Raw genomic sequence first — 71,601 nt, 5'->3', positions numbered from 1 at the left:
GGGCAGTGTCTTGCAGTTGGAGTGGTGCCCAGGACAAGGATCAGCGGTGCCGGGGGCAGGCAGCGGTGCCAGGGGCAGGCAGTGTGCCCTGCAGCAGAGAGGGGCGCTCTCACAGTCCCCATGGCATTTGATTGCAAACAATGTCCACTCACTGTAAGTAACTAATATACAGTATATCTTGAGAAGTGAACATTTAAATTAAATTCTTCCAAAAGAAATTTGGAAGCATTGTGTTTAAGAAGGAATAGAAAATGGTTACCCAGGAAAGTTTAAACCAACAGAGACCAGATTATAGAGGGAGAGGGGGTGGCAGCATTATCTCTTTGTGAAAAATCCAAAACTAACAGTTCAAGGTTGATTTACTTTCTGATGTAATATAAGTCCAAATTCAGTTTGTTATTCATATGTCCTCTGTCCATGAGCTCAAAGATAAGTCCAAGGAAAAGTTATTGACCAGAGAACTTGAGGCAGGGGGGCGGGAGGGCATACAGTGGAGTGGATGGAGGTGGGGCTTATGCCCTAATTTCCATCAGCACTGCCTTTCCTTTTTATGAATGATTGATGTTTCCTCAGGTTAACATAAAATGCTACAGGAGTGCCAATTTATGACATGTCAGCTGCTCTGCCCCCGACCCCAGACAGGATACCCTGAGCCCCGCCGCTGAGTAGAAATCTAGCCCACCAATGCCTACAAGCCTCAGTTCTGCCTCCGCTCTGCCACTCTGCTGGTGTCACGAACACGCTGAGCCCAGTTTTCCCACCACGGTCGGGAGAACAACCATAACCCTCAGGGAGATCATTTCTCTCTCTCTCTCTCTTTCTCGTACAACCTTGATTTTTTGCAGCTATCTCAATTGCTTAATGGTTTCCTCAGTAAAGGAATTTAGAAATTTGATACCTATTTAAATAAGTCTGATTTAAATTTCAAACTGTTCTAACACTTTCCATTGAGATAAATTTACACACCGGGGAAAAGTCATCTTTTAGAGCACGTGTGGCGACTTTGCAGCAGCTGCAACTTCACCTGGTGTCCCTGACAACACGGGGGCTGCTTTGCTGCAGCTCTTCTGCTCCCCCTGCTTTTTGTGCGCGAAAGGCAGTGGCAGGGTCTAGCGCTGTTGTTCTGTGGTGTACACAGGAGAGGCACGTGATAAGATTTTCAAAGAGGAAGGTGTGTGAAGGACGAGGGAGAAGATGATGGGGGCCATGCTCCACGAGGGGAGGAGATGGCTCAACAACTGGACCCAGCATGTCATTAGGAATGGTCTTTCCATGAACCAGAACCATCTTCAGCAAACGCTGGACCAGGGATGGCCCAAGCTGTCTCCTGGTGTGCACCTCCCCACCCATCCCAGTAGATCAGAAAGCCCCCCCGGAGTTCTGCGCTGATAAGGCGTCTGAGCGCAGGGCCAGTTGCGGGGCGGGGGCGGGGGCGGGGGCGGGGGGGATGGGGAGGAACAAGCCTGCACCCCGACCTGCGCTAGCTGGCTCCCCAGTGCAGGAGCTGGCCTCTGGGCATCATTGGTTACCCAGGGCCTCCAAAGTTCACGTACGTTGAGGCTGCTTAATAAATGTGTAATAAATCAATAGAGTATATTGTTTTCCTCTTACGTTTCCCTTTGAAAAAGTCTGCAATTATTCCTAATTGTTTTTATACCAGATTAAGCCTGTAAAGTCTTCCACAGTTGAGCTCTCTCTCCCCCCTTTGTATAACTCTGCCCACTCCCTCTCTGCACCAGAGACCCTGGGCTTTTCCCTGGCTGAAGAGAGGACACGGAGTCCCCGCCTGAGTTAGAGGGGGAGGGGCCAGCATTCATGGCCAATCAGTAGGGGGAGCTAAAATGATTCTAGAACAAACTGGAAACCTGGCAACTGTCAGTTAAAGTTTCCACACCTGACTCCTTAGTCTGCAGGATGTACATCAGCCCATCCCCTCCACGGTAGACAGCGCCCTCTCGTGGAAATAAAGAAACCTTTTAAAAATGTCCCTTGTGGGTCTGGGCTTTCCCTCCAGAGGGTTTTTGCCGTCCGTGCCTGCAAGCTCAGGCTGAGACAGGGACTCTGAGAAGAGCCAGCTGGCCATCGCCTGCTATCAGTAGTCAGGGCAGGCTGGAATTCTGAAATGGAATAATACCATCAGTCACAGAAACAACTAATGCATTTTACTGTATAAAATGAAAACCCTTAATACGTGTCTCACGAAAATGCTTGGCTCAAGACTCACAAAACAAATAACCACACAAAAAACAAAAAAAAAGGCAAACAGAAATAAAAAGACAATAAAACAAACAAAGTGAAAGAATTTTGCCAATATACAGTCAGAAAAATAATTTAAACGATATTTTTAGGGGACTTGAATCCCAGAACAATGTAAGTAGAATACATTCTTAGGAAGCATGAGTGGATAAAGTTATTCATTAAAATAAATGGAAAACTGTGAAAGGAAAGACAATTTTAATTGTTTGCATTTTAACCATATTGTCAGTACATGCAATAATTTCTACAGCTTCAAATACAGGACGAGGTGCATATACAACTTTTACCAAAGAAAATCATTTCCTCCCTGTCCCCCTATATAAATGTCCAAAATGGAATGTTGTTTTCAATGTATACCAATCCGGGAACCAGTCCAGGAAGGACCCACCAGGGTCTGATCTGTCACTGTACACACTCGGCCAGTAACAGTCGTGCCTTGGCCCTGCTCCTCTAGGTTTCCACACACATTTCTCATAGATTCCTCCTTCATGGAACATTTCAGGACTCAGCCTGGCTCTTCCCCTCCTGTCCCTTCAGCCACAGCTCTGCATTTGCCCCTGGCAGTTACGGATGACATGCAACTTCCATGCAAACTGCCCCTTCAATGCTGGACCTTAGGGTGACCAACCATCCTGGCTTGACTGAGACTAAGTGGTTTCTGGAATATGAAACTTCCAGTGCTAAAACCAGAAACTAACAGGGATGAGTTGGTCACCCTAGTGCTGGTATGGGTCACACCAAGTACTGTGAGTCTTGACTTTCAGAGCTCCAGCAGCACAGGCCCAAGAAATCTGAGGCTTTCTGCTGTATTAACACCCTGCCAGATGGCACATCACAGGCCAGCTCTGGAGACACCTGTGTTTATTTCATATAAGGCTCTGAGTTTGGTTTGCCTTTCCCCCTTTTAATGTTTAGTACTGTTGACCTGAAACAAATGACTGCCAGATATTTCTCCGGCAAAGATGGGTTTATTTGGGGTCAGCAGAGAATTGCAATTTGAAGTCTGCAATTAAGGTGAGCCACATACAAGTCCCCGCCTAGCAAGGGAAGGAGAACACTTTTATAGAGAGTAAAAGGAAACTGGGAGGGCTGGAGTAAACAAACAGCCCATGGCTTTTCATTGGCTGAGTCCTTGCCAGGAAAGAAGAGGAGTCTTTCCTCTTTCTGTTGGTCTCTGCTATCATCTCAGGATGTGAGAGTGCCCCCTTCTCATCTCCCAACTCTATTTAATTGAGGTTTTTGTTTATTATTTTTTTACATTTTCCCCTTTTGATCAAGATCTTTCTCTGAAAACATTGCTGAGCAAGAATCAGATTTTCTAGTTTCAATGGCTTTTTTGTCCCTCAATGTCAGGAAGAACGTTTCCTGGGTGTAGTGTCTTGTGGAAGGAAAGTGCACAGACTAGAAACCTATTAAGGTCACATCTGAGTAACAAGGAGAGGGAGGAGGGAGGCTCTCAGGCCCTTTTTATCTAAAGTCCGTATTTTATCAAGATCCTAGACATTGGAGATCATCTGAAGTGTTATGTTATCATCAAAGATTTGGTGACAAACTTCCAACAGGCCTTGTCTGGATATCTTGGAAAAGCTGTCTCATCAGCTGTCATCTGCTTCAGTTCTGGGAAATCTTTACTTTCAGGTCACCAGATGATGGGCAGGTTCAGTCAGGGTTTGGCACTTTCTTTAGTTGTGTCACATGAATCCAAGAGTTTATTCCTTGGAGATGGTGGCACAAGAGCTGGTTAGCAGTACTTGATAGGGGCCTTTCCATGAGACTGAAGAGAGTTCTCCTGGAGACGTCTTTTCCAATAGACAAAATCTCCAGGTTGCAAGGTGTGATGCTTAAGGTCTTTGCCCCCCAGGGGCACACTGCGAAAAGATTGCTTTACCAACACATGGTTATTATTTTTTTTTAAAATCTATTTATTTATTTAGTTTTGGCTGTGTTGGGTCCTCGCTCCTGTGCGAGGGCCCTCTCCAGCCGCGGCAAGCGGGGGCCACCCTTCACCGCGGTGCGCGGACCTCCCACCATCGCGGCCTCCCCCGCCGCGGAGCACAGGCTCCAGACGCGCAGGCTCAGTAATTGTGGCTCACGGGCCCAGCTGCTCCGCGGCACGCGGGATCCTCCCAGGCCAGGGCTCGAACCCGTGTCCCCTGCATTAGCAGGCAGACTCCCAACCACTGCGCCACGAGGAGAGCCCCCACATGGTTATTTTTAATAGAAGCAATTAGGCTTTTGCAATATTGGAATATCTCTTCTTTATCAGTCATGAGTCAAAAGGAGCAGGAGCCAAGTGCACTGGGTGTCCTGTGACCATCCCAAAGGGTGCAAGTTTATGAGTTCCAAAAGGGGTGCACTGAGATTTAGGAGGACCAACGGCAATGCTTTTGGCCAAGGTATTTGGAGGGCCTCTACAGATTTTACCAACTGAGTCATAATGATGTTGTCAGTCAAACCAGAGGATTGAGGGTGGTAAGTGCAGTGACAGTATTGTAAAAGCAGCCAAATAGCACTGACTTAGCGACGCACCTGGTCAGTAAAATGGATTCCTCGATCACTATGAAATTTAAGAGGAGTTCCCCACGTAAGCAGAATCTTTTCCAAAAGGACTTTAGCCATAGAAGAGGCAGTAACCTGTCTGCAAGGAAAGGCTTCAATGCAGCGTGAAAACATGTAGACCATGACTAAAACATATTTATATCCAGTAGACCCATACAGTAGATGGAGGAAGTTGCCAGGCCTTGAATGGTCCATTTGGCAGGTTAAAATGTCTGGGAACGATACAAACAGTCTTCCCTAGGTTGCACTTTGGACAAGTGGGACAAGTGAGGCAGGCAGTTTTGTGGCCTTGTTAATGTTTTCCCACCAATATTGGTTCATGAAGGCTCTCATTTTGTCAGGAGACCAGTGGTTTAATGCCCATACAGTGGTGAGGAGTGGGAATTTTAGAATCTCTGGTAGGACTGGGTAATTATTTGGTCCAAACCAGAGCCTTCTCTTTTTATCAAATCAACAATTATTGAATTGCCAATCTGTTTTCCTTTTCTGAGACCAATTTTTGGGCCTCTCTAGCCAGTTTTTCTAAACTATCATTTGGGGAAATATCCCTTTGGACCATGTCAGAGGTTTGGCTGCTATTGGTCCCTTTAAGGACAGAAATCTCAGCAAAGTGTTTTCCCTTAGCTTCCAGAGAGTCAAGTTTAGACTGACCTGGAATCTTAATTATAGCTAAAGTGGTAGATAAAATTATTGCACTTGATAATTCCTAAACATAGGGGCCATTTTAAATTTTATTTCCCCTGGAAGTAAGGAAACCATGTTGCTTCTACAACATTCCAAAATCATGAGCTAATCCAAAAGTATACATATCTACTTATCAGTATAAATATTGGCAGTTTTGCCCTTGGCTATTTATACACTCTCTCTGTGAAAGAGCGTATAATTCAGCCTATCGGGTTGAAGTAGCTGTAGTAAAGATTCTACCTCAACATTATCCAAAGGACCTATAATAGCATACCCAGCACACTATTTGCCATTCTCACCTTTTAAATAAGAACCATCAGTGAACCATGAGAAATCAATGTTACCCAGTAGAATTTCCTATAGATCATCAGGGAGAGTCAGGATGTGGTTCAACAGCGTTAAGCAGTTGTGAGGAACTTTCTCAGTGATGGAGGGGAAAAGAGTAGCCAGGTTAAGCTTATTATAATGTAAACTAGAGGTTGTCTTTTAGCTAAAGACAAAACTGCTAATATATATATACTGATAGTAGATACACTTTGGGCATTGCCCATGATTTTGGCATGCTTTAGAAACAGGATTCTTATCTTCCTCAAGGAAAAAGGTTAAGAACAGCTCCTATGTTCTAGGACTTTGCGATGCTATGCAGCTGCCCAAATCCTTGGTGGTAATCAGAATGCCTGGTCATTCAACAACAGACACAGGGGAACGCAAGGGATACAGCTGATGCCACTGCAAAACTGGCTGCCCTCAAAAGACACAAATTGGTGTTAGCAGAACCTTGCCTGCCTACAGAATCAGAGTATGAATGGATTACTAAAATATTAGAAGCCCAACAACTCTCCATCCAGAAGGACTGAGAGAATTGGATTAGGCAAGGCTGTACACATAATTCAAAAATAAACCCCTGGGTAGGGCAAATGGCAGCACTGTCCTCCCCGACCATCTACAGAAATTTATCCTAGTATATATACATAACCTGACACAGTGAAACATGGACAAAACTATTCAGTGGGGAAAACAATACTACTAGAAACCATCTCCTAAGGTGGCTCACCAAGTGTATTGAAGCTGTCAGGACTGCCCTAAACATAACCCAGGGAAGCCTGCTCACACTTCCATGGGCCATTTTCCTTCACCCTCAGGACATTTTGAGGTATAGCAAATGGACTTTATCCAGCTGCCACCACCTTAAGCCTATACATATATGTTAGTAATGATTTGTATGTTCTCTCGTTGGGTGGAAACCTTCCCTTGTCTCAGAGCCACAGCCATAGCAGAAAGTAAAGTTTTATTGGAAAAAAATTATTCCTACTTGGGGCATACCCTTTGAGCTTCATAGCAACGGAGGCTCCCATTTTACTGGTTAAATAATCCAATCTGTAAAATTTGGCCCATTTTATAACACTTCAATTGCACTTATCACCCCCAATCACCATGGCTGGTGGAACACATTGATGGGATAAAAAAAACCAACTAGCCAAATTTGTTGAGTTGCTCCAGCTGCCCTGGCCCAAGGCATTGCCTATAGTCTTACTCAAACTAAAGTCCACTCATGGAAAGAGCAGGTTATCTCCCTTCAAGATCATCACTGGTAGACCCATGAGGCTTGATGAAAGCATGTACGATGCTGCCCTTATTAAAGGAGACCTCTTGACTCACTGTAAAGAACTCACAAAGGCCTTAAAAGCTAACTTGTGGAACAATCTTTTCACAGTACATTCTCAGGAGACGAAGATCTACATCAACATAACCTTCAACCTAATGACTGTGTATGCTCCTTAAGGATGCCCTTTGACCTCACTGGAAAGGACACTATCAGGTATTGTTAACTAATCCTTATGCAGCTAAACTCAAAGGCATTGATCCATGGATTCATGTTTCTCCTTTAAAGAAGACCCCTGCACTTGTCTGGACCTCCCAGCCTACCAAAGTCCTCATATTGAAGCTATCCAAAAAAACCTCATGACTGATGGCCAACATGGATGTGGAGCAGACAACATATGTAGTGGACGGCTATCCCAAGATTTGGAACCAGGCTAGTTTTTATTAGACAATGGGCTTTCTTGGTAAAGTTGAAATTCTAGGCATTGCTTTCTTGCTTATAGGTATTTGCATAATAATAGCTCTTCTGTATACTGTTGGAATGATAACATTTTAAGAAGACCATACCCTTGATGGTTCCCACCTCCCTATGCTCCTCCTTGTCTGGATTGTTTTTGAGATGTTTTTATGCCATCCTCATGTTTCTGAATGGATCTATCAAAACAAAGTCTGGATGGAAGACTGAACTGAAATCATCTGGGCATGGCCTTGGGATCTTGCCCTGATTTTCACTCTCCCTAGCTATGTTCTCTCTATAACCAGTCCACCTCCCTGGCAGAATAATGCTATCGTAAGACTCTCTTGGTCCCTTGCATCCACAGGAAATTTATCCAATTGCTGGATATGCCATTCCCCTCCTGGGGTTGTCTTTTCCAGGAATATTGATCCAATCATCATCCCTATTACTAATTTTTTCAATGCACCAAATTATACCATATACTGTGATAGACATGCTTTTGGAATAGCTTACTGAGTCCAAATCTTCTCCCATGAGGGTATCATCCCACCCCTTGCTTTTTCTCGACTCTTTCTATAATGGTCCGTATTTGTAACTGTTGACCTACCAATTCTACAGACAATGCCACAACTGTATTCACCTTCCCAGCCCCCACTGCTTACTTAGATGTTGTCTGTAAAAATGTTACTTTCAAATCAACCCCTTTATGTCAAAAGAGAGGCACTACATGAAGTATGTATAAACAAGGCAAGCCAACACCCCTGCCAATTTGCCAAATGAACTCTACTGCTAATCCATAGACCCTTCCTAACACCAACCCTTGGTTCTCATCTATTCTTGCTTTCTTACCTACTAACCAGTCTTTGAACATTTTTAACCTGTCTGGGATTCTATGTGCCCCAAATGGATATACCCTTACATGTGGGAAGATTTAAAGATTTTTGGCTGTCTTCCTTGGAGGTGACTCATCTAGAGTATGAGAGAGCTGATTTGCAACATTCACTAAATCTGGAGTGGACATAGTTTCCCTTCTATCCTAGTCCTTTTTACTAGAAGGGAAAGGTCCTGGTTCAGCCCATTAATAAACACAGAGTTAAAGTCTACCCAGGTGGAATCTACATCTGAAGGAAGACCAGAATCTGAAGCCTACTGTAATATTCATGAACAGGTTCATCAGAGTTTTGTGTGCAAGCCTGAATTTTGTTCCCATCAACAGGCTTTGGAAAAGCCATAGCATGCTTGACGAAATTGCTTAGCAATTGCCTGAGTCTGATCATATGATAAGTTAGTGGGCTGGTCTCCCAGCTGTAATTCTAGAGACCTTTCAGGACTTTCCCAATTAGCACTTTTCATCCAATGCTGGGCCTGGCCTTCACCAACGAGCCTATGAACTAGCTGATACAGTCAGAGAAACTAGTTTCGTAAGTTTGAATTAAATTCCTCAGCAAATCTGTGAGGATCTTCAGTTATTTGGGGAAAATCTTTGACTATGGCTCACAGTTCAACTTTAGCCCAGGGAATATAAGAAATTAAGAGTTTAGCCGCTGGATCCTCAGAAGGCTTAATTTTAAAGAGACAGGTTCTGACAAGTGCAGAGGAAAAGGGAGTGAGGAGAGTTTCAGAGAAAAGGGAAAGTTTGGTGGGAGAATTAGTATGAGCGATTTGAGGGTATAGGCATAGGCATTGTAGAAGGGAAGGAAGAAGACAGTGCCAGAGGCAGAGCCTGAGACAAAGAAGCCAAAGAAGAAGAGTCTGAGGATTTGTGAGCCATTTTCTTTCTTTAATTGTTTGCTTGCCTCAGTTAATCTTAAAATCTTATTTTGCAGAGAGGCAATTTGAGATGCCTAATAATGTTGGGAAGCCTCCAAATGCCAGTTGAAATAAGCATTCTGCTCAGTTCTGGAAAGTGAGCTATTGCAGTCCAATTTGGTTGCAAGGAAATTACGTTTGTAGGTTTCAAAATTTGCCCATAATGGCCACTGATATTCTAAATTGCCTTTGGTCAAGTGGGTCCATTTAGTTAGAAATGCACTTGAGGAAGAACCTTGGTTTTCGAACATAAAACTGACCAGAGTTCCTATAGGGGGGCACCCTCAAAATACTTAGATAACTGGGATCTCATTTCTCAGAGGCTTTTCCCTCTAGAGTAAGGAACAATTTTCAAACAGCTTAAAGCACAAACGGCACAATTTAAACAGCTTGCAAGCCAATTCCAGCCAGTCTTAAGGAGACAGCTTGGTCTTGGAGGAAACAGACCAAAGGCAGCCCCTTCCCAAAGGAATTGGGCCGAAGGCATTTTCAGCCAGCTTTGGTTGAAGCAGTCTGATTTTAAGATCAGACCAAAGTGCCAAACAAGTACTCACATAGAGAATAAGGCTTTAACCAGAAAGATGAAAGCTTTCAATAGATCCTGAATAAAGGAGAGTTTCAAACACAAGGGGGTGTGAGCTTGGATCCAGGAGAAATATGTACCTTCAAACTCTAGGGTCCATGAGAAAAGCAGTAAGCCACTCTGGGCTTAATTGTGGATACCACACCTATTTGCTCAGCAGCCCCGGAACCATCGGGAGTCTTCTCTGGTCCCTGTTCGGGCCACCAAAATGTTGACCTGAAACAAATAGACTGTTAGATATTTCTCCAGCAAAGATGGGTTTATTCGGGACCAACAAAGAATTGCATTTCAGTGTCCGCAACCACGGTGAGCTACAGGCTAGTCCCCAAACAGCAAGGGAAGGAGAACTCTTTTATAGAGAGGAAAAGGAAGTTGGGAGGGGTGTAGTAAACAAAAAGCCCGTGGTTTTCTATTGGCTGAGCCCTTGCTAGGAAAGAGGAGTCTTTTTTCTGTTGGGCTCTGCTATCCTCCCAGAGCCTGAGAGCTCCCCCATTCTGGTCTCCCAACTCTATTTGAGGTTTCTTTTATTAATTTTTTATAGTATGCGTCCCTCCTCCTAGCAGTTCCTGTATTTCTGGACCTGGAGCCGACTGAGAATGTAGCGTCATTTTCCATCAGCTCTCTGCAGAAATTCTTCAGCAGGAACATTTCTGATTTTTTTCAGAGTGGGGAGTACCACAGGGTCAGAAATCCACACATGAGCAGGTCAATGAATGTTTTACACTGTTTGACATTGGGGAAAGGTAACCTAAGATTTAAAAAATGCAATGTTTTACCAGAAATGCAAATTTCTTCAAAAACAGTTTAATCACATTTATTGCATAATAGTAATAATAACTGTCTTAGTTCAGGCTGCTATAACAAATTACTATAAATTGTCTGTCTTAAATAACAGACATTTATTTTCACAGTTCTAGAGGTTGAGAAGTCCACGATTCAGCTGCTGGCAGATTCAGTGTCTGGTGAGGGCAGGCTTCCTGGTTTGCAGACGGCTGTCTTCTTGTTGTATCCTCACATGGTGGAGAGATCATCTCTCTCACATCTATCTTTATAAGGCACTAATCCCATTTATGAGGGTTCCACCCTCATGACCTTATTATCTCCTAAAGACTCTACTTCTGAATACCATCACACTAGGGCTTCAACCTATGAATTTGGTGGTGGGTGGGTGGGTGCAGAATTAAGGGCCACAAACATTCAGTCCATAGCAATAACTAATATTTAAAGAGTGTTTGCTACACACCAGTACTTTGCTAAGTACTTTTAAAATACATCATGTTGTATAGTCTTCAGAGTATGAGGTAAGTAAGGGGACTGAGGCTCAGAGACGTTAAGATATTTCTCTGAGGTCACATTGCTGATAATCAGCAGATCTGGGATTTGAATCCAGACAGTCTCACTGCAGAGTCAGCACTTGGATTCAGAACTGTAGACCTGGAGCTAATCATGATCACACTTGAGCAAACTGATAACACTGCAATTTCACAGACTGCTTTCTGGGAAATTGTGGAAGATATCAGTCAGGATATCCTTCTTTAACCTACATCTATATCACTGATGGGGCTCTCAGTTTCTACAGCAAGAGTTAAATAAAAGATAAAATAAGTGCACTAAGTGGACCCAAGAATTGCCCATAGTTTGACCAGATAATCTGAAATTCCAGGATCATTTTGGGATTCATACACTATCACCAAAATTCCAGGGACAACATGCCCATGGCTAGTAGCCATGGATACTTCTCAGCTCAACCAGTTCCCCTTGAAAGTGAGCCACACTGATAAAGTCTGGGCCAGAAACTTCAGATACACCCTAAGGTTTGTGCTTCAAAGTCCATCAAAGAAATTATAAAACAAAACAAAGCAACTCATAGTGTGGTATTTTGTGACAGTTTTTAGTTTGCATCTCCTTCCTTGATCAAATTCTCTGCATGCACATACATTCTTGGATTAGCTGGGTTTTGAGTTCTTCCCTAGATTTTCAGGTTCAGTATATTCAAATGTCACATCTTTGTGTGTGTGGTTTCCCAAGTGTCCTGCATTGAGCATGAATTATTTGGAGAGGGGTAAGTGTTGGAGCCCCCTGCACTAGAATGTGAGGCCCCCAATGCTAAGAATCATATCTGAGCACCTTACATATCCTCAGCACCTTGCACAGTGCCTGGCAGCTGGAGGAAATGAATTCAGTGATCATATTATGTCGAGTCCTGAGGAATACTAGAAGATGCAACTGACTTTAAGAGACTTTTCTTGTGCTCTTTGGTTTAAAAAACAATTAGCAGTCCTCTTTTCCCAGAACTGGGTTCTGAGAGGTTTCAGCAACTGTAGTCAGGAACCGGATCTTGACAACTCTTGACAACCCTCTTGGTTTTGAGTGTCCATGGCTTTGATCAGCATCCCTCATGTTCTCATGGAAGGTCACTGATGTGTAATCCACATTTTCCAGGCTCCCCCAGTAGGGAGGGGAATAAACCCCTTGACCAGAATGGTGTGACCTTTGGCTCAGGTCCCATCTCCAAAACTCCTGCTCCCAGAATCCTTCCCTTCCTGGATGGCAGGGGGGCAGGGTGGTGCTCACGGATTTGCAGATAGTCCCTTCATTCTTCTTGAGTTTCCCTGACCTCTTTCGTGCTGTTCTGACATTGTCTCTTGGTCACGGCTGCTGCTCTTATGTTCACCTCATGTGATCACCTGGGGCAAATTGTATTTTCCAAAAAGGGCCATAGCAATATTTGCAGGTCTACATGCTCTTTCAAAACCTTGAAGATTCTTTCATCAAAAGTTTGGGTCTTACTTCCTCTCCCCTGGAATATGGGTGAGTGTTTGTGGCTGCCTCCATGAATAGAATGTGATGGAAGGGACGCTGCACGACTTACGAGGCTAGGTCATAAAAAGAAATAAAGCTTTTCCTTTCTTCAGTCTTTTGGAACACATATTTTGGGAGCCCTGAGTCAACATGTAGGAAGTCCAGCTATGCTAAAGCTGCCATGCTACAGAGACCACATGGGGATAGAGATTCTCAAGGAGCCTCATGGTTCCAGTCTCCAGCTGCTTGAGTCCTCCCAGGATCAACTGCCAGACATGTGAGTAGAGAGCCTTCAAAAGATTCCAGTCCCCAGGTTTTGAGCTGTCCCAGTGGACACCACATAGCACAAAGGAACTGTCTTCATCAAGCCCAGACCATACTGCAGATTTGCAAGAAAAATAAATGTTGCTGTTGCTGTTTTAAGCCACTAAGTTTTGGGGTAATTTGATACATGGCAGTAGTAACTGGGACATCACTCTTAGGGCATCGTAAGGCTGCTCACCTGGTTTCCCTTTTCTAGCAGCTGCTGAGCAGAATTAGGGGAAGTTCCCTGCTCCCACCAGTGTCAAAATTCCTTTAGCAAACCTCCAAACACAGAGACATTTAACTCTTACAATTTGAAGACTTATAGCTTCTTAGTGGTAATAACCAGAAAATGACTTAAAAAAAAAAAACTCTGGAGTCTCAGGGCTGATTTTAAAGCTAGCACAGCACTACTTTAGTACTGTAGTACAAACATTATGCATTGCAGAGGGGAGGAGCTAGAAAAAAAAAAAAACTTTACAAACCTTAGGTAAGCAAAACAGAGATACTAACTTGCTCCTTTTTGCCTATATGTCCCCAAGCCAGCAATTCCAGTTGTGACTGTCCAATTATTCAATGACCCTGTGAAAGGGGTACTATTATTATTACCATTTAGCAGATGGAGAAATTGAGGCACAACTTGTAAGTGGTAGAACTGGAATTTGATTCTAAGGAGTTTGATTCTAGAGTATATACATTTAAATAACTATGGTATACAGAGTGAAGTAAGTCAGAAAGAAAAAGACAAATACCGTATGCTAACACATATATATGGAATCTAAAAAAAAAAAAAACAGGTTCTGAAGAACCTAGGGGCAGGACAGGAATAAAGACGCAGACATAGAGAATGGACTTGAGGACATGGGAAGGGGGAAGGGTAAGCTGGGACGAAGTGAGAGAGTAGCATTGACATATATACACTACCAAATGTAAAACAGATAGCTAGTGGGAAGCAGCCGCATAGCACAGGGAGATCAGCTCCGTGCTTTGTGACCACCTAGAAGGGTGGGATAGGGAGGGTGGGAGGGAGACGCAAGAGGGAGGAGATATGGGGATATATGTATACGTATAGTTGATTCACTTTGTTATAGAGCAGAAACTAACACAACATTGTAAAGCAATTATACTCCAATAAAGACGTTAAAAAAAAAGATTAAAAAAAGAGAATTATCTCTGTTACAAAAGCTAAGTTTAATACATTGGAAAAACTCAATAAATATTAAAGCCTTTAAAAAAATAATTATGGTATAAAAAACCTCCAATTTTGCATCTATATTCTGTCAGAAAGAATGACGTTTGAAATATAAAGGGTAGAATGAACACCAGTAAGAGGAAATGGAAGACCAAGAGGGAAGAGCTGATTACAAGAAACACTTATTAACACTTCAAAGGAAATCATGTCTTCTGGACTAGACAAAAATCCCAGAGTACTGAGAGGAATATAGAGGAGGTTGTTAAACACGGCTGTGACTTTGAGACACTGTGGAGGAGTAAGAAGCTGAAAGACTGGAGATGGGTGATTTTTCCAAAAACTAAGAAGATGACAGTCAACTTAGGCATCATTTGTAAGCACATAGATGAGAACGTGCTGATCTCTAGGACCCAATGTGGACTTGCTAAGAAGTTATGTCAGATACACCTCATTTCCTAATAGGCTGTTGTATAAATGGATTTCAACAAGGCCTCTCAGCATATCCTTGTGGACATGATAAGAAATATGGCTACATGCAAAATTAGTTATTTTCATGGAGGTTGATATGACTATATGCCAGTGTTTTGATGAATGACAACCCGGAGAGAGGCTTTCAGTGGCAAAATCCAAGAGTTGTCCTTCAGTTCTTTGGTCAGCACTTTTCTTCACTGTTTGGATAAAAATCTTGATGTCTCAGCCAATACAGCGGACAGATAACATCAAGCGGAGAGGCACAGACAGAATATTGGATGATTGAGTGGGGATCCCAAAACATCTTGACAGTCTGGACCATTGGATTGAATTGAATGAGAGGTAATTGAATAGGGAGGAAAAGGAGGTCCTTCATCCCAAAGTACTAGTCAACTTCTCTCGTGTTGAGAAGTAACCTGGCAGCAGCGCTATCAATAAAATGATAATATGAGCTACACATGTAATTTAAAATTTTCTAGTATCCACATTTTAAAAAGTAAAAAACCAAAACCACCTCAGGTGAATTTTATAATGTATTTTATTTATCATTCTAATAATATATTTCACCAAATATACCCAGAATACTATCATTTCAACACGTAATCAATATATAAAATTGAGTTACTTTACATTCTTTATTTTGTACTGTATTCAAAATCTAGTGTGTACTTTATACTTATGGCACCTCTCAATTTGTACCAGCCACATTTCAAGTGCTAAGCCACATATGGCTCCCATATTGGTCAGAGCAGCTTTAGAGGGTTCTCATTGACACTCAGCTCTATGACCGCACTGCCCTCTACTCATGTCATTCTCAGGCTCGCTGCATCAATAGAGGTACCATACCTAAAGTTGTACCACTCATAAGTGCTGATTTCATTTAGTGGAAAGAGAAAGGGTCTGGGCTCTTTGACATATAAATCACTGTGGAAGCTGTACCGGTACCCACTGCCTGTGACCTGTAGTCAACCCTTGATCATGAGTACTGGTACCATGTCAATGACTAAAAGTGTAGAATTTTTAAAAAGTGAACACACATCAAACCATTTTTTCCTCTCTGCTTATCTCCTGGAGTCCTTGGATATGTCTCTTTGTTCAAGGTAGATGTTTTTACTGGAGCTAATTGCAGCTTATCTTTTGTCAAGGAATAGAGTAAAATCTTCCTTCCATTTCTAAGAACAACCAATGCAACTTTTCCAATTGGTTTTGTTTCCATATCTTGTTCCCTTTTCCAAAAACAGTGATTTCTGAGCACTAACACCCATCTAGGATTCAGGAATCTGGCAACATAACCAATAGTGAATGCAGCTGAGGACCAGAAATTAAACATAAATAAATGTGTAGCCAAAGTATGTTAGAAATCACAAAAGCTCAAATTAAAATATATCACCTTCATTATTTCCATTTTGCAGGTGAGAAAACTGAGGTTCAGGGAGGTTAACTTGCTTGCCCAGTGTCACAGAACTGAATCCCATCCCAGGCCAACCACCCTTTCTGCTTCATTACATATCTCATTGGAGTGACATTTTTCCTTGCAGGGGTGAAGACACTATTATTTGTTCTCTCACCATAACTGCCTAGAATACTTCTTCCACACCATTTACTTTCTCTAAGTAGAAATCATGAATTCATGGTAGTTGAGAGCACATTCGCTGAAGCAGACTGCTTGGCTTCAAATGCCAGACCCACACTAGTAAGCTGTGAGATGTAACTCATTTCCTCATCTGCAGATTGAGGACAACACTCCCTCTTCCATACAAACAACCTCATCCATATAAAGCACTTGAACAGAAACTGGCACATAGTAAGGACTCAATAAATACTTGTTACTCAATGAGTAAGAGAGCAAGTTTTCAGTTCTTCACTTGAAAACTCTGTAACACATAGAAATCTTTGGCTTGAAGGGAACATATATTGACCACAACAAGCTCTCAAGCCCATTTCTGGTAGGGAGCTTGCTGCCTCGGGGACCACCACTCCATTTTTGGGCAGCATTAACTTCTGGGAAGGCAGTTGTACCTTAGTGCAAAAAGCTTGGGCTTTAAAGCCTGGTTTTACGATCCTCCTGTCATCTCCACCACACCACCCTGTTACTATGCTTTATTACAAGAAAATCTATGGAACTTTGATACAAGTCTTTCCACATTATAATGTGCTTCAGAGAAAGCACTTAGTAAACTGAAGCTCACAAAGAGTCAATGGTAAAAGAATATTCTTTTTTAACTCATTCATTCATGGCCATCTGGACCATGGATAAACAGTAGTGACAAAGCCCTGTGAACATTCTTATTTGTAGCAAAAGCATTATATCTGGGGTCTTTCTAGCTAAGAATAATAACTCTAGTTTGGTATGTGACCGACTCTTGCAAAAATCTTGGAAAAAATCAGCAAGTGCAAAAAATGATCAAGAGCTCTCCTGGGCTAAGATATAGAAGAGAAAAGTTGATAATTATTCCTAAGAAATTTTTAACTACAGCAACTCAGTACATAATGAATATTAAATGTACAAAAGTTCATGGAACACACATATGTATTTATATGCTGCATTTGTTTTCTAAGATAGATTTTCAGCATTTCAAATAAGCCCCTGAATTTTGTTCTTTTTCTTCACAAGTGAACACACAGTTGGATCACTCAAGTCCAAATAGTGTCTGGGAGCTTCCCTGGTGGTGCAGTGGTTAAGAATCCGCCTGCCAACGCAGGTGACACGGGTTCAAGCCCTGGTCCAGGAAGATCCCACATGCCATGGAGCAACTAAGCCCGTGTGCCACAACTACTGAGCCTGTGAGCCACAACTACTGAGCCCACGTGCCACAACTACTGAGCCTGTGTGCCACAACTACTGAAGCCCGCGTGCCTAGAGCCTGTGCTCCACAACAAGAGAAGCCACCACTATGAGAAGCCCACGCACCGCAACAAAGAGTAGCCCCCGCTCGCCACAACTAGAGAAAGAGCCCACACACAGCAACGAAGACCCAACACAGCCAAAAATAAAAACAAATAAATAAATTAAAAAAAAATAGTGTCTGATTGAGGTTGAAAGGTGTGCTTGTTCTTTTTTTTTTTTTTTAATTTATTTTTGGCTACATTGGGTCTTCGTTGCTGCGCACGGGCTTTTCTCTAGTTGCGGCAAGCGGGGGCTACTCTTCATTGTGATGCGCGGGCTTCTCGTTGAGGTGGCTTCTCTTGTTGCAGAGCATGGGCTCTAGGCGTGCGGGCTTCAGTAGTTGTGGCACACGGGCTCAGTAGTTGTGGCTCATGTGCTCTAGAGCGCAGGCTCAGTAGTTGTGGCCCAAGGGCTTAGTTGCTCCATGGCATGTGGGATCTTCCCAGACCAGGGCTCGAACCCACGTACCCTGCATTGGCAGGAGGATTCTTAACCACTGTGTCACCAGGGAAGTCCCAGTGTGCTTGTTCTTAACTGTTCTAAATGGATGAAATTTCCTCCCCACCCCCTTTCCCCTGATTTTTATAAAACAGGGCAAAATAAATGAAAAGGCAATAGCAGCATTGGCTGCTGTATAGCCAAAGGTGGGAATGTTGCTGGAACCGTACTGATGGCTAGAAGGCAGCTCCACACACACTCTGAAACAGCAGTTGTTCAACAACACTGAAACATTCACTAGCTAAAGTAACAAAAAGAGTGTAATTTGACTATATAATGTAGAAAAGGGAAGGTTACAAAGTCAAATATATTGAAGTCACATACCACCTGAATTAGGTGCCACTGGGAGAAGCAAATGTAATTTGCAACTCTACTACTTCAAATTCATTTTCTAGGGCCAACAATAATCCTAGTTCCTAACACAAGCCGAAGACTTTTCAAACATGAGGTCAACTGAGATTGGATACATGAAAAGTGCTTTCTAAAGTTTCCATGTCAGATTTGATTATTCCCAAATTAAATGAGAGGGAATATACTTTCTCAAGGACAATTAGGTGGTTGTGTGACCTTGTTTCATCTACTCCAATCTCTAATATTCTTCAGGCTCCTTTCTAGAAAGTGCCATGTGTGTTTAATTGGGTATGGGGACTGGATCTTCATCACTCTTCCACAGGTTTGTGCATTCATCTTGCTTGATGGGAGGAAAACCCAACTAGCTCACAGGCCCCAAGGAGGGAAACGAGGCTGATCAAGGAAAAATGACCAAAATGGAGATGGAAGAGACAACAGGGTAACTACACCAACAAGAAACAGGAGTCAAGAAAAAATTAACAACAAAATTGTATTTAAAAACAGACTTCTCCAGTTGGCATTTCAAATGAAATAGCTAACAATTAACTCCAACCCTTTATATTGTGTCTTTTGCTCCTGGAGTCCTCTTGCAGCTTTAATTCTTGAAACTCAGGCGGCAGCACCAGACATAAATCCCCAAAGGGAGAGGTATTATTAAACCTTTTGCTGGTCATTCTTTTCTCAACACGAATGGACAAATTCTTAAGCCCTCTTATTCATTTCATGACGATCATTAGAAGAAAAAAAAATTAAACCAAACTTGCGTATTGAAAATGAAAACAAAAACACACAAAAAGAACCCCCCTGCAGATAATAAATATCGCTGATTCACTTATTTTAAAACAAAGTCCAATTTTATTCACTCTTAATATCCTTGCAGTCCATTGTATACCTTCTGCACTGATCCCTGTTTCAGCAGCTGTTTGATACCTGAGGAAAGAATGAACAAACGACTCCATTAACAAAAAAGTGACCTCCCCAGAGTTTGAAGAGCATGTTTCACGGGGAGGCTCACAAAAGGCCTCATGACAACCATGGATCTGAATTAAACAAGTAACTACCAATGTCTAACTTTATCGCATGTGGATACCCATACACGCACATCCAAGGTGACCCCTTGTCTTTGTGTCTCAGGCACACATACCACACATACATCCCACAAAATCCGATAAGAGGCAATCGAGATGGACAGAAAGCTCTTTGGGTGTCTTCCATTCCTTCTTCTTTGTCCTCTTTCCAGTTTTGACCTCTCTCACCTTTTCCTTTTTACTTAGGACCCACTGACAGGGCCCTCTTCTCAATCAGTCATTGCAGACTTCACCCCTAAGCCTCTAATCCTTCTAATGCAGACCTCATCTTTCCTTGAACAGTAAACATTATACCCTCACCTTCTCTTGCTTCCTCTGATAACTGTTCTTTTGGAAAATCCACATCGAAAGTGATTATCAAAGAGCCCTTGATGTTGTTGTTGTCAAAGTTGGGGAGCCCTTCCCCTTTCTTCCATAGCTTGGCTCCCGGTCTGGTGATCTTATCTCGGGAAATATGTACCTGGAAAGCAAAAGGGGATGGACTGGAGCAGGACTGGTACTCTCGAAGCACAACACACAGCTTCCAGTGAGTACTGGTGCCCGGAGCTCATGTCACGGCTCAGAGCAGCAGGATGAAGGGGCAGGGGAAACATCATTAGGACAGTGCGAGCCAAAGGAAGAGATGGTTTTCGAAAAGAAAAAGAAAAACGAAACACGTAAAAAAGTAAGGCTTTTGCCAACAGAGACTGTAAAGACGAGGCCGCCAAAGGCTGTGCAACCACCTCCGAGTAGCTGAGGGGTCCGTGGCGTTGTTACTGCTACACGTTCAGCAGCAGAGTGAGGAAACATGACACAACAAAGCCTGAGCACTTAGTCCCCGTGGCTCCAAATGGCTGAAGTGGCTGAAGTAACCTCAACAGCAGCCATGTGAGGGCTTTAAAAGGACAGGAAGCGGGAGAACTGGTTTGCTTACCTTGTGACCATCCAAGTGAGCAATATCCATATCGAAGCCCACCAGAGACTCCACGAGGGAGACTGTCACGTTTGTGTATAAGTCATCTCCTCGCCTTTCAAATATTGGGTGCCTAGAACAGAGCAAGATCATTAACTTCCAAAGTCTTTCTTTGGGAAGAGTTCAAAAAGTTTTTAGAAAAATCATGGAAAAGGATGAATGCCACTCTTTCAAGAAATAGGCATTTATTAGACACTCCTTCGTGTGTAGCATTAATCAAGACTGTAAAGTAGCCTAAGATTTATTAAATCCTAATCTTAAGGAGCTTACAATCAGCAGAAGTCAAAGCATGTAATTAAAATACAAGCAACTAGATTATGGAAAAGAGAGAAGGACAACTTCTGGCTGTGGGACTTGGGGAGAAGGGCATCAGGGACGGGTCCTGGGGGACTTCTAGAGCTGGGCTTGTAAGGCCCGATCAGCTCTGAAGCTGCAAATAAGGTGGGCGCAGGGGAGGGTGGGGATAGGGCAAGAGGGAATTCTGGCAAAGATAAGGACTTGAGAAGGTACCAGGTTTATTCAGGGAACAGCACATGTGCTAGTTTCTCTGGGAAGTGATGTGAAAGACAAGGTAGGTGAGGAACGTTGGGGAAAGATCACCGAGATTAAAGAGTGCTATGAGGGAAAAGAGTCCTTGGCGCTGGGGGCCCATTTCTCCATATTTGGGTGGGAACCTCGTTTCAATGAATCCTTAGAAGCAGAGGTATCACTGGTTTCCAAAGTGGTAACAAGAGACGAGTGATAAACAAGAAAGCCTGAGTCCCAGGTAAAATTCTTATGTAAGTAGAACTGCATGTTGAAGAGAAGTCAACCAGAGAAGCTGCCCACCAGCTGCAGATTATGTCACAGAAGCTCCTTTCTATGGAAAAGTCTCCCATTCTTGGATGGGGCCGTATTTCCTCAGTTAAAATCTCTGGTCTCCTTGTCTGCCTCTCTTTCACAGCTCCTTACTCATAATATCGATGCTTTCCTCCCAACATCTTTTGGACTTGGAAGTCCTGAGTAAATAAATAAATGGACTCAATCCTAGGCTCCAACCCCAAATTTTCAGTATGGCTGTAGAGTTACACATTTAGGGTATTAAGGGCATGAAACAGAGGAAAAAGTCTGGAAGTGCCCTGGTGGCGACCCATATTTCTCTAACCTGACTCCTCTGAAAAGCAAGGGCTAAAGAGAAGGCCTCTAAACTGAGATTACTTACTTGACAACTTTGATTCGGAACCGTAAGTCTCCTGGCTCTCCATCCACGTGAGGCTCACCTTGTCAGAAGAGAAGAGATTACAGCACACTGTAAGCCATGCAAGTCGAACGCTGCAAATCTATTTAGCAGTTGAGAGAATTTTCTAAAGCCACTACCTTAGGCTTTGACTGTCAAGCCTATCTGTGAGAGCAGCGTGTCTACCTGGTTATATCAAGTCTCAGATTATTAGTGAGGATCACCTGGGCCTCAGACACAGCAATAAATAACTTGACCTATTTCTTAAACAAAGAATGATTCACTGGTCTCCTGAATCTGATGTTTTAAAGCTATTTTTCTTCTAGAGATTTAAATTTAACCCCAAAGTGAGGTCTGAGAGCATCTTATTAATGCCAACTAGAGTTACATATCTTCTTTCATTGCTGAGTTAAAATTAATCCATTAAGTTCTGAACATTTAAACTTTGACCTAACTTAGGCTACTTGACAGTAACTTTTGGCCATGACAGTCAAAGGATAAACAGTAATACTACTGCTTAAGTGGACCAACCAGGATGCTTAAGGATGGTCATAAAAAGGCTTTCTGTGTCCTAAAACTGACTGAAGTGTGTTGGAAATGATATATGCATTTACTAAGTGGCCACGAGGTATGGGGCGAGGTGGGGGTGGGAGGTGTTCATGAGCAGGCAGAGAGTGGAAAGTTACAATAATAAAACATCAATATCAATATTTCACCTTCTCCAATAAAGGGGTACTCCATGCCATCTCTCACCCCAGGTTCAATTTCGACCTCCAGTGTTCGTTCTTCATTCACTAGTCTGAGACAAAGAGCATTTAAAAGAAAAAAAAAATATATATATATATATAAACCAAACCCCAGATACAGATAATAAAGTTTTATCTACTCAATCAGACCTTTTTCTTGGAAGACTATCCTGTATCCCTAAATGACAAAACCACCTGATATCCATTTACACCTTCCACCTGCCAACCGCCAGGGCAAAGCTACACATAACCATGCAACTGCTGACTCCAAAAAAGCCTGCAGGAGACTGATTGCCTTGAAGTGAATGATCAGTAACAGAGAAAACTACTCGCACTTACATAAATGCGCACAGCATGATGTGAGAACAGCATCATGTTTACCAGAAAATCTAACAGGAGAGTTTATCCTATTTGATTTTTTTCACTGATCCCACAAATAACTGAGCTAGTTTTAATATATACAATTGAAGGTTCAACTAAATAGTTGTATTTATAAGATAATCAGCAAATAGTACTTCTCTAATCTGAAATGTTAGCTGTACACATAAGATTGCTCTAAATATTCCAAGTAGGAAAAAGGAAACATTCCAAGTAGGAAAACGGAAAAATATCAACATTTTTGTTAAGTATATTCAGAAATAAAGGGCACTGCTTATTAGTTCATAAACATAAAAGGAGATATTCTGAATAGATACTTTCAGAAAAAATTAAACTGTACATTTCTTTGCTCTATCCTCTGGTAGAACATGAGGGAGAGAGAGAAAGATCGGGGAGAGGGAGGGAAAAAAGTGTAGTAATGGACCACTGGCATTTTATTAGACAAATGAGATAATTAAAGTGTCCCTTAGCAGAGCAAAGAAGGTGCTTGCACTCACTTGACATTCGGGCACTCGTCGCAGACCACCTCCTGGGTCATCTGGAAGCGCCCGGGGCCCAGCTGGGTAGTCCGCATCTCCTGCCTGCAGTTGCACTTCCGTTTGCCAGGGGCCTGCCTTGCCACGGGTTTGTTTCTAACCACCTAGCAAGTACACACACAGGATCAGCTTCTCCCTTGTGTCCCACAGCCTTTGGTTTCCTCACCAGATCGGGGCTCTGCGCACCTGCCGGGCTTAGCACTTCCCCTTCTCTCCCAAGCCATCCCTCAGGGAGACCCACAGCTGAGAGAAGTCTTGGAGGAGTTACAAGTCAGCTCCCACATAGGAGCGGAGCAAATGGATCTTTAACTGACTCAAATTCTAAAGCTGGAGAAGAGAGAGGAGGGTAACAAAGAAGAGAACTGAAAGAGAGTATGTATGGGATCAACTTTTCTAAGTCATGACGAAATACTACTGAGTTAAAGTAGTCCACAGAATTACTATCTCTTGAGAAATCTGAGCTGTGTAAAGCATAAGCCCTGAAGAACCACCACAGCCTTCAAAAGCTGGCATGTGGCTCCCACCCCAGGATTAGCCATGATTAACCTCATGAAAACACTTCTTTGTTTCAGGCAACTCAATCTGGCAGTGTTTTCCAGTGCTGTCTCGATTCAGATACTCTAACCCATAAGAAAAGACACAACGATCATCTCCTTGTAGCTGATTGCAATCAAACATTCTGATCCCTCTAAATCACTGGAAACTAAAATATATGAAGAAATGTACTCTTGATTTTGCCTGTTTAATTAGTCAAACACCTACTAATCACAGGGCACATGCTCATGCAGTGAGATGACATGAATGCTTGGAGAAAAATCCCTCGAAGCCTACGAACATATGAAAGCCCAGGTCAATGGAATAAATAACAATAACAATAATTACAGCCAACACTTTATAGCACTTAGTATGTGCCAAGCAAGGCCCTAATCACATATATTTATGAATTCATTTAATCCTCACAGCAGCTTTATGAGGTAGATGCTGCTATTATCTCCATTTTACAGAGGAAAGAATGAAAGCACAGAAAGGCTCAGTAATATGACCAAGGTCACACCACCAATGTATGGTAGAGCCAGGATTCTAAACCAGGCAGTCTAGCTCCAAACTCTGTGCTTTTAACCACTGTGCTCTCTCAAGGTACTTTTTTTCTTAAAAAGAACTTACCATGGGGGCATTTAAATAGCAAGGTCATATACATCCTTTACAATAATTAGATTAAAAAGGAATTTGTTTAGGAGCATGCTAACTGCAAAGAGTGATGTACATTATGTATTAGCAATGATGACAGACAACAGGTCTGCAAGGGAACATGGGAAATTAATCTTTTTACCTGGATATATGTACAAGACTTCCTAAAGGCACAGCTTGGAATTGAAAAAAACTGGAGGTAAGGGCTTCCCTGGTGGCGCAGTGGTTGAGAATCTGCCTGCTAATGCAGGGGACACGGGTTCGAGCCCTGGTCTGGGAAGATCCCACATGCCGCGGAGCGGCTGGGCCCGTGGGCCACAACTACTGAGCCTGCGCGCCTGGAGCCTGTGCTCCGCGCAACAAGCGAGGCCGCGATAGTGAAGAGGCCCGCGCACCGCGATGAAGAGTGGCCCCCGCTTGCCGCAACTAGAGGAAGCCCCCGCACAGAAACGAAGACCCAACACAGTCAAAAATAAATATAAAAATAAATAAATAAGTAAAAGATTACTATTAAAAAAAAAAAAAAAAACTGGAGGTAACCTACATGCCTATTGACGCAACGTGGTCACAATGAATTTCTATTCAGCAGAATTATAGCTATAAGCAACAACATGGATGAATCCTGACAATATTAAGAGTGAGTAAAAAAGGCCAGTCTCAGAAGATAACGTATAGTATGATATCATTTTTACAAAGTCAAAAACAGTGAAAGTAAATAATATATTATTCAGGTATTCCTATATATGTAATAAAACAAACAAACACGAGTGGTAAGGGAACAATAAAGACAAAACTCAGGATATTAGACAGTTACCTGGGAAAGGAGGCAAGGGAATGGAACAGAGAAGTAGCATGTAGGTAGATATAAGTCCTGGTATTGTTTTTTTTAGTTCTTGGGCTGAGTGATGAGTTCATGAAATAATAACAGCATATCATGAACCAAGGATTATGATTAATTCAATTCTATACACCTCCCCACCCCCTAAAAGACAGAGAAGGTACGCAGAAACCTCTTGTTTTTAGTCATAAGAACACATTCTGGGAGTCAATATGAATAGCTGTATAGTTTGGACTTACTTCTACAAAATTTCCTGCATATACTTCTTCCAAAGTGACTTCTAGATCTACAATAATATCACTTCCTCTTGGAATATTTCTGTCTTGCTGACGAGGGGTTCCTCCAAACATGAAACCAAAATCTCCAAAGAAACTGTTGGTAAGTGTAAAATCATCAGGAAAAGAAATCAGAGTTCACCTCTTACAATTTCAGTTTTCTTCACATTGATAAAATATTGTGTCCCACCAGTGAGCAAAACTGACAGACATTTTAATACACTGGAGTCATACATCATACACAATTTTTAATTTATATAATGTCAACTATATTGCCCCTACCACAAAAAAATTTACTTTTTAATACTGTCCAGACACACAGTACAGTGTATACAGTAGGCCAATGAATTCTTAATCAATGAAAAAATAATCTCTCTGACAAATAATAATATAATAATTATAAATAATTAATTATAAATTATATATTTATATTTATATAATTATAAATAATTAAAATAATAATAATACTGACAAATATCAGGATATAATGGAGATATTGAGAAAGGGTATAGTATATATAAATCTATGTATTGCCGAACCTAATGGTACTTTTGGACATTTGTAGTGTTCACCTTTACATGCTTTTTTAGAAACTAACTTTGGTGAAACAAGCTACTGCTTTGTACAAAAATCTTGGATACATAATTAAACTAAAAAAGCATCAGCCTTAGTAAAACTCTGGATCTTACAGAAAAGGAAGTTCTGGTCTCATAAGACCAAAATTAATTTGTGTTAAGTAACAGAAGCATCACTTTGAGATTACTATAAACAGTGAACTTTAGTTGTATAGGAGTTCTATTCTTGATGTTAAGTTTTGGTTATTAAGAAGCCTCAGATGTTAGCATAGTGATGACAAACATACAACAACCCCAACCCCTCCAAAAAACAAAAACAAAACCCAATCTTGGTGAATGGATTCCCTGAATCTTAAATAAAAGCAGAGAGGGAGGATTTTGGTGGGGAAGGAGCAAGGGCAGAGCCTTTTTTCTTTCTGACATCCCTGGGTATCACTTCTAACTGCTAAGGGGTTCAAACAGGACACTCCTCTGGTAGGCTAAAGCAGCCAAATCAATCCTGGGGAAGAGAAAGATTTCCTAATAATATTACTCACACATCATCGTAAGTCCTGAAAATCTACTGTCACCCCCAAACACTAAATGAGGGAAGCTGTTGTAGCAACAGTGATTCTTACTTCTTTTGGGGAACGGTTCACAAATCTGAAGAAATCTGAGAATCTGAAGAAAATTCTCTTTGAGAATCTGAAGAATCCGAAGAGAATCTGAAGAAAGCAATGCATCCTCTCCCCATAAAAATGCATATTCAAACATCTTTTTATTTGTAACTTGACTTGAAACCCCAGATCAAGATCTCCTATTTATGCATCATCAGGACATATGAAAATTCAAATGCTCAACAAAGAGGGGCTCAAAGAGCGGGAAGGAAAGATGTTTATTATTCCAGCCACTCAGCACTCCCAGAAAGCTGGGCCCAGCAAGGGATGAAGAGCCTCTAACCCAACTCCTTCCAACAATGCTGATTATCATACTCATCCCTCTCTTGTGGATAGGATGAAGAGTCAGCTTTGGGGATGAGAGTAGGAATTTCTCTCTCCGCTTACAAGAATCACTTTGCTCATTAAGTGGTTTGCAGATTCTAAGACAGCAAGGAGATAAAATGAACTGGTTTCCAACATATATCCCCCCCCAACACAGTCAGGGTTGATTTAATTGATATGGTTGGCTAGATGGACATCCCTTTTAGTGCTGCCTGTCTTTTCTGGAGCTTTGTGAAAATAGAGGAGTATATTCCCACAGAAAGGATGATGAATGACCTCTTGGTCAAGGATCAGTTGAGTTGTACTCTTCATCGAAAGTTTCCGAACAAGGGAGCAAGGATAATTCTTTAATAATCACTAAGTGATCCATTCTCAGACACTAATACCCTGCAGATAGATAAATTACTTACTGTGAAAAAATGTCTCCATGGGAGCTCTGATGACCATCTTTTAATCCTTCTTCACCATAAGTATCATATTGTTTCCGTTTCTCACTATCTGACAGAACCTGGGGTCAAAAGCCAGTGGAAGAAAAGATTATGAGTTGGTAATATTCAGGTAAGGTGAATTCACATTTATGTTTTTGTTTTTTTAAACTCTGATACTGTTTGTAAAATTTTAGTGGAATTCAGTTTTCATTATGTATGGTATTAAGGCATGTTTATAAAGTTATTTTCTTTATCAGACTAAATTCTTTGATCAGTGTTCATTTTGTAACTTTCCACAATGCTCAATTCATGTTTTTAATTTAAATTTATCAAAACTCACCTAGCCACATAAATATCATGCTGGAGATTAGCGACATGGCTATGAATGTGAGGGCAGTAACAGGAAAGAGGTGAGATGAATTCCTCAGGTTTACTTCCCATGCAGTTTGACTCCAGTGTTTAGGCTGTTAACCACTATGCTATATTCTCTCTCTAAACTATAAACTAGGACTTGACTATGACAGATTGTCATTAGTCACAGAAGCAGTAAATTACGACAGCCATCAAGTTTGCTCAGCCCTACATGTCTATACCATAACCCCTGCACCCCACCACCGCACACACATTAAGAGACTGGCAAGTCAAGGGAATCCAAGGACAGGTCTCCAGAAAGCTCTACACTGCAATATTTTCATATTTCCTTTTCATTCTTTTGATACATGTAGAAATCCATCTGTGGAAGAATGCTGTCTGCCACATACAGCTCATAACCTCCTGAGTTTGAACTGCAAAGAGTGAAAAGGGACACTGCTCTATGAAGGATGCTCAAGCTCAATTTCACAACTTGAAAAGACTTTCTGAAGTTTTAATGGTTTTAGAAAACTACATACTCAGTCATAGGTATATGCTTTCTCATTGGGACCATTCCATATATAGAACTAAAGACTGTAAAACAAAATAAGCTTCAATGTTCTTCAAAATTTGCCCTCCAAATAAAAGCTTCCCATTTACTTAGAGCATTCTGAAATATATGCACACATATAACTTTGAAAATTGAATAACTTTATGTTATTTGATATTCTTAAATGTCTATTTAGATAGCAGACTGAAGGAGAAAGTTATTTCAAACCCATACTTGTGTTGGCTCAGGAAAAGTGAGGTTGGAAGTAGATGGGGCTTGTTGACTCAGCAAAAGAAAGGGAAGATCTGATTGGCATATGTAAATAGGACACACTTTTGGCTCAGGGCCTGAATGATGTGTAAGGTGCCACAGCAAAAATCTACTAACATTTAAGATACATTTAGAAGGATAAAAAGAAATTCAGTGTACAAGAGAGTGAGCATTCTTAAAAGCAGAGACAAATGGGTTAGTCTAGAAGTGACCAGAGTACTCAACTAAAGCCACTGTGATAGACCAGGTGAGAAAAAAATAGTTTGGTAAATATCCTAAAAAAATAGCCACTTTGGGGAAGTAGAAATGGGCAGAGTTAACTTTAAAAAACAGAACAAAACAAAACTCATTATTATGTGATCTGGATTTCCAATATTTTCACTTTCAAGTCTACTTCTCTGTCCCTGTCTTGGCAAAGAAATGAACCCCACATTTGGGTCCATAAGAAACACCATTTCAAAACCCCAAAACAAAGACTATTTTTTTAAGTCAGCTTCTTTTTGGACATAGGAGGCTTCTGTAATAACTACCCACAAATTACCCTTAAAATTACCTATTACCATTCACTTACTCCTCACTTTTCTTCTGTCTAAGGAATGCAACTTTATTCCATAGTCTTGGAAACTTTTATTATTAAAAGAAAAAAAGGAGTTTCTTAGTTGATTGGCCAACCAACCAGAGTCTCAACTAATTAAAATGCTAGTAGTAATCCCAGCTCAGTAGAGAAGACAGATTTGTATTCACAAAAGACTCTTCAACTTTACTGGGATTCTGATTTGTGAACACTAATTTATCTAAGGACCAAAGGCAGGCAATCAAGTGAATGATACAAAGAAAAAAGAAAATTTGAACTAGTGACCAGAAAGGTTCTTAAGAGTTAAACTGCAATGCCATGAATGATCTATGTATAGCCTTCCCTAGGTCATAGCTAAAGAACATGGTAGAGTCTTTAAAGAGCATGGTAAATTCTTAGCAACAGTTTCCCCAGAAAATATTTTTGATTATTGGGTTCCTAGCAAGCAAGGGGAATACTCATGGGAAACACAGCGCGAAATATGGAATCCATATTATCAACAAGAAAGAAAATGTTACATACAGTAATTTAGGAGGGTCCACCAACCCTCTCAAGTTTATTTGTGGGCCCGAGGTTAGGAATTTCGGTCCTACAGGTGTTGAGAGAAGAAAGGGAAACCCCATTAGTTCTAGGTTTCACCTGGGTATAAGTCACTATTTTGGTTCATTCACTTCTTTAACCTAGGAGGCCTTGGGATCCCTTCCTTCTGGGTTTTTTCCACTAAAATATTTTTCAGATTTGTTTTCAGTCTTCTCACTATACAGGGATTTAACTTGAATTCAGAAGTTGTAGCTCTCTGACTTTTGGAGTCAAATTATTTTTTCTGTGCCCTTTTAGAAAATGTGAATAAATGGTGACTAGAATTGATAACACTGTATTGTATAACTGAAATTTGCTAAGAAAGCAGAGTTTAAATGGTCTCACCAAAACAATAAATATATGAGGTGATAGATTAACTAGATGGGCGAAATCCTTTCACAATGTATATGTGTACCAAGTAATCACAATATATACTTTAAATATCTTACAATTTTATTTGTCAATTATATCTCAATAAAGCTGAAAAGAAAAAGTATAACCACAGGTCTCTTATTGTATTTCTAGGGGAAAGGTGAATTGCAACACACACAAAACAGCTAACTCCTAAATTAACACATATGAAAGATTATCAGTAACTTACTTGTAAAATTTTTTCACCACAGTGTTGAAAGGTTCTGTGTATAATGGTTTTTCAAATAGTAAAAAGATTATTAAGCATTCAGTAAATGTTCCTCTGTGTTGTTAAAAATGAAAAAAATAAAATAAAAGGTTAAGTAACAGCTGAGAAAAAATAAGAATATGCCCAGCTCTACTATATCTCATGGTGTCCTAATGAAGATTAAATGAGATGATACACATGAAAGTATTTTGACCTCTAGATTACAGGTTGCAAATTCAAACTATAGCTGTGTTTTCTTTGATCTGCACGTAAAAGAAAATTTTAAATTGAATTAGTTACCAACATTTTACAACCAGGAGAATTTACCAAAAAATCAGGATTTCCACTCCTCTTGAAAAATTAAATGATCTGGCCACACTGTGTGCAAACACAGTGTTTGCATCTGTATATGGCAAAAACTGGCTGGTGTTGAATAACAGCTGTTCCCTTGAAATGGGGCAAGAAGTCTTCAGCTTGTCACAGTCCTCTTCAATCCCTACTGATTCCTAACATGGAGGTAGAATATCCACTCTCCTGTTTTATCTTATACCTGCCCTGCATGTTATCTGCCTGGTCCACATGGGCACATGTGGATTTGCAATCCTCATTTAGATTTTATTTCTGTTTCTGGCTCCAACTCCAAAACGGACTGATTGATCATCAACCTACTTATTAACCTACCGATCCTATTTTCTTTCATTCATCTTTTTCAGCGTTACTCTCCTTAATAAGACAAATACTGATATGAAAAGGGCAGGAAGTAGCACCTAGTAACATTAATGTACAATATAGCATCAAGTGCTACATTTACCTATTGTCAATTTTTTTTAAAAAGTGACCTGACAAATGGGAGCGTTACTCAGCATTATATGGTTTTTTGTGTATCTGTAGGTTTTATTCGTACTTTATCCTTTTTCCTGACTCACCTCATAAGCAGCACCCAGATCCTGGAATTTCTCCTGCGCTCGAGGATCATCAGGATTCCGGTCAGGATGAAGCTGCAGGGCTAGTTTCCTGTAGGCCTTTTTAATATCCTTTATAGAGGCACTGCGAGGCACCCCTAAGATCTTATAGAAATCTCGCCTGAGGGTGGGGGAGAGGGAGAAGATACTTCATTAAAGAGTTCATACATTACATTTTTAAAAGTGAAATTTTTTTCCTTTACATTTAGGTTTGTGTCTGAGCAAAGAGGTAGGAAAATGAAGGGTACCCACGTGACACACGAAAAAGAATGACTAAAAAGAGAACACACCAGAATTTGTAATGAGTCTCATATTGAAGTAATCACAATGAGAGGCTATGTACTTTTTGAACAATACTAGAATTATTCAAAATATCTCTGGCATTCTTCTCTTAGAACTACCTTTAGTCAAGAATATCATTTTCTTATTTTATGGTCACACATCATTTTCAACCAAGAACTGTATAATCAAATTGACTCTCTTTTTTCTCCCCTATTACTGACTTCAAATGACTTTTGACTGCTTCCAAAGGTCAAATAATCTCAAAGGATGAATTTCTTTGTTCAAAAAGATTATGTCAGAGATGTTCTTTACTCAAAAAGATTATGTCACAGAAATGTTCTAACAGTAGCACTCTTGGAATGTTAAAGATGAAGTGACTGAGGTTAACTTCAGAGGTTAACACAGGTTAAGTCAAAGCCCAAATAAGAAGCTTGAAGAGAGAGTAACACCCATTTGAATGTATGAGTTGTGAAGTTTTTTGCTGAGAGAGAAAATTTCAATTTTGCAGTCATTACTAGTAGTTATACTAGTTTGTCTAGGTCAAGTCTTAATTAGAGATAGCTGCTGGAACCCATATGCAGGCGCCTCTAAGTCTCAGCAGCTGCATATATGTACATGGCATGAGATAGGAGATAAAGTGGAGAGCCACTGACCTCCTTGCAAGGAACTAGGTTGGTATCAAATTAATTGTAAAGGGAATCTTTGCAGGAAGGGCCAATGGGAAGACAGAATAAGACTCACAAACTTTCAGGGCAGGGACCATAGCCAGTCCATAGAAGACACCAATAAATATTCGTTGAATGAAATGAATAAGTAAGCATGCTCACAAAAGTCTATTCCTTTTGCCAGAGTCACTTTAGCCAGCAGAAATTATTCTGAAAATGCATTCTTTCAATCAAAGGGACGGGAAAGTTTTTCACAGGGAGATGATGTAGTAATGATGGTAATTTTAAAATGCAGCGGGGAAAAATGCATTGGGGTATCAAGATCCACGTAATATATGACAGAACTTTTTTAAAAAATGTATTTCATAAGCTCTTAGTCACACTTCAGGAAAATCATTTAATCATTTTATGTATAAATTTAAAAAATTATCACTGACAAGGGGTTCCATGAGTATTATTTAGGTGCTTTATCTCCACACCCCAAAAATCTGCAAAAACTTGACATCTCTTGAGACAAGAACTAAATAAATCAAAAGGTTCACTAATGTTAATGACAAAAGAGCTAGCTATATAAAAAATGAGGCTTAGGACATACTTAATATAAAAATGGTTAAGTAACAGCTGAGAAAAATACAGGGAAAAGATGGCTGGCATAACTCAGCATCAACATGACGGTTCCCAAGAGGATCCTTTATGAAAAACTGAAGTTTATAGCTACAGTACTAACAGTATTTATCCTGACATTTTTTTTAAACAACTTAAGGTACCCATTGCTTTAAGTGCAAAAAGTACTAACAAAAACATGTTAAAAAACCCAATAGAGCATTACCTAGGAGAAGTTAATTTTTATTTTAGAAATTTAATATGTTTCACAAGAAAAAAAAAACCCAACAAAGTTGAGGCATATATGCACAGGGAAAAAACTTTTAAGAGAATAACAAGTACTTAAAGTTTAAAGCTCTGCTAGTTAGTGCTTTCTCCATTCAGAGCAACCTATAAATTTGTCAAAAGCTAAGAATTTACTATTCCCCACATTCTAAAATATGAGCCTGGCATATCATACCCTGTGGTCAGCAGGCCTATACGATAGTGGCTCTTATTAAAGGCCAGAGAAGCTCAAGAGTTCAGGTAGTCCTACTTCCTTCAAACAGGTGGCACATTATCATCCTCATATCACAGATGAGAATTGAAATGTTCCTTCAAGGTCACATAATTCGTAAGTGGGGTGGGTGGGGGTGGGTGGGCTAGAATCCCAGTCTACTACCTATTGGTGTAGTAGTGGAAATGTTTTTTCCCCCGCTCATAATACCATTCAGCTTCCTAAGAATGCTCCATGGAGAGACAGTGAGGCATGATGACAACTCAGGCTCAGTATCTCAAGAAGCTGAGAAGTACAAGGGCTCTCCCAAGGGTCTGCCTTGCTCCCTCAATCCAACTTCCTTCAGTCCCAGCATGGCTTCCCTAACCTGTCCTCCCCACTTTCTCACTTGGCCTGGCATCATAACCCACCCACTTTAATGTCAGCCCAATGGCTTGTTGCAGGCTCAACATTGCATCGTCCTCTTCTGCAGCTCAGCAGCCCCCTCACCCCACGTTGCTTTTGGCACTGCATCCAACCCTCACTTCTCTAGGCAAATCTAGCTCTAGGGCTTCTGGGTCTAAGCCCCTCTCACCCGTGTCACCCACTGCTCTCCTCTCCACCCCACAAGCCTGGCCCACGCTACCCATTCCTCCGCTCCACCGCCTCACCACAGCAACGCCCCTCTCCACTCCCCCAGTCTGAATGCCCCCTCCTCCCTCAAGCCTCCTCCCCAGCCAAGACTGACTTAAGGGCCCCGTGCCCGCGGATGCCAGTTCCTTACCCGGCGATCACGGCCCCGATGAGGTACAGCAGCAACAGGCAGAACGTGCCCAGGTTCTGCGGGACCATGGTCTCTCTGTGCGGGCCCCTGACCCCCGCACTCTTCACAGCCTCCGCCGCCGCCGCCGCCGCCGCCGCGTCGGCTCGCCAGCCCACCCGGCCCTGAGACGCCGCCTCACGCCGGAGTCTCCGACTTAGTCAGGAGCGACAGCTAGCTCGCCCCCTCCTCTACCAGTCCACTTCCCGGGAGTCCCGAGTCCCGGCAAGAAAAGCACCCAGCGGGCCAGAGCCAATCGCTGCTCGGGACATCACACGCGGCCGGCGCCTCACAGCCAATCAGCGCAGTACACTTCACCTCCGAGGCGGTGAGGCCGGCCAGTTAGGCTTCGGAACTACAGCCGCAGCTCCCGGCCAATTAGAAGGGGAAACGTCAGAGAATCGTGCCGCCGCAGGAATCCGCTCAGCCCCGGCACCTGCGAGTCACAGGAAATTACGTAAAGATTGGTGGTGGGGAAAGGGTTCCAAGAGCCGGCATCGCGGTACACAAAGTCTCCCTCCGCCCGCCTCCTTGGACTCTCCACCAATCACGGGGCTCCTCCTCCAGCACTGACCAATTGCGGGAGGGAGGTTTTATCTTGGTTACGAGTCTCGGAATTTCATTCATATAGAGCTAGGTTCTGTACGCCGGGGAGGAAGGACGCGGGCGAAACGGGCGGGGACAATGACTCCACGCCAACGGTACGGCTGATGCACAGCTTAGATCATATTTTATCTTCTAACAAACCCAGGAGAAAATTGTCTCGGTTTAGCAAAGAAGAGGCCTGATGAGGAGTGGCCCTGGAAGCAGACTTAGGTTCGGATTCAGCTTCCACCACTTCCTAGCGGTGAAAACATGCTCCCTCACCGCTCCCAGTCTGAGACTAAGCTGCTTTATCTACAAACCTGAGGCAAAGCATTTACTGGTAGTGTTGTGAAATTTTAGTAGGAGAAAATCTGTAAACCGTCTAGCACAGCGTCTGGCACATAGTAGGCACGCAAAGAATAACAAATATTACAGTTAAGAAGAGAGCGGATCCTCCCCCCTCCCCCAATTTTTGCTCATTTCAGTAATTGAACCACCTAGTTGTTCACTACAAAACTTTAGGTGTCTTCCTTGATTCTCTCCTGTATCCCCTATCCAAATCTTTACCTTTAAACCGTATCTTGAATCTGTCCACTATTCTACATCTCCACTACCTCTCCGGGCTAAGTCACATCATCTCCCACCTGGCAAGGGCTTCCTAACTGGTCTCCCTGCCTCCACTCGTAATATCTTAGTATCTTTTTTTCACCCCGTCCCTTCCCCCTGCCATGATTTTTTTACAAATATGTCAGATCATATAATTTGTCTGCTTAAAAGCCTCGAATGGCTTTTCATTGCACTTTTAATAAGATCCCAAGTCTTTATACTAGCTGATAGAAACATTATTTCTCAATAAAGCTGGGGAAAAAGAACAAAAATCTTATATGATCTGTACCCTCACCTAGTATACTCCTTACCGCGTTCCAATAAAAGTGGTTTCTTTTCTCTTTTTTGAATACGCCAAGCTCATTCCCGCCTAGGGCGTTTGTTCTAGCTGTTCTCTGCCTGAAACGCTCTTTCCTCAGATCCTAACATGGGTGACTCCTTTTTAAACTCAGATAACAGCTTAAATTCACCACCTCATAGAAGACTTCCCTGACCAACCAATCAAAATTAGCCCCTACTGAGTCTCTATTCTTACAGTGTGCTATTTTATTATTTCCATCCCTGCCCCCCACACTCACACACACTGGAATGCCACTTTCATGAAAGCATGAATCTGGACTGTTTTGTTCACAGCTGTCTAGAACAGCAACTTAGAACAGAGCTTGTGACAGAGACAAAGTCGCTTCGACTGTGATCTTCGTGTGCTGGCTTCTTATTCTTCAGGCCTCAGCTCAGATTCAGCACTCACCCCTTCCCCAAATTTCATAGCACTTACTAACATCTGAAATTATTCTATTTTATTTTCCTAATGTATTATCTATTCTCCCTATTAAAATATACACTCCAAGAAAGCAAGAACCTTATCTGTTTTGTTCACTGCTGTAATCCTAGTGCCTAGCACTGTGCCAGACACAGTACAGAGGTAAGAGGTAGATCAGGTTACTGCTTTCAGGAAGATGCCTACTAGGGGAGAGAGGCCACATAAAAGAGGAACTAAATTGCATTTTATAGTCTTATTTACCTTTGTATCTCCCACACCTAGAGAGGCCAAAAACGAACTAAGAAAGCAGGAAATCACCTTTCCTCTGAGATCAGGAACAAGACAAGGATGTCCACTCTCACCATTATTATTCAACATAGTTTTGGAAGTCCTAGCCATGGCAATCAGAGAAGAAAAAGAAATAAAAGGAATACAAATTGGAAAAGAAGAAGTAAAACAGTCACTGTTTGCAGATGACATGATACTATACATAGAGAATCCTAAAGATGCCACCAGAAAACTACTAGAGCTAATCAATGAATTTGGCAAAGTTGCAGGATACAAAATTAATGCACAGAAATCTCTTGCATTCCTATACACTAAAGATGAAAAATCTGAAAGAGAAATTATGAAACACTCCCATTAACCATTGCAACAAAAAGAATAAAATACCTAGGAATAAACCTACCTAGGGAGACAAAAGACCTGTATGCAGAAAACTATAAGACACTGATGAAAGAAATTAAAGATGATACCAACAGATGGAGAGATATACCATGTTCTTGGATTGGAAGAATCAATATTGTGAAAATGACTCTACTACCCAAAGCAATCTACAGATTCAATGCAATCCCTATCAAATTACCAATGGCATTTTTTATGGAACTAGAACAAAAAATCTTAAAATTTGTATGGAGACACAAAAGACCCCGAATAGCCAAAGCAGTCTTGAGGGAAAAAAACGGAGCTGGAGGAATCAGACTCCCTGACTTCAGACTTTACTACAAAGCTACAGTAATCAAGACAATATGGTACTGGCACAAAAACAGAAACATAGATCAATGGAACAAGATAGAAAGCCCAGAGATAAACCCACACACCTATGGTCAACTAATCTATGACAAAGGAGGCAAGGATATGCCATGGAGAAAAGACAGTCTCTTCAATAAGTGGTGCTGGGAAAACTGGACAGCTACATGTAAAAGAATGAAATTAGAACACTTCCTAACACCATATACAAAAATAAACTCAAAATGGTTTGGAGACCTAAATGTAAGACCAGACACTATAAACTCTTAGAGGAAAACATAGGAAGAACACTCTTTGACATAAATCACAGCAAGATCTTTTTTGATCCACCTCCTAGAGTAATGGAAATAAAAACAAAAATAAACAAATGGAACCTAATGAAACTTAAAAGCTTTTGCACAGCAAAGGAAACCATAAACAGGACGAAAAGACAACCCTCAGAATGGGAGAAAATATTTGCAAACGAATCAACGGACAAAGGATTAATCTCCAAAATATATAAACAGCTCATGCAGCTCAATATTAAAAAAACAAGGGCTTCCCTGGTGGCGCAGTGTTTGAGAGTCCGCCTGCCAATGCAGGGGACACGGGTTCGAGCCCTGGTCTGGGAGGATCCCACATGCCGCGGAGCAATTAAGCCCGTGTGCCACAACTACTGAGCCTGCGCGTCTGGAGCCTGTGCTCCACAACAAGAGAGGCCGCGATAGTGAGAGGCCCGCACACCGCGATGAAGAGTGGCCCCCACTTGCCGCAACTAGAGAAAGCCCTCGCACAGAAACGAAGACCCAACACAGCCATTAATAAATAAATAAATAAATAATTTAAAAAAAACAAAAAAAAAAAACAAACAACCCAATCCAAAAATGTGCAGAAGAGCTAAATAGACATTTCTCCAAAGAAGACATACAGATGGCCAAGAAGCACATGAAAAGCTGCTCAACATCACTAATTATTAGAGAAATGCAAATCAAAACTACAGTGAGGTATCACCTCATACCAGTTAGAATGGGCATCATCAGAAAATGTACAAACAACAAATGTTGGAGAGGGTGTGCAGAAAAGGGCACCCTCTTGCACTGTTGGTGGGAATGTAAATTGATACAGCCACTATGGAGAACAGTATGGAGGTTCCGTAAAAAACTAAAAATAGAATTACCATATGACCCAGCAATCCCACTACTGGGCATATACCGAGAGAAAACCATAATTCAAAAAGACACATGCACCCCAATGTTCATTGCAGCACTATTTACAATAGCCAGGTCATGGAAGCAACCTAAATGCCCATCGACAGATGAATGGATAAAGAAGAAGTGGTACATATATACAATGGAATATTACTCAGCCATAAAAAGGAACGAAATTGGGTCATTTGTTGAGACGTGGATGGATCTAGAGACTCATACAGAGTGAAGTAAGTCAGAAAGAGAAAAACAAATATCGTATATTAACGCATATATGTGGAATCTAGAAAAATGGTACAGGTGAACCGGTTTGCAGGGCAGAAATTGAGACACAGATGTAGAGAACAAACGTATGGACACCAAGGGGGGAAAGCTGCGGGGGGCTGCGGGTGGTGGTGTGATGAATTGGGCGATTGCGATTGACATGTATACACTGATGTGTATAAAATTGATGACTAATAAGAACCTGCTGTATAAAATAATTAAATTAAATTAAAAAATTAAAAAAAAAAAAAGAAAGCAGGACATGACCAAAAATCATAAAATGGAGTTTTAGAGGAAGGAGTGATGTTCCTATGCTGGGTGAAATCCAAAAAAGCTTCCTGAAGGCGGTAACATGGAGGCTAACAGTTAAGGAGCTAACCCTGGTGGCTCTCGCTTCAGACAGCCTGGGTTTGTGTCTTAGCTCGGTCTTTGTGTTACTTTCACCTCTCTAAGTCCTCATCAGTAAAACAAATGTACTTAACTTAGAGGGCTCTTAGGAAGACTGAGATAAGATACGTAAAGGTGCTTTCTTTAATCGGTGCCCAGCCCACAGTAAGCATTCTATAAATGTAAACTGTCATTATCATTATTGTTACTGATTAAAGCGTGCTGACCTTACCAGCAGCTAGTGGCTGACCACAGCTCTGTGGAGCAATGGAAAACTTCCTAATACCCTGAGTAGAAAGGCGCGACACCACAGAGCGGCCGGGTCTCGCTCCACGTTCCAGCACCAAAAACCCCCAACCTCAGCCAACTGTTTCCCAAACCGCGGAAGAAGTACCGGGTCGCTCTAGCAACGTTGTCCTCCAGCTCTCGGTGGTGTGAGGCCTTGCGCTTGCGCAGTGGGTGAGCGGCGCGCGCGGGCCGGTCTGGCGGGCGAGGCGCGGCTGCGCGCTGGGAGGTGCGGCCGGGTGGCCCCTATCTTCGCAGGTAACCGCGCGCGGGCCGGCGCCGGGGAAGGAGGGAGGAGTCCGTCACGCTTCGGGCTCGGGCTGGGGAGGCCGCCTTCGCGCTCGCCAGGTCTTGGGTCCTCTACGGACTCTATCAGCTGGGGCTTCTCGGTTCCCGAAGTGCGATCGGGGCGCGCTCGGGCGGCCCACCCAGAGTCCCATCCTGGACCGCGTCCTACCCCCAGAGAGCGGACGAGGTGGCGGCGAAGCCTCGGTAGGACCGCCTTGGGCCTCACGCCGGTCCCCCTGCCTGAATAAGCCGAATCCCAGCGCATCCCAGGGGAGCTTTTGAAGAGGGAAGGAGCCCCAGTTTATGTTTACGAATTTAGCCCTCTCTAGTTTCGTGGTTAGAATAGAGGGTTCATCCCCAGGTTCTGGCTTTTGATTGCTAACTTCAGGGACAGGGGTCAGTATATCACAGAGCAGCCTATTTTCACTTTGGAGCGGACTAAGGTCTTCCTCATAGAACTTTCATTGTCTGGTGTTACTCAGAGGGACGCTAAGCCATTCCCAATTTGGAAGACAGCTGCCATCTACCCTCTCACACCCTTCTTTTGGGTTTATGCTTCCATGATCCTACACCTGGTCCTTAGGTGGCCTTCCATTTGAGGCCAGTCATTCTGGTAATTCTCTTCTGGATTCACTCCTATTTTCCAGATTCTCCCAAAACTGGGTTCCTAAAATACATTTGTAAGTAACACAGTTCTCAAGTCAGACAGACTTGAATTCTAATCCAGGGCTCTGCCAACTCAAGTATGTGACTTTGGGTAAGTCCCTTAACTTTTCTAAGCCTCAGTTTTCTCATCTGGAAATGGGGATAATCATATGTATCTCCAGGTGGTTGTCCAGATGAAAGGTGAAGAACATGAAATACTTAGAATACTACCTGGCACATAGTAAGCACTCAATTGATGTCAATTACTTTTTGAACAGAGAATTCCCAAAAGAAGCACAATTTTCTTAAAGTCAAATGCAAAACATAATAGCAATAAAACATTTTGATATAATCAAATTGATGGAACAATTTGATATAATCATTTTGGAAAGCAATGGTAATGTATGTCAGGAGCTTCAGAAATCTCAGTTACTTCATTTCACAAATGCACATCTGAAAATTTTCTCTGGGAATTAATCATAATGCAGAAAATATGCAGAAAGATGGTAATTATAGCATTATTTATAAAAGTGAAAACATTTAAACCTTTTTTAGTGGAAAATTTTAACACACACAAAAGTAGAATAGGTAAGTGAACCCCCATGTATTCATCATCCAACTTCAACAATGATCAATATTTTGCCTATCTTGTTTTTGTGAAAAATCTTAAACCTACGAAATGTCTGAAAATAGAACAGTTGAATAAACTGGGGTACATTTATTTAGAGTGCTATTAAGCTTTTAAAATAAGACAAAATTGTATTACAAAATAATACAGAATACATAGTATTATCACAACTATGACAATTCAAAAACTAATATCTAACCTGTGTAGAAAAAAAGACAGGAAGGAAGTACAGTAAAATATTAACGAGTTTCCCTTTGGTGGTGGGACTGTGGATGATTTCCTCCCCTTATATTTTTAGATATTTAACAAATATTTCATAAAAATCATGTACTGTTGTTATAACAAACAATGAACAAACAAAATCTAAAAATATTGCATCTGAACTAAGGACAGTAGAATATGCCAGAGCAGGTTCACTGTTACAGAGACTAAAGATGCTTTGACTTTCCTTGATCTATTTTTGCAGCCTACACTTACCTGAGCATTCTTCTCTGCCACCCTGTGCTAGTGCTTCATATTGAGCTCATATGATCCGCTAACACGTCCAGATCTTTAATCGGTCATCCTCTATGTGTAAGTGATTGGACTTTGAAATTTTATTCCCTTATTTTGACTAGTGTGTCCCCTCAGGATAGAGCAAGATTTCTGATGGTGATAGGATGGCTCTTTCCCATTTCTTCTTTTCTTTGTCCTGAGCAGGCATCTATCTCATACCTCATGCGTTTACACACTCTTACTAGAACAACCACTTCGAACAACTCAAGTGAGATAGTTTTGTTTTATCACAATATTTTTCTTGCTCAAATAGATTATAATGAGATCTGACCAAAAATCTATTCTGCTTTTGTTTGATGAACTAGATCCACTTTTTAAATTGACATAGTACATTTAAAAACAGTTAAGGAAAAAAAAAAATAAATAAATAAAAAAAAATAAAAACAGTTAAGGGAGGGGTCACCTTACAAGAAAATGTGTAAATGAGTTTTATTTCAAATTAGCTTGTGAAGAAACTTTGTTTCCTAGGTATGCAAAGAAGCCTTTTCACACAGATGTCCTTAGAGATAATATGGATCAGTCCGGAGTTCTCCTCTGGGTGAAAGCAGAACCCTTTATAGTGGGCGCCTTGCAGGTCCCCCCTCCATCCAAGTTCAGTCTTCACTATCTCAGGAAGATATCCACCTATGTGCGAACCCGGGCCACAGAGGGAGGTTACCCACGCCTGTCCTGGTCTACATGGAGGCACATTGCGTGCGGAAAGCTGCAGTTGGCTAAGGATCTGGCATGGCTTTACTTTGAAATATTTGATAGTCTTGCAGTGAAGACACCGAAGGAGCGCCTGGAATGGTCTGAGATTCTGTCCAACTGCATGTCTGAGGATGAAGTCGAAAAGCAAAGAAATCAGGTATGGATTTATGTGTACATGTACGTGTGTTTAATTACTTTGGGAAATAAACTATTTAAAATTTTTGTACTAGCTGTACAGTGTGCAGTAAGGTTTTAATGACCATGTGATGCCAAAGCACCATTTAAGTTTTAGCAGTTCCAGTTTGGCAATATTTAGTGAATTAGTCCTTACTTAGCAATCCTTATTCACTTATTTTTAAAGCAGTAATGTTATAGAAGCCCTGTAATTGGAAGAGGGAAATATTTTCATTGACATTAAAACTGTTGAGGTACATGAGTGTTTATGAACTGCTGACATGTTACAGTCCGAGCACCTGACTCTTTTTAAGTGAGCGTCTGCTATATGCTGAGATTCAAAGATGATTCGAACAGCAGCTCTGACCTCATGGAGCTCATAGACTAGTAGGAGAAGCTGGTGTGTAAAAAAGTGCTATTTAATAGACATTTCTCCAAAGAAGACATACAGATGGCTAACAGGCACGTGAAAAGATGCTCAACATCGCTAATTATTAGAGAAGTGCAAATCAAAACCACACTGAACTCTACTCAGTACTCTGTAATGACCTATATGGGAAAAGAATCTAAAAAAGAGTGGATATATGTATATGTATAACTGATTCACTGTGTTGTACAGCAGAAACTAACACAACAGTGTAAATCAACTATGCTCCAATAAAAAAGAAACCCACGTTGAGGTATTACCTCACACTGTTCAGAATGGCTATCATCAAAAAGTCTACAAATAATAAATGCTGGAGAGGGTGTAGAGAAGAGGTTACCCTCCTACACTGCTGGCGGGAATGTAAATTGGTGCAGCCACTATGGAAAACAGTATGGAGGTTCCTTAAAAAACTAAAAATAAAGCTACCATATGATCCTGCAATCCTACTCCTGGGCATATATCCAAAGAAAACTCTAATTTGAAAAGATGAATGCACCCCAATGTTCACAGCAGCGTGTTTACAATAGCCAAGACATGGAAGCAACCTAAGTGTCCATTAACAGATGAATGGATAAAGAAGATGTGATATATTTTGATATATATATGTGATATATATATGTATGTATATATATATATATATAATGGAATATTACTCAGCCTTAAAAAAGAATGAAATAATGCCATTTGCAGCAACATGGATGGACCTAAAGATGATCATACTAAGTGAAGTAAGACAGAGAAAGACAAATATTATATGATATCTCTTATATGTGGATCTAAAAAATAGTACAAATGAACTTATTTACAAAACCGAAACAGACTCACAGACATAGAAAACAAACTTGTGGTTACCAAAGGGGAAGAGGGGGAGTGATAATTTAGGAGTATGGGGTTAACAGATGCAAACTACCATATATAAGATAGATAAACAACAAGGATCTGCTGTATAGCACAGGGAACTATATTCAATATCTTGTAATACACTATAATGGAAAAGAATCAAAAAAAAGAATATAGATATATTACATATGTATATATGTATAACCTAATCACTTTGCTGTACACCTGAAGCTAACACAATATTGTAAATCGACTATAGTTTAAAAAATGCTATTTAATAGTATGGAATGTACAATAAAAGTATGCATAAAGTACAGAAATAGAATAGAGAAGAGAATGATTAATTCTGGTGATAAGGAAAGACTTCACAGAGAAAGTATATTAATCAGGGTAGGCTATTACAGTAACAGGTGATCCCAGCATTTTAGTGGCTTGGTGCAATAACAGTTTATTTCTTATTCATGTAGCAGTCCAACATAGGGCATCTGGTTGGATGAGTCTCTAGGCTGCTGTCATGTAAGCAATGACTCAGGGATCTAGCCATCTTCTGTCTTTTGGAGCCACTGTTATACTAGGTTAAAAGCAAACAAAAATGAAATTTCAGTGGCTTACAGTAACTAAGGTTTATTTCTTGCTTATTTTACATTTAGGCTGCACCTTAGCTATGGCTCTTTTCCAGGCTGTGGCTCTATGTGTCTGCCCATTTGGAGACTCAGGCTGAAGAAACAGCTTCTGTGTAGGTCATGTCTATTCTTGGGATAGAAGGGAAGAGCAACAGAACAGGAGAAAAGTCTTGATGCCTCTTAAAACTTTTGCTCAGATGTGACATAAACTACAACTACTTTTGTTCCATTGGCCAAAAGCTTTGTCACATGTCCATGCCTGAAATTAATAAGATGGGAGGTAAACTACCTCACAGGAGGCAGGGAAATCCCATGGCCATGGGAAGGGCCGTGTAAGCCTCTTGGAGGATGAGGAAGTGAACAATTGCAAATAAAATACAGTTTGCCACAGCCATTCCCACTAGGGCCTGAGTCCTTCACTTCCATTTCTTTGGGATAGTTTTCGGGAGGCTTAAAAGCGGTATATGTAAACCCACCCACATTCCATTGACTAACCCAGTTATGCCATATGTAACTTCAAAGGAGGCTGGGAAATGCCATCTAATTGTGTGCTCAGGAAGGAAAGGCATTTCGTTAGCATCTAGCCTGTCTCTACCACATGGTGTAATATCTAAACAAGGTTTTGGAGATTGAAAAAAAGTTTGGCAAGCAACCAGGAGGAGAAGGGCATTATAGTTTTCATTAATTAAACATTTATTGAGTGCCTACTATGTGCTAGGTACAGTAGTGGGTGCTGTATATACAGAGATGAATAAAACCTTCAAGAAGCTCCAATTTTTTTGAGTGCTTACTATGTACTAGTTTCTATGCTAGTTACTAGGAATATAAAAATGAAAAAGAGAAAGATCTTACAGTCTCATGGAGAGGCAGGTATATGAAGGAATAATGATAATATAACAAATAATTGTTAAATAGAAGTATGTATAAAATCAGGGAATTATGTTGAGTGAAAAGAGTCAATCCCAAGAGGTGACATACTATATGATCCCATTTATGTAACATTCTTGAAATGACAAAATTATGGAGATAGAGAACAGATCAGTGGTTAGGGGCTAAAGAAGGGGTGAGGTAGGGTGGGAAGTGGAGCCACTAGTATAATAGTGGCTCCAAAAGACAGAAGATGGCTAGATCCCTGAGTCATTGCTTAGATGACAGCAGCCTAGAGACTCGTCCAACCAGATGCCCTGTGTTGGACTGCCACATGAATAAAAGACTATAAAAGGGCAACATGAAGGAACCTTGCGTGGATGGAAGTGTTCTGTACCCTGACTGTATCCGTGTCAATACCCTGGCTGTGCTGTTGTATGATAGTTTTACAAGATGGGAAACTGGATAAAAAGTACATGGGATCTCTCTGTTCTTGCAGCTGCATGTGAAACTGCAGTTACCTCAAAAAGTTTAATTAAGAAAGTAAAAATTTTTTAAAATATATAGATTCATGAGGTTCCACACTGACAGCTGATTGAATTGGTAGGTTTAGGTGATCCTGAGAGTCCATGTTTTTAAGTTCCCTAGGCATACTGATTTTTAGCCATGTTGGGAGTCAGGGTGAATATAGCTGTAGTCCCAGATGTATTACTTCACTTTTTTGCCTCTCTTGTATGTGTATGGGAATGGGTATATGAGGATAATCATGAGCTTCAAATCCTGAGCTTCAAACCACACCCTTCTTCAAACAAGAAATAACCTAACATCTGTCAGACCAATAGTATTTTTCTTTTAAGTCAAACACCCTTTTAAGAATTTGATGAGAACCTGAGGCCTACTCCCCCACAAAATGCATATACACCAAAAAATTACGTACAATTTCAGGTGTTGCACTGATATCCTGAACTTTCTTGATAAGTTTGTGATCAGGTTAAACTAACCTCTGTGTCTTGATTAAATTTCCTTCTTCCTTTCTTTCATCTATTTGTTCATTCAGATTACTAAGGTTTTTTTTTTAACTGTAATTTTAAACTTCTGAAATAATATACTTTAAAAAAGTATGTACTTCATCCTTTCCACTTCATCAGTTTTGGGAGAGAATGACTATGGCCATAGATGCTACATAGCTTTCTGAGAAAGTAAGTGACTCCAGTTTAATTAGTTTTAGAAACTCCTACATCTGGGTATCAGAGACATACATATCCAATGCTAGCAACATTTCCACATTTGTCTTCTTAGGATCAGCACAAGGTTGTGAATTTCTTTTACTATATTTACTTAGTTACTATATCTAATAGTGGTTGATGTTGTTTTAAGACATGTGTTCATCATTTATTTTCTTCTTGGACAGCTTTCAGTGGACACCCTACGGTTTCTGCTCTTCTTATATATACAACAGTTAAACAAGGTCTCCCTGAGGACATCTTTGATTGGAGAAGAGTGGCCTAGTCCCAGACACAGATCTCAGTCTCCTGACCTGACTGAAAAATCCAGTTGTCATAATAAGGTACTGTTTAAATTATGATCTCTTTCTCTGAAAGGGACAATTTGTGAGGGAGACAGTTTGCCTTCATTAAAAATTACTTTGAATTACTTATATAAGCCAGAGATTTGTTGGCTTGATTTGTTTTGTTTTTTCTTTCTTTTCCTAATTATAAAACAAAATCAATATGTGCAGTCTTAATCAAGATAGAGAACTGATTTCAGTTCCTTCAACGACACAAAAATCACTTAGATAATTTTCAGGCAAATCGTTCACTCTTCTCTTACTAGCATTCCCATTTTTGCAAATGTTAATGAATTTGATTTAGCATGATTGTAGGCAACTCAGTTAACTTCTCTAGCTTGGCTTCTTTTCTCTAAATGGAGATGATAATGCCTATTTCTGAATGGCTGTGAGAATTCAGTAATATATAGCACAAGACTTGTTGTATCGTAAGCACCAGTAAGTATATGGTGACTTTAGTTTGTGCTATTGCATGACCTCTCCCAGCAACTGATTGGACCAGGGATGGACACTTGACTAGCATAACCCATTCCTAGGTATGTATTTGAAATTGGTCTGATTTGAAATGATGATCTGGCCCAATCAGTACCCCAGGGATTGAAGAAATTACCCAGTTGGTGATAGGTATTTGCTGGTAGCTCATGTGGCATTGGGACCAGAATAACTACCACATCTGTGAGTGACCTGGAGTTATGAGGGATTAGCAACTCTGCGAAAAAGAAGAGAATGGAACAAACATGCAGAGAGACCTGAGAGAGAACCAGGTTCAAGATGGCTTTCCAGTTCCAGTTCTGATGAGGTCTCCCTGTACTTCAGTTTGGGAGATGACTGTATGTCCCTACAGTAGAATCTCCTTTCACTTGAATTATCTTGTATTCCCCGTTCCAGTGAAAGTTACCACCAGCCACCCATGCTCTCTCTATCACCACCCATACCTAGTTAGTTGTCAAGTCTTACTGATTCTGCCTTCAAAATAACTCTTTAAAATTTTGTCCTTTTTTTGGGAATTCCCTGGCGGTCCAGTGGTTGGGACTCGGTGCTCTCACTGCCGGGGACCTGGGTTCAATCCCCGGTCAGGGAACTAAGATCCTGCAAGCCTCAAGGTGCAGCCAAAAAAAAATTATCCTTCTTCTTCCGCTATATAGGCCCTAATGTCATTTTTCTTTTTTTTTTTTGCTTTGATTTCTATAATTAGATCCTACTTGGTCACCCTGCTTTTAATCTATAGCCCACCTACTACACTGGACTTTCTAAAATACAGATCCGTTGTATCCATCTCCTGTCAGAACTCCATCAGTGAATTCTCATTGTCACTGTTGTTTTCATCTTGTACTGTTTGGAGCCTTCTTAGGCCTACTTACCGTGGGGGAGGGAGATGCAGCAAGAGGGAGGAAGAGCAGGTGAGGCTGTGGACAGCTCTGCTTTGAAATGCTCTTTGGCGTCCAGATGAGAGTTTATTAAAGAGAAAAATGGTATAGCTATTTACGAAATAGTTTATTTTGTCTCTGGCATACAAAATAAAGTCCAGATATCTTAGTATTTCATACAGAGCCTTTCGTGAATGGTCCCTGCCTACCATTTTACCTTTACCTGCCACTTACCAGCATGCTCCCTGCACCCACCTACACCCCACCCAGAACTTCCATTTCTCTGAACACAGCAGGTGATTTTACTCCTATGGGCCTTTGGTTGCTGTTCCCTAGGCCTAGAATGCTTTTTCCCCTGATCTGTTTGCATAACTACCGGCATCAATCAAGAATCTACTCAAACAGCGCTCCACTAAGATTTGTTTTCCCCAAATGGAGTTCTTTGTTCTTTTCATGCTCATAGAACATCTTACAGATCTCTGCTATAGGTCTCATCCCATTGTGTTATAGTTATTTGTTTATATTGTCATTTCACTACATAGTTGCTGAATTCCTTGAGGACAGGAACTATGTCTTATTTAGTTTGCATAATTCATCACTTAACACTGCTCATATCACATATCTGTCAAATGAATAAGCCAAGTTATTGGTACGTCTGCCAACTCAAAGCTTATTCCCAAGGTTATAACTTCTCTTTTTTTTTAATTTATTTATTTTATTTATATTTATTTTTGGCTGCGTTGGGTCTCGTCGCTGCGCACAGGCTTTCTCTAGTTGCGGCGAGCGGGGCTACTCTTCATTGCTGTGCGTGGGCTTCTCATTGTGGTGGCTTCTCTTATTGCGGAGCACAGGCTCTAGGCACACGAGCTTCAGTAGTTGCAGCACGCAGGCTCAGTAGTTGTGGCTCACGGGCTCTAGAGCGCAGGCTCAGTAGTTGTGATGCACAGGCTTAGTTGCTTCACGGCATGTGGGATCTTCCCGGACCAGGGCTCGAACCCGTGTCCCCTGCATTGGCAGGCGGATTCTTAACCACTGCGCCACCAGGGAAGCCCCCAAGGTTATAACTTCTCTTAAATCTGGTTACTGTAAGATCAGTTGCCTTGTTTCATTAGATTTTGAAATTCCTTCTGTAATTTGAGAAGGTAAATTAAAAAGAAACCTAGTGCTTCATGAAATGAATGTCTGAGGCTGTTATTTTTATGTTTGATCTGAAACTTTTAGACTATTTAATACTAGCGGTGTGACCTTGGGCAAGTTTCTTAACCTTTTTGTGTCTCCATTTCTTCATCTGTAGAATGGGCATGGTAATAGCATCTATCCTAAGACTGTTGCTAGTTTTAAATATGTTAAATTTTGTATAACAGTGCTTGGCACACACTGAGGGTTAGCTACTAGTATTACTTCTGAATTATCTAAGGTAGAGAGAGAATCTGTTTATACCTATTACGTGCACAGAAAATCTTTATAAGGTTTATATAGCCACTTTAAATGCTTTTGGGAGGATGAGGCAAAGTATAAATACAAAATAATTAAAATATAAAAGTCTCAGTTCTTACTGTTCTGTTGAAACAATGAGTTTCAATCTCATTGTTCTGTTAAAAGTGCTTTCTTTTGATATTTTTTAGAACTGGAATGATTACAGTCACCAAGCTTTTGTCTGTGATCATCTGTCAGATCTCCTTGAACTGCTTGTAGATCCAGAACAACTCACTGCATCATTTCATTCGACCCATAGTAGTCTAGTCTCTCGAGAAGCTGTTGTAGCACTCAGCTTTCTTATTGAAGGTACAGTAAGTGGAGCCAGGAAGATATATCCACTTTATGAACTGGCACTGTGGCAACCACTGCATGCAGAAAGTGGCTTCTCAAAGACCTCTAAGGCCTTTTCTTTCTACAAGCTGGAAGCCTGGTTGAGAGCCTGTTTAACTGGGAATCCATTTGGTACATCTGCTTGCCTCAAGTCTGGGAAGAAATTGGCTTGGGCTCACCAAGGTATTTATTAATATTTTAATCTATATTAAATTGAATGACAGGTTAAGGAACCTAGTGTTTTCTGATGTATTAATGATCACATGTCTTTTGTGGAAGACCTAAAAAATATTGCTACTATGAAACAGAAAAAGGGAACATCTCTTTTGTATATGACTTTTTCTCAAGGCTGCCACAGTCTGAGAGAGTTGATTTATTAGTCCAGGTTATTTTGGTTGCAGTTAGTAGAAACTCCAACTTCGGTCGGTCCTTTTCTTTGCTCTGCTCTTCTCTTTTCTGACTCTTTTTCCCTTCTCACTCTCATATGCTCATTTGCTTGAAGCTTTCCTATTTTCTATGCACCTTACCAGAAACTGGCCATTCCATAGTTACAACCTCATAGCGTTGGTGTAAAGTTGAGGCTCTTTTTTAGCTACACAGACACAAGCAGACTAGCTATTTCTAAATTGGAAATTTAAATTCATAGTAGAGAGAATTACGCTTTGGTTGCAAATGTTTCTATTCCTGATACAGTCCAGTGATGGCTAAAGGGACAGGTTCAGGTACTGTATGACTTCTTCGGGCCCAAGTATAAGTTTTAAGAGAAGAGGGGCCCAGATAGAAGTTTAAAGAGAAGTAGGTACCTGTATTAAGGCCAAGGAAAATTAATGGGAAAAAACTAGAATATACTTCCACAATCTCTGAGTTTCAAAGGTAAAGAAAAAATAGTTTCCGTGCAAATGTAAAAAAAAAAAATCAGTTTCGTAGCAAATGTTTATAATTCTGAAAACCAGAAAATGGCTGAGCAACATCTACAGTGATCCAAGTATTTTATATGCAACCAAGCTATTGCTCTAGCGTGAGCTCAGATTCTCAGATATGTAAGGCTCCTACAAATATACAGGAGAGATACTACATAATTCTTGATGTTGGTAAAAGAATATAAGTAAGTTTTTAAATGTTGTTAGGGTAGGCACTGGAGGAAAAAGGACATCTGACCTTTTAGGATTATACAAAAACATGTTAGATAGTAGGATTACAAATAATTTTTATCTTGTTTTACTACTAGTATTTAAAATTTTTCTACAGTAGCCATATATTACTTTTCTAATAAAAGGAAAAAATAAGAATTGTTTTAAAAGAAGAATAGCATACTATGTGACCTCTCCACATTTGGCCAATTTTCTTTACAAGGGTATCCTGATGGTTTTCTGGGAAGTACAGTCTGAGAAGGCAATGATGTAATGGTGGGACTGTGTTAGGAGGTCAGCCTGCACAGATTTCTTGAGGGTGAGTTTGTGTTTAAGGCACCATGTTCGACAGGAAGATGTGCTCTCAGTTAGTAATGATCCTGGGAGTAAAGAGGTGAACCCAAATACAATTCATGGAATGATGTGGTAAGTAACTTAGGAGGGGTTCAGAATTAGTATTATGGCAATTTAAAGAGATTATTTAAGAGTTGTGATGATAAATTAAGGCTGGTTGGAGAAGATACTATTTGAGTTGGGCCAGCTCTGCTACTTACTAGCCATATGGCCTTAGGCACATTACTTAAGTTAAAGGGTAGATATGAAAAAATCTTAGATCTACAGGCAATGTTGAATGGATTGTAGGTTTAACCTTTTTTTTTAAAACAAAAAAATTTGAAATATTGCAAATATACAGAAAAGCACAGAGAATAATATAGCATACCCAACACCCAAATCTAACATTTTTTTAAACCTCACATGGGTCTAATTTTAGACATGTATACATGTAGACATGTGTAACCTCGTATGGTTGATTGTTTTTCTTTGAAACAATCTCATTTATATATATTTTTCTTAAATAGTTGAAGGGACGACCAAAAGAGCTAAGATTGCTTGTAATACTCACGTGGCCCCTAGGATGCACCGCCTGGTGGTGATGAGCCAGGTTTACAAGCAGACATTGGCCAAGAGCTCAGATACTCTGGTGGGGGCACATGTAAAGATTCATCGTTGCAACGAGACTTTTGTATATCTGCTGTCTCCCTTACGGTAAGCAGTCCTCATAGTGTTTTGATGTTGTGACGTTTTCTTTGGACCAGGATTTGTCCTTTTATTTGCCATCAGAGAATAATATTGTAGTCAGATATTTTTTATCATATTCTTATTCAGAGGAATTTACCTCATTTTTCAGATCTGTGACAATTGAGAAGTGCAGGAATAGCACCTTCATCCTGGGCCCTGTACAGACTGCTCTTCATCTCCACAGTTGTGACAATGTTAAAGTCATTGCTGTTTGCCATCGTCTGTCCATCTCTTCTACAACAGGTTGCATCTTTCACATTCTGACGCCTACACGCCCACTTATTCTGTCTGGGAACCAGAGAGTAACTTTTGCCCCCTTTCATACCCATTACCCAATGCTGGAGGACCACATGGCCAGGACTGGCCTTGCTACAGTGCCTAACTATTGGGATAATCCCATGATTGTGTGCAGAGAGAACAGCAGCACAAGTGTCTTCCGACTCTTAGCACCGTGTGAATTCTATGTGTTTATTATTCCCTTTGAAATGGAAGGGGACACAACAGAGATACCTGGGGGTCTTCCATCTGCATATCAGAAAGCACTGGGCCAAAGAGAGAAAAAGATACAGACCTGGCAGAAAACTGTGAAGGAGGCTCGTTTGACAAAGTGAGTGTTTTCTAAAAGTAGTAATTTGTCTTACGTAAAACTCCATGGGAAAGCAAATTAATCTGCACATGTTTATAATTGTGCTAAAGAAATCAGAAAGACATAGTGTATCTTTCACTAAAGTCAGTATTCCAGGCACAGTTTGGTTGGGGATGGGAGCAAGTGGATACTCAAGTATTAGACTCCTTTCTTTTAAGTAGCTTAAGTTTAACTGACAGATATAAGACTTAAATGAATGAAAGATCATATATAAGGTCAATCATAAATGGATTGGTTTTAGTTTTTAATTTACTTCTCTGCAGTATACTAGTGGTTCTCAAACTGCATTGTGCATCAGGATCATGCAAAGAGCTTGTTGAAAATACAGGTTTCCTGGCTCCACCACTCCACAGGCAGACTTGCAAGGGTGGACTCCTGGTCCATGCTGGTCCATGGACTAATGCCAGTTTTTGTCAGAGTTTTCCTAATCCATGGTAAAATGTGAAAAATAAATACAGTTTTAAAATAATGCTAAATTTAGTCAATTTAGAATACTGTCTTTTATTCTGAAATTACTTTTTACTTTGGGGGTACTAAAATATTTTATTTTTAATAACATGCTTGTGATAGTAGATGGTTATAGTTTATTATTCCACCACAAAATTTTATTTCAAGGGTTTTGATCTCTGAACTCTGGAAGCCAGGGACACGCTATATATAAACCATATGTAAAGATTCAGAAAACATCAGTGTGGGTGGTCAGAGATTTATGAAGAAAATAGAATTTGTGTTGGACCTTGAAAAATGAGCAGAGTTTGGAGAAGAAGTGAGGGTTGGGCAGAATACTTTTAACAGCACTAGAGGAGCAGATGTGGAAGCAGAAGCAGACTTCAGGTATCCTGGAAATCAGTTGCTGAAACAAGATTCTGGATATGGATAATGATATTTAAACTTGGATGGGTAGATTGAGCCAGATTATGTAGAATCTTGAATATCAGGCAATAAAGGTTAGATTTAAGTGGAATTAATTAATAGGAGCCATAAAAGGGTTTTGAACAATGGAATGAAAGCCATTTCATTTATTCGGGAACATTTATAGAATGCCTACAATATGCAAACCACTTTATTAGATGCTATGGCAGATTAAAAAATGTGATTGGCACATATGAAGATCCTCTGCTTAGATCTGAAAGAGGGAAGTCAGGGTGATATTACAATATTCTAGACTAAGAAACTGGACTAGAGTGGAGATGATGGGGGTGGAGACCAGCAATACTTTGACAGGAGGCTGGACTTGGTGCAAGATCTTGTAAAAAAGACAAGAAAATTAAAGATGACTCCAAAAATTGGAGCCCAGTTTAGAAACATTTGACCAGTTTTCTTCTGGACAGAATAACATGTACAACTTAAAAGTAGTGGATGTTCAGAATAAGTAATTATTGTCTATACAAGTATTTTGGTATTTAATTAAATGTTATTTGTTAGAGATATTAGGAGAGGAAACATAGTACTGAAAGATGGAGGGGTGCTTCTTCTACAGCATTGTCCATTTGGGAGCTGGAGCTGGTTTGAGAAAAGGGTATCAAGTTCTTTTGGAGGATATTTACATGAAATGTCCTATATTCTGATAATGTCTTGGTCCTTGAGACTTAGAAAAACTATTACTTTAATAATTGGATTCCATTTGCTTGGTATCAGTCTTTTTGTTTGTTGTTGTTTCTTCTGGTTGTCATTATCTTGGAAGATTAGCCATCCTAAAAATGTTTCTATTTCTGATGATCCAGAACTGTGATTTGATGTGTAAGTAAAAATGCTTATTTTAATTAGATGTCTTGGTTTTATTAGATGTTAAAATTAGTGTTGTTCTTTGGATAGCTGTGTCTATATTGTAGTGGAAAGTACTCTGACTCAGGAATTAGTACAGATCGTGCCACTTATGGTGTGACATTGAATGTGTCATCTGACCTGTCTGGCTCTTAGCTATATCATATATAAAGTATATTTTCTACCTGATGAGATTGATATAAAAGTTTAATAAGATAACTTATAGTAACGATGTGTGTGTAAGACACTGTAGTGGTGTGTGCTGTACCGTGTATAGGCACCCTGCTTAGTGATGAGTTTGTGAGACACATCTTCTGGGTGAGATTGTTTACCCACAATATCTGAGACCTGCCCTGTTAGAATTAGCTTCATTGTAAGAGAAATTGTTGAAAAAAGACTTGATCCAGCCATGGTATTTTCTGGATGCATTCTTGTGGCATATGGATTAAGGAAGCAGGTATATAATATATAATTACATAGTTGCATTTAGGTTCTTTAAAACAGTTGCTACCTGCCAAAAATATAAACATCAGTAACAGTCACAACTCATGCTTTACCTGGGAATCCACTGTAGTAATACTGCTGTTATCTGTTACAAACATTCCACCTGGTTTGTATCTCGTGGATTGAGCCACCAGGATACTAATACTACAGATCAGTCATTCTCAATTTAGCAGAATAGTGCTGATGACCATAATAATAGGTAATATGTATTGAGCACTTACTGTGTGCCAAGTACTGTTCTAAGCACCGTCTATGTATTAACTCATTTATTCTTCCTAATAGTTCCCTATCACAGATGAGGAAACTGAGGAACCGAGAGATTTAAGTAATTTATCCAAAGTCACACAGGAGCCAGGATTCATACCTAGTCAGCCTGGTTCCAGAACCTGGGTTCTTAGTGTCTTTACTGTTTTCTGTGAACTATTGTCATATATAATATAATCATTATACCGATGTGATATAAAAATGGATCATTGGAAGAACGTTCTTTTAAAGCAATTCTGTTGTTTGGATGCTGCTAGTATTTAGATGGCTAGATTTTCTTACACATATGAAAAGCTTATACACATGTGTGGAATCTGGAATGTGGTAAGCATTTAATAAATATTGACTCTGAATCATAGCATATTCAAGTGATGAGATCCGTGATAACACTAGAAACCAGCAAAAGCATGCAATTTAACTTTGGGAACATGGGAAGACAGAAGAATTATTGAATAATTTGAAAAGAAACTGCCAACACGATCCTTTTAAAGTGATTAGATGATGTCATTTCCCTGCTCTGTCCCCTCTAATGGGTCCCCATCATACTTGGAATAAAATATAAAACCTTCACAGTACCTACCAGGCCCTTTCTGCCTCGTTTTCTGCCATTCTTTTCCTCATTCACTTCCCTCCCACCATATTACAGTGTTACTTAGTCATTGCCGTCCAGCCAAACACCACCAGGAACGTATCTGTAGAATAAAGTTGGATTTTATTACTCATTACAAGGAGGGAGAGAACTAGTTTCATCTCCATAAAAGCGTGTTTAAAAGAACTGATAATTGTATTTTGGCTGTGTTAGGTGATTTGAGGGAGGGGTGTAGGAAGCAAGGTTTTGTTGTGGGTTGGATGCAATCTGGAAGTGAGTGTAATTCTATGATTTGGTATTGTAATAATTTTTATATTACAGAGGAGAGGAATAAAGGGGCTAAAACTATAATTGTAAAGAAACAGCGGTCACTCATTAGCCAGGAAAGGGTGATGCTTGGTCATTTTTGTGGTGTGGACCACAAAATGGTTTTGTTTTTTGTCTGGACCTGACATATGATTATGGAATGAGTTTATTTTTGCCTTGATCTAGCATTGTCCCATAGTGGCCTTGTCTCCTGTTGGTGTGCTATGGGATTATTTACGTTCAACAGAAGAGCAGCAGGCCAGATCCCAGCTACACCTAGGCCTAGCTGATGGTGCCAAGCTAGCTCCTAGCTGTCAGGAGCTTTTCTTCTCTTGCTTATCCTGAACATGTTAAATATTCTCTCACTTTAGAGCCTTTGCACTTTTTGTTTCCTCTGCCTGGAATGTTCTCCAGATATTTATTTTGCTTAATCCATCACTTCATTCAGATCTCTGCTTACGTGTCATCTTAGGCTTCTGTCCATCCTTTTTCTACATTAGCATTCCAAATACTCTTGATTTCCCTATTCTGCTCTATTTTTCTCCAAGGCACTTATAACTACTTAAGTTCATATACATATTTATTTTATTTATTACCTATCTCCCCTACTAGAATATTCAGTCCACAAGGAGCACAGACTACATAGGTCACAATGTGAATGGCGCCCTCTAGAATCATGCAGTGCGAACCTGCCCGGACAGAGGCCATTTCTCTTCTCTTTACACATTTATCCTCATCAGTCAGAACACTACCCAGCATCACTTGGTCCTCAGTAAATATCTGTTGAGTGAATAACCACAGTAGAACAAAATATATAATTACTGATAAGTTTTTACAAAGAGGGAATTGTATCTGACCAATCTTTTTTTTGGTGGTGGTGGTGGTGATGATTCAGTGTATAGAGCTGAACAGAGCAGTTATTCAGAGAGAACAAATGGATAACTAGAAATAATTTAACATTTATCCCATTGAAGTATTTTATAATCACTTGAAGTAAAAATAATATGAATTAGTATTGCTACATTCTTTTTGCAATTTTAGGGATCAAAGGAAGCAGTTCCAGGTACTTGTGGAAAACAAGTTTTATGAGTGGTTGATTAATACAGGACATCGTCAGCAGCTGGACAGTCTTGTGCCCCCTGCAGCAGGCTCCAAACAAGCAGCAGGATAAGACTTCCTCATCAAAACACTGGTAGGCATTTATAATGGAGAGCACTTAACACAAATTATTTGGGGGAGATCTTACAAGCATACCAAAAAAACACACAGAGTATTATGTTACCAACTATTGCTGATTTTTTCCACCGCTCCCACAAGCATATACAGATTTTTACATATCCATATATACTACATTTTATAGTGAGAAGGCCAAGCAAAATATTCAAGTGGAGCCTGTAGAGTTATAGGCAAATATAATAGCCAAATTTGTCTTTTTTGTCTCTTGCCTGGCACAAGTTGTACCATCCACAGCTGTTCTGTACTTCCCCATATATGGTTTTTAGTCTTACCCTTTCTGACACATTTTTCCTCTTTCCCATAATCCCACACATAAATCAATTAATAAATTAGCTAATCTTTGTTAATTGTACATATGGGCATTAATAAATTACCAGAATTAATCCAAATGAAGATTTGAATACTAAACTCTAGGAGACCTACAGATTCAATAGAAGAGAACATGGATACAGGCAAATTTATTGGAAGTTATTTAATCCAAATACATAGTATTCCTTTTTTTTTAATAGAAGTTAGCTTATTTTGCTATTTTAAAGTATCTTTAGAGACTAACAATAGAAAAACACAAAGGACATAAATAGGTAGTTCACAGAAAGATACTTACAAACACAAAGGTGCTCACTTTCACTTAAAATTAAAGAAATGTAAGATACTATTTTTCATCTATCACACTGGCAAGGATCAAAAACATAGTATACAACACTGATAAGACATTTCACTTACCACTGGGGAAAGTGTAAATTTGTGCAACCTTTTTGGAGGATAGTTTGACAAAATCAGAATTAAAAATGCACACATTCTTTGACTTTGCAATTTCACTTCTTAGATTTATCTTACAGATACATTCATGAATGTAAAGATCTGTTTAAAAGAGATGTTCAGAAACTAACACAACATTGTAAAACAACTATACTCCAATAAAAAATAAATAAGTACATACATACATACATATAAAAGAGATGTTCATTTCAGCATTGTTTGAAATAGCTGTGGGCTGGAAACCAGCCAAATGCTCCCCATTAGAGGGCAGGTGCCTAATAATGAACTGATTCATCCATGCCACGGAATGCGTCTTTGAAAGGAATGAAGCACACCTGCATGTGCTGATCCTGAATGACCTCTAGGGGGTGACGGTGAAAGCTGGCAGGGGGCGTAAAATGTTGCCTCATGTGTTTGAAAAAAGGAAAGGGATAAATCACACACATTTTTATGCTAGTTATATGCCTTAAAAATTTCTGAAAGGATATAAAGAAATTGTTAGCAGTGTTTGTCTTTGAGGAATGAGACTGGGTGTCTAGGGTAGGAGAAAACTTACTCTTAATTTTAATTGAGATATTCACATACCATAAACTTCACTTTTTTAAAGTGAAGAATTCAGCAGCTTTGATTATATTCACAAGTTTGTACAATCATCACCATTTAACAAATCCAGAACATTTTCATCACCCTAAAAATAAAGCCCGTATACATTGACCGTCACTCCCAATTCCTCCAACTCCCCATATCTCCTCTGCCGCCTGGTCCCTGGCAACCTCTAACCTACTGTTTGTCGCTTGAGTTGTCAGTTCTGGACATCTCATATAAATGGAATCATACAACATGTGGTCTTTGTGTCTGCCGTCTTTCACTTAGCATAATGTTTTCAAGGTTCATCTATGTTGTAGCATGTGTCAGTACATCATTCCTTTTTATGGTTGGATACTATTCCATTGTACGGATATACCGCACTTTATTTGTTCATCAGTTGATGGACATTTGAGTTGCTTCCACTTGTTAGCTATTGTGAATAATGCTGCTATATGTACTTTCGTGTACAAATTTTTGTGTAGAGATGTTTTTATTTCTCTTCAGTATACTATGCAGAGGATTAGAATTGCAAGATCATATGTTTAACTTTTTGAGGAACTGCTGAACTGTTTTCCAAAGCTGCGTAAACTTATTCTTTATTGTTTATACATTGTTTACATTTTCAAAGTGTGTATTACTTTTTATAAAAAAAGAATTTTACAATATTTAGTTAATAAATACTGAGATTAAGAATTGGAAATCTGTTGAAGATTATACAAAGGAAATGGGAACTATAAGAGGATAAGATCTTACTTTAGACTAACCCCACAGCCTGCTACTTTATGTCTATGTATGAATTTCGTTTCTTCTATTATGAACTAATGTGACCCTCAGAAAAAAGGAATGTAATTAACTTTTAACTTCACATATTTTATCACTCTAAATTATCATCTGACCGATTTATGTGATTTTATGAAAAGGATTTTTTCCTGTTTTTACACGAAGGTGATAGAAAGTTAGTTTTTTTGTTTTGTTTTGTTTTTTTCATATTCAGGGCCCTGGAAACATGAAGATGAATGCAAGATGGTGCACATGTTGAAACTAAACTGGGAAGGTGCTCTTGCTGCTTAAGAGACTTTGGGGATTTTTCTTCCTATAGAAGACCTTTCCTTAAGTTTCCTTCCAATGTCATTTGCTACTGTTTACATTGAATTTTAGCTAAACTTCTATTATATAAACATATAGTTTATAGAACATCAGAAGGCTCATTTTGTGATGCTAAAATGAAAAAGTTGATGAAGGCATTGTATATATGTTAATATTAAAGTGATTGAGCATAGGTTTTATAGTTCTTTGTAACTATTTAAAAGGAAATTACTACTCCTTTTAGAAAAGAATTGGAATGAAAGTATGATTTTTGGAGTATAAATATAGCAGGAAAGATTTTATACAAAGATATTTTAGTCCTTAAAGTATGCAACAATGAAATTGTATAAAATCTTTATTTTTCATTTCACTTTCTGCTTCAAATTTTCAATAAACAAACTCTAAAAAGTAATCTTCTCCTTTCAATAAAAAGATAAAGCTTTACTTTTAATTTTAGAAAAGATTTCCAATGTCATTCTGTGATGTTATATCAAAATAAAGTTTACATTTGATGGGAAAGCTATGTTCTTTAAGATAAAGAAAACAGTTACCAGTTTAATGAATCTGATTGCTGATAAACATTGTTTCATATGCTCTTTGGCCATTTAGTTAGTAATTATATCTAAAAGCGCGTGATCTCTTATTTCTAAAATGAAAATTAACCCTCAGAATGTGTTTTAATTATAATTGGAGTTTTTATTTTAAACTTGCTTGATGAAATTCAAGCAAGGAGAGCATTACCAAATAAAGAAACACTGGAATAATAGAAGTGTCTTTTTGGAAACTGCTATTGTTTAATGAAATTAATGGTATTAATTAGATACTTTCTTTAAAGTTTATAAAGTTCAGAAAACTAAGCATATAACTTAATACCTTGTAACTCAACAGTCTTCATATCAAGGCACATTTGTCATTTTCTGGCTGACCAAAATATATTTTAGGGGCATCCCATTTATAAAAATATTTGCTGGAGGCTTTGTTAAGGGGAAAGATGAGGAAGTTGGGCTTTTGAGAAGAATATATTTGACCAGGAAAATTAAAATGGAGAACAGTTGATTTGTTGTTTCTTTGAGTTTCAGTAAGATGTAATCTCATTCCTAAAATCAGAGGTATATTAAGCACCAAAAACTGTTCCCTACACAGGTTCCAATATGATATCATGGCAGAGAAATGCCACCTAGCAGGTGGCAAGTTAGGCTTATCTAAACCTTTACAAATTCAGGATTTCCACAGTAACTTTCTGTCTCTCGGGCTACACATTGTAGCACCCTTTCTTGTGGACTGGAACTCTTGGGTGGTATGTGTGTGTTTTGAAAAAATTTCAGACTTAAAGAACAGTGGCAGGAATGTAAATTCCCACATGCCTTTGTCTAGATTCACCAATTGTTAACATTTTGCCACTTTCACTTTACCAACCCTCTATATAGTGTTACTATTTTATTTTTGCTCAACAATTTAAGGGTAGGTTGAAGACATCTGGGACCTTAACTCCTAAATACATTAGCATGTATTTCCTAAAACCAGACATTCTCTTACATAGTCATAGTACATATGATTAAATTCAGGAAGTTGTTTAACAATGGCACAGTAGTAGTACCTAATATATAGACTGTATTAAAATTTTCTAATTATCCCCAAAATGTCACTTGTGTTGACTTTTTTTCCAAACACAAGATCATGCATTGCCTTTAGTTGTCATGTCAGTTTTATTGCTTTGGAACATGATTCACTTCTGTTCAGAATTAGAGGGTGGTTTTTTTGACTCATTTCCTGCAAGTTCTTTTGAAGAAAAAAAGACATGGGGGATTTCAAGGTGGCTGCTTGCTAGAAAACCAAATTGCCCAAGTAAGAGGAACTTTTTTGTTTTTAATTTTGAAAAATTTGGCTGGGTTTTGGTGTCTTGAGTCAGCAAAGTCTATACGGCAGCAAGGCTTGGTAAGCATTAAAGAGGGTACTGAAGCTTTCCTTTATTTCATAATCCTGATTGTTTTTCTAGAAACCATCAATAGCCTCTAAATGACTGACTCAATTTTTGGATCCTATTCTCTTGACTAAGCAAATGTTTGATTTGAAACCAACCCAGTATAAATGTCTCTGTGCCTCTAACTCTCTGTAGCTATTCCTGGATTTCAGCACTGGGGAAACCAATCTATGCACCAAAAATGTCTAAAGCTGGAACCAAGGTAAGTAAACAGTCACGCTGATTTCTAGCCTACCCACTTTTTCACCTAATGATACATTGAAAGAAACATGGAGGAAAGCTTTTGCTTCTTCACCTGGAGGTGAGTATGATAGTGGTTAGAAGGCTGGGATTGATTGAAGAAAAGATTAAGGAATGCTTATTTTATTTTCTGTTCTAACAGAATTACCAAATAACTTATTAAGGGTTTATCTTCATGTGTGGTACTTACTATGTTGAATACTGTACAGGTATGTAATGTGTAAATATCGTCATGATTTCTGCCTTCCAGCAACTAATCTCTGTGTTTCCACAGGAATAAGACATGCAGATAAGAGGATTATGTGGAGTAGTATTCGAATAAAAATCTGTCTTGTGAAATTTAGCATCAACCATTAATATTCTAAATGGCCAAATCGGATGGACCAATCAAATGAATTAAATCCTACATATCCCCTTCATTCAGCAGCTACTCTTATCCCTTTCCCCCCAAAAATTGCTTACTTAGTTTAAGAAAATTGCCTCTAAAATATGTGATTCACGATTGTTGGACTGGAAATTGATTCTCTTTGGGAATGAGGGAATATACCTTCATTCTCTTTCTAGTTCTTCACTGACTGTAGGTCTAAAGCAAAGCCTCTGGTGCCTGATTTTTCCACCTAATGTTTTACTGTGTAAATGTTCAAGCCCATTGAATCTTAAAAGAATAAGTAAGAGATGGTAAATGAATACTTGTATGTTCCTTACTTATATTCTCCAATTGTTTACATTTTGCCATATCTGGTGTCTCTCTCTCTCTTTCTCTTTTTACTAAACCATTTGGAAATAAATAGCAGATTTCATTATACTTTTGCCTTAAGTTTTTAGGCATGTATATCCTAAAAATAAGGGCATTCCCTGTATAAACATCATATCATTATCAGGTCCCCCAAATTTATCAGAATATAATACCTAATGTTTAGACTATATTCACATTTCCTCCAGTTGCTCCCAAAAATGTGCCTCATGTCTGGCTTTTCCCCTGATGTGGGATCCAGTCAAGGATCATGAATTTCATTTGGTTGTCAAGTTTCATTAACCTCTTTTTTTTAGCCTCTTTAATATAGACCAATCCCCCTAGTTTTTGTTGTTGTGAGACATTGACATTTTTCAAAGTCCAAACCCAGGTGTCTTATAAAAAGTCCTGACATCTGGAGTTGTCTAATTGTTTTCTCATGTTTAGATGCATACTAACCACCTTGGCACAAAAACTACACAGGCAATGTCAGGCACTTCCCATTGCATTTTTTCAGGAGGCACCTGTTAACTTGTTGCATAATTGGTGAGCGCCTGATTTTTTTTCCCGTTTGGAAAATAGAACTAATAGTCGTATTTGCATCCAGAAGGTTTGGGGAGAAAAATGAGACAGTGTCTTTAGTGCTCTGAGGTTTTTGAAAAATATGCCATGAAAATCCCACTAAAAAGCATCTGAAGTCCTTAGAGGGCTATCCACGTGCCTGGAGGGAAGGTTGTTACAGAACAGCCCCACTTTCAATGATTTCCAGTGTAGGAATAATGTACTCTTTTATTTCTTGTAGCTGGTCTGTTCACTTAGTAAAAACTTTTGCTTGCTAAGCCAAAGGAGATAGTAATAATAATTTATCTTTTACTTTTTTCTTGCTTCTCCCTTTCTCATTGTCTTGCTAGCAGTTTAATCAGAGGAGTTATGGGCTGGGCAAAAGCAATGCATTTTACTAAGTTTGTTCTTGTTACCTGTGGAATAGTCAAGACATTTTCCCCTCTGCTGTATTGGATTAGTAGGCTATTTTTCAAAAAATTAACTTGACAATTAGAGTAATTTTGTAATAACTTCTAGGAAAATCTCCTGCACATTTCTTAGCCTTCTCTACAAAATTTTTTGTCCAAGAGTCCCAACCTCTCAGCTGACCGTAAAGTGTATTTCATGGTCTTCTACAAATGGAAATTGAGTAAAGGTGCAACATTCTCTGGGCCCTGAAACCTGGAAGGTCTGCTACTGAAAGAAGAGCTTGGCCCTGGAGCTCAGTAATGGTTCTGTGGCAATGCTAGTGCTTTGTTTCAACCTTGGGATGGTTGGCTGGTCTGCTGGAAAGGTGGACAGCAAGGAAAAAATCATATATATTTCCACTTTTCATATACTGAAGTCAGTCAGGTAAGTGTGCAGAGGGTAGTAAGTGTGAGAAACAATGAAGGAAGGAAGATGATATTAATTTCCCATGGCATATCCCTTGCAGAGCCTCTTTTTTGGTGAATAGTTGGCCAAAAACCAAAGGTAAATTTAAGTTTAGAGTCTATCCATTCTTAGAGAGTTTACCTTGATTTTCCTAAAGATCTTGCCACAGGTTTTGGGAAAAGCCCGTGAGATTCAGGATTGGTCTTGTTCCATTGCTAAGAGTAAATGGTATATTTTGAACAGAGCTAGCTGTACAGGTAGGAAGACAACAGAGGGAGATGAAGTAAAATAAAATGAACAACAGATTACTAACCAGGAGTCTGCACTGCTGTCCACTGGTTTGCCTGCAACCAACTTGTAACTAGCTAATGACCTTAGGCAAGTCATTTAACTTCTTTATCTGTAACAGTTGTAGCAAAAGCTTATTGGAAATCATGAGGCAGCTATTAAAATTGCTCTATTGGCACTGTGCCATCGGACCCTCAGAACCACCCTCTGCAGTGGATAATGTTACCCAGATTTAACTAGTGGTGCTGCGATTTTGTTTTCTCACCTGTACCACGTATCTAAATCTGTGCTGTGCTAAAATGGGAAAGGGAGCGGGAAGAGATAGAGGTGACTGTGGGAAGGGAAGCAAGGAGGTGAAGTAGATGATTTAGGGGCAGGAAGGGTAAGGAGCCTTTTAGGGAACAGGAAAGGGAAAAGTTGAGAGAAATGGGAAGGGCAGGAAGGAGAAAGTTTACAGTGGAAGGAAAAGCTATTAGTAGGTTGCTATGTAGAAAGACTCACCTGCGTAGAAAAGAATGAGGCCCAGCTGCGAATTATTTTTAGTGTCTTCCTTCATTCCCTGCATCTAATTAGTCACCAAATCCTCATTTCTTGTGACTGTCCTCATCGTCATTCACATTGCAGTTGCCTTTGGTTGGTCCTCAGCATCTCTCACCTCCGCCCATAGCAATCGGCTATTTCTAGGTACAAACCATTACATTACATTTCCCACATCATCACCAGACGGATTCTAGCATGGCTCTTGTGTCACTTCTGGCGTTATTTCCTAACACTTCACCACATGCTCAATCGGCACCAGGCTTAATGAACTACTTGTCCCTATAGTGGGCCATGTCCTTCCACTCCTTTATTCCATTAAACGAGCTGTCCTTTTTGCTCTGCCTCTGGAAGACCCCCTACTTATCCTTCAATCCTTGCCTCAAAGATCCTCTCCTCAAAAATCCTCTCCAGACTCTAACTGGCTCTGTCTGCTTCTTTCATCTGAAATGGCTGACATGGTTTTTCTCCTTCTAAACCGATAAAGCAAATTAGCCACAAGGTGGCGGCACAACACCAGGGAATTAACTGCTCAAATCAATGACACCTGTGATTTCAGTTTAAATTATAACCTGGCATTGATCTTGGATGTGGAATTATAGAACAAGAAGGGACAGACTCTGTGGTCCATTTGGTCTAGTGGTTTTCAGAAACTGCATCATGAAGCCCTGGGACTTCCTGGGAACTCTGTTGCCTGTTTCAAACAGAAAAGTTTTATTTTACAGCCAGGGCTTCAAATCTAGTCCAGTCCTTTCATTTGACAGATGGGAAGCTGGAGCCCTGAGAGATGGCTTGACTAAAATAGTAGGGCTAATTGTAGAGATGCAGCTTTAGAGCCCAGGCGTAGTATTTCCTGTTTCTCAGGGCTGCATATTTCCCAGTGCCATCACAGGCTTCAGAGGTTTACCCCAAAGATTGTGATGCAACTTGGTAAGAGTTTGAAGCAAAGGACATTCTTGCCTTGTCATTTTGTTACTTTGCAACTACTTTGTTGGCAACAAAATAATAATACAGAACATATGATATATTTTCATGTCTGTATGTTCTATATCCATCTAAAATAAGCTCTAAAGCTAAGGTCTGTGTTTTCTTTTTCTCTATATATCTCTTCCATATCACCTAGAATGGATTTCTGTACTTGGAACTCACTCATCTTCATCTAGCATTTGTTGGAGGGTTTGTCAAGTGCAGGGTATAGGGGTCCATAGCTGAAATAAGGCTTGGTCCTTGCCCTTGGAAGAAGTCTAGTAGGTGTTGGTGGGAGAGACAGATATAAAAGTGGAAAATTTATTACATAAGTACAGTGAGAAAGAAGCCATGAGCTTGAGTCTGAAAATGCTGCCTTACAGTAGAGCATTCTTTTGTTTTGCTTCATTTTAAGCCCTCAGAAAGTGCTCATTCCTGTTGTTAACAACTAAAGTTGTCTCCCAGAAGGCAAATGTTGTGAGGTATGGTAGAACTAGATATTTTCTCCTCAAAATGGAGGAGAAAGGAAATTCTAAAGTGGGGAATATGTTCTTAATTTTCATTTTTCTATGAACACAGCCACTTAACCCCTCAGTTTTTCCACTTTCCCCTGTGCTCCAGATTACTTTCTTTGAAGACAAAAACTTTCAAGGCCGCCACTATGACAGCGATTGCGACTGTGCGGATTTCCACATGTACTTGAGTCGCTGCAACTCCATTAGAGTGGAAGGAGGCACCTGGGCTGTGTATGAAAGGCCCAACTTTGCTGGGTACATGTACGTCCTACCCCGGGGCGAGTACTCTGAGTACCAGCACTGGATGGGCCTCAATGACCGCCTCAGCTCCTGCAGGGCTGTCCACCTGGTGAGTGTGCAGAGGGTGCACGTGCTCTCTCTCTTTCTGTCTCTTACCCCCTCCCCCGCCGTTTTGCTTTTACGTGAAAGAGTTTTCTTAAGATTTTCCCACCTCTTAATGGGTGGTTGTCTCTTGTTGGCCGCTGAGGTTTCAATAAAATCTTAGGTCAGTTCATCACAAGACTACATGACTTATTTCCATAGTACTTTCTCTACCTCTTGTATATTTTAAGGAATTGTTTTTCTTATTGAACGTCAGCTGTTTCAGTCAGTGCGCAGTGGGGATGGGTGTTCAGATCATCTCACTTTCAAGATGGTGGATCCCAAACCTCACTGTTCTCTGAGTTCCTGGCCTGCTGTTGATTTTGCTAATGTTTGCTGTTCATTTCCCCCTTTGTTTTTTTAGTCTAGTGGAGGCCAGTATAAGATTCAGATCTTTGAGAAAGGGGATTTTAATGGTCAGATGTATGAAACCACTGAAGATTGCCCTTCCATCATGGAGCAGTTTCACATGCGAGAGGTCCACTCCTGTAAGGTGCTGGAGGGTGCGTGGGTCTTCTACGAGCTGCCCAACTACCGTGGCAGGCAGTACCTCCTGGACAAGAAGGAGTACCGGAAGCCCATCGACTGGGGCGCAGCTTCCCCAGCTATCCAGTCTTTCCGCCGCATTGTGGAGTGATGACACGGATGCAGCCATAAGCTTCTTCCTGGGGCCAAATGCTGGCTGGCCTTGTCGTCCAAATAAGCGTCATAAATAAAAACAATTGGCATGCATTCCACTGTTTACTATAACGCCTCTCCTTAAACACTTGTAGGCACCAGTAAAGTAGTGCCCACCACAGCGGGCAGTTACACAAAGCAACTCATCCTTCAGGTTATGTCTTTGTGCCAGACGAAATGGGACTGGATTAAAAAAGGTTAGAAAATCGTACTGCCATGTGGTGGTTCTTGTTGCTTAAGGTCTGTATTAATGGTGCACTAGGAGGATGCGGAATCCGCGTCTCCTCACGACTAGGGCACCTATCAGGCACCGGTGGGGGACCACGGACACCGAAGGGGATGGGAGGAACCCCCAGCAACCGGGTAGGACGTGGGGGGAGTGAGGGGGGAGGAGTCGTGGAGGCGGGACGGGACCGGTGCCACTGAGGGGCGGCCGGGGGAGGGAAAAGGATCCCACGCCCAGTGGGGGAAATTGGGGGACCACTGGGAGGGCAGAGGATCAAAAGGGAGAGTGACCAGGTTTCCCCTGTCCACTTGGGCCCCCAGGAACCTGTTGAGATCCCGGGCCTGATCCTCTGCCCACCTAGGCCCCCTCCAGCTGTGCAGGTCCTGAGGGAGTGGGAGGGAGGGAAAGGGGAGCAAAAGTAAGGCCGGACCTCCGGGACCAGCACCCCTGAGGGGCAGCTGGGGGAGGGGAGGAGTTCCTACACCTAGCGGGACCCATGGTTAGGGGGCCAGCGGCAACGGGGCAGACATTGGGGGAGACGGTGGGGGAGGGGCACAGAGGAACGGAAGGGAACGGGGCCAGCGCTTTCCCTGTCCACTTAGGCACCGGGAAGCCTGCTGGGCTCCTGGGCCAAATCCTCTGTCCTCAGAGCCTCCCTCCTGCCTCGCAGAACCCAAGGCCTGCCCCACACCCCCACCCAGGGCCCCACCTCTACACTCGGTCCCCCTCCAATGCGTGGGGCCTAAACCCCACCCACACACCCTCACCCAGCGCCCTACCTCCAAACTCCAGAACTCCACATTCCAGAGGCCCTCCTTTCCACGGGAGGCCTCTCCCCTTCTGTGCAGGTCCTGAGCAGAGGCCCCGCCCCATGCTCAAACGTCACCACCCCACCCGCCTAGGTCCCACCCCACCCTAACCCCGCCCCTGCCTAAGTTCCTCCCCCGTCTAAACTCCGCCCCCATAGCCAAGGGTTGGGTTTTTTTTTTCTTTTTTTCCTCTTTTAGATTGGGGTTCTGTTTTACCTTGTTGATTCATTGTTGTTGATTCACTTACATTTTGATTTTTTTCTAATAAATCTTTTATTTTTCTAATTTTATTTTATTCTTTATACTTTGTTATTGTTCTGCTCCTTTTGGCTTGTTCCCCGCCCCCCCCTTTTTTTTCTTTTTCCTGCTGTGGTTTTATTCTACCTTGTTGCAGTTGTTTCAAATATATTTTTATTTTTCCTAATATATTTTTTATCTAATTTTATATTGTTTTTTATTCTTTGTTATTGTACTGCTCCTTTTTTTCTTTTTCGCCAAACCACGCGGCTTGCAGGGTCGGACCCGAGCTCCTGTGGTGGGAGCTCCGAGTCCAAACCACTGGACTAACAGAGAACCTCAGACTCCAGGGAATATTAATAGGAGTGAGGTCTCCCAGAGGTCCTTGTCTCGGCACCAAGACCTGGCTCTATCCAACTGCCTGCAAACTCCAGTGCTGGACGCCTCAGGCCAAACAACCAGTAAGACAGGAATACAGCCCCACTCATCAAAAAAAAAAAAGAAAAAGAAAAAGAAACGACAAAAAAATATGTTACAGACGAAGGAGCAAGGTAAAAATCTACAAGACCAAATAAATGAAGATGAAATAGGCAAACTACCTGAATAAGAATTCAGTGTAATGATAGTAAAGATGATCCAAAATCTCAGAAACAGAATGGAGAAAATACAAGAAAAATTTAACAAGGATCTAGAAGAACTAAAGAGCAAACAAACAGTGATGAACAACACAATAACCAAAATTAAATACTCTAGAAGGAATCAGTGGCAGAATAACTGAGGCAGAAGAATGGATAAGTGAGCTGGAAGATAAAATGGTGGAAATAACTGCCAGGGAGCAGAATAAAGAAAAAAGAATGAAAAGACTTGAGGACAGTCTCAGAGACCTCTGGAACAACATTAAATACACCAACATTCAAATTATAGGGGTCCCAGAAGAAGAAGAGAAAAAGAAAGGGTCTGAGAAAATATTTGAAGAGATTATAGTCGAAAACTTCCCTAACATGGAAAAGGAAATAGTCAATCAAGTCCAGGAAGCGCAGAGAGTCCCATACAGGATAAACCCAAAGAGAAACATGCTGAGACACATATTAATCAAACTATCAAAAATTAAATACAAAGAAAAAATATTAAAAGCAGCAAGGGAAAAGCAACAAATAACATACAAGGGAATCCCCATAAGGTTAACAGTTGATCTTTCAGCAGAAACTCTGCAAGCCAGAAGGGTGTGGCAGGATATATTTAAAGTGATGAAAGGGAAAAACCTACAACCAAGATTACTCTACCCAGCAAGGATCTCTTTCAGATTCGATGGAGAAATCAAAAGCTTTACAGACAAGCAAAAGCTATGAGAATTCAGCACCACCAAACCAGCTTTACAACAAATGCTAAACGAACTTCTCCAAGCAGGAAACACAAGAGAAGAAAAAGACCCACAAAAACAAACCCAAATCAATTAAGGAAATGGTAATAAGAACATACATATCGATAATCATCTTGAATGTAAATGGATTAAATGCTCCAACCAAAAGACACAGACTGGCTGAATGGATACAAAAACCAGACCCTTATATAAGCTGTCTACAAGAAACCCACTTCAGACCTAAGGACATACAGATTGAAAGTGAGGGGATGGAATAAAATATTCCATGCAAATGGAAATCAGAAGAAAGCTGGAGTAGCAATTCTCATATCAGACAAAATAGACTTTAAAATAAATACTGTTACAAGAGATAAGGAAGGACACTACATAATGATCAAGGGATCAATCCAAGAAGAAAACATAACAATTATAAATATATATGCACCCAACATAGGAGCACCTCAATACATAAGGCAAATGCTAACAGACATAAAAGGAGAAATTGACAGTAACACAATAATAGTGGGGGACATTAACACCCCACTTACACCAATAGACAGATCATCCAGACAGAAAATAAATAAGGAAACACAGCTTTAAATGACACAATAGACCAGATAGACCTAATTGATATCTTTAGGACATTCCACCCAAAAGTGGAAGAATACACTTTCTTCTCAAGCGCACACAGAACGTTCTCCAGAATAGATCACATCTTGGGTCACAAATCAAACCTTGGAAAATTTAAGAAAATTGAAATCGTATCAAGCATCTTTTCCGACCACAAAGCTATGAGATTAGAAATCAATTACAGGAAAAAAAAAACAGTAAAAAACACAAATACATGGAGGCTAAACAGTGTGCTGCTAAATAACTAAGAGATCACTGAAGAAGTCAAAGAGGAAATCAAAAATACCTAGAAACAAATGACAATGAAAACATGACGATCCAAAACCTATGTGACGCAGCAAAAGCAGTTCTAAGAGGGAAGTTCATAGCAATTCAAGCTGACCTCAAGAAACAAGAAAAATCTCAAATAAACAATCTAACCTTATGCCTAAAGCAACTAGAAAAAGAAGAACAAAGAAAACCCAAAATTAGTAGAAGGAAAGAAATCATAAAGATCAGAGCAGAAACAAATGAAATAGAAACAAAGAAAACAATAGCAAAGATCAATAAAACTAAAACCTAGTTCTTTGAGAAGATAAATGAAATTGATAAACCTTTAGCCAGACTCATCAATAAAAAAAGGGAGAGGACTCAAATCAAAATTAGAAATGAAAAAGGAGAGATTACAA

At 40.3% G+C, this 71,601-nt stretch overlaps 3 protein-coding genes across 11 annotated transcripts; 2 read left to right on the top strand and 1 right to left on the bottom strand.

Annotated features, from left to right (window-relative positions):
• Nucleotides 1-18,926: 18,926 nt before the first annotated feature.
• Nucleotides 18,927-34,650, bottom strand: DNAJB11 (DnaJ heat shock protein family (Hsp40) member B11). Its single transcript, XM_059922064.1, has 10 exons — nucleotides 34,369-34,650; nucleotides 31,524-31,680; nucleotides 27,637-27,734; nucleotides 25,636-25,768; nucleotides 23,332-23,474; nucleotides 22,427-22,509; nucleotides 21,696-21,753; nucleotides 20,456-20,567; nucleotides 19,843-20,002; nucleotides 18,927-19,384 (listed from the first exon to the last, which is right to left on the bottom strand). The coding sequence occupies exons 1-10, from the start codon at nucleotides 34,434-34,436 to the stop codon at nucleotides 19,320-19,322; spliced, it is 1,077 nt and encodes a 358-aa protein (XP_059778047.1). The 5' UTR covers nucleotides 34,437-34,650; the 3' UTR covers nucleotides 18,927-19,319.
• Nucleotides 34,651-39,685: 5,035 nt separating this feature from the next.
• On the top strand, nucleotides 39,686-60,284 carry TBCCD1 (TBCC domain containing 1). 9 transcript variants are annotated; one of them, XM_059920729.1, is made up of 10 exons: nucleotides 39,716-39,762; nucleotides 40,440-40,549; nucleotides 41,532-41,638; nucleotides 42,089-42,467; nucleotides 46,653-46,808; nucleotides 49,801-50,167; nucleotides 51,975-52,161; nucleotides 52,304-52,801; nucleotides 57,309-57,459; nucleotides 59,845-60,284. In XM_059920729.1, exons 4-9 carry the CDS (start codon nucleotides 42,132-42,134, stop codon nucleotides 57,436-57,438), a joined length of 1,674 nt encoding a protein of 557 aa, XP_059776712.1. In that variant the 5' UTR covers nucleotides 39,716-39,762; nucleotides 40,440-40,549; nucleotides 41,532-41,638; nucleotides 42,089-42,131; the 3' UTR covers nucleotides 57,439-57,459; nucleotides 59,845-60,284. The 9 variants fall into 9 exon arrangements, with proteins under 9 accessions (XP_059776719.1, XP_059776720.1, XP_059776714.1 ...); XM_059920730.1 differs by lacking the exon at nucleotides 39,716-39,762 and adding an exon at nucleotides 39,787-39,996; XM_059920731.1 differs by lacking the exon at nucleotides 40,440-40,549 and having other exon boundaries at nucleotides 39,710-39,762.
• A 6,095-nt stretch (nucleotides 60,285-66,379) lies between these two features.
• CRYGS (crystallin gamma S) lies at nucleotides 66,380-67,715 on the top strand. The gene is made up of 2 exons (XM_059920738.1): nucleotides 66,380-66,961; nucleotides 67,358-67,715. Exons 1-2 carry the CDS (start codon nucleotides 66,791-66,793, stop codon nucleotides 67,628-67,630), a joined length of 444 nt encoding a protein of 147 aa, XP_059776721.1. The 5' UTR covers nucleotides 66,380-66,790; the 3' UTR covers nucleotides 67,631-67,715.
• The last annotated feature ends 3,886 nt before the right edge of the window (nucleotides 67,716-71,601 follow it).

The sequence above is a fragment of the Balaenoptera ricei genome, chromosome 4 (assembly GCF_028023285.1).
Source record: "Balaenoptera ricei isolate mBalRic1 chromosome 4, mBalRic1.hap2, whole genome shotgun sequence".
Classification (NCBI taxonomy): domain Eukaryota; kingdom Metazoa; phylum Chordata; class Mammalia; order Artiodactyla; family Balaenopteridae; genus Balaenoptera; species Balaenoptera ricei.
Note: the sequence above shows the minus strand (reverse complement) of the source record. Positions and strands in the feature narration are given on the sequence as shown.

What these genes read in the sequence shown, in the direction of transcription:
- DNAJB11 (XM_059922064.1), bottom strand. Translation starts at nt 34,436, where the DNA reads ATGGTCCCGCAGAACCTGGGCACGTTCTGCCTGTTGCTGCTGTACCTC. An exon ending in ATCGGGGCCGTGATCGCCGG is followed by an intron (nt 31,681 to 34,368) that starts GTAAGGAACTGG and finishes CCCCACCCTCAG; the next exon opens with GCGAGATTTCTATAAGATCT. An exon ending in CTCACTTGGATGGTCACAAG is followed by an intron (nt 20,003 to 20,455) that starts GTAAGCAAACCA and finishes TTTGCTTTCCAG; the next exon opens with GTACATATTTCCCGAGATAA.
- TBCCD1 (XM_059920737.1), top strand. Translation starts at nt 42,132, where the DNA reads ATGGATCAGTCCGGAGTTCTCCTCTGGGTGAAAGCAGAACCCTTTATA. An exon ending in AATCCAGTTGTCATAATAAG is followed by an intron (nt 46,809 to 49,800) that starts GTACTGTTTAAA and finishes GATATTTTTTAG; the next exon opens with AACTGGAATGATTACAGTCA. An exon ending in TATCTGCTGTCTCCCTTACG is followed by an intron (nt 52,162 to 52,303) that starts GTAAGCAGTCCT and finishes CTCATTTTTCAG; the next exon opens with ATCTGTGACAATTGAGAAGT.
- CRYGS (XM_059920738.1), top strand. Translation starts at nt 66,791, where the DNA reads ATGTACTTGAGTCGCTGCAACTCCATTAGAGTGGAAGGAGGCACCTGG. An exon ending in CCTGCAGGGCTGTCCACCTG is followed by an intron (nt 66,962 to 67,357) that starts GTGAGTGTGCAG and finishes TTGTTTTTTTAG; the next exon opens with TCTAGTGGAGGCCAGTATAA.